The sequence below is a fragment of the Bufo bufo genome, chromosome 1, assembly GCF_905171765.1.
Source record: "Bufo bufo chromosome 1, aBufBuf1.1, whole genome shotgun sequence".
NCBI lineage: Eukaryota > Metazoa > Chordata > Amphibia > Anura > Bufonidae > Bufo > Bufo bufo.
Window position 1 is genome coordinate 55,293,070 of NC_053389.1, and position 72,089 is coordinate 55,365,158.

At 46.2% G+C, this 72,089-nt stretch overlaps 1 protein-coding gene across 3 annotated transcripts; it reads left to right on the plus strand.

Annotated features, from left to right (window-relative positions):
- Window positions 1–712: 712 nt before the first annotated feature.
- Window positions 713–46,041, plus strand: ISOC2 (isochorismatase domain containing 2). 3 transcript variants are annotated; one of them, XM_040424392.1, is made up of 6 exons: window positions 713–846; window positions 8,745–8,885; window positions 27,552–27,764; window positions 37,095–37,165; window positions 39,587–39,704; window positions 45,914–46,041. In XM_040424392.1, the coding sequence occupies exons 2-6, from the start codon at window positions 8,754–8,756 to the stop codon at window positions 45,992–45,994; spliced, it is 615 nt and encodes a 204-aa protein (XP_040280326.1). In that variant the 5' UTR covers window positions 713–846; window positions 8,745–8,753; the 3' UTR covers window positions 45,995–46,041. The 3 variants fall into 3 exon arrangements, with proteins under 3 accessions (XP_040280326.1, XP_040280313.1, XP_040280321.1); XM_040424379.1 differs by having other exon boundaries at window positions 724–858; XM_040424387.1 differs by lacking the exon at window positions 713–846 and adding an exon at window positions 885–1,031.
- The last annotated feature ends 26,048 nt before the right edge of the window (window positions 46,042–72,089 follow it).

The window sequence follows — 72,089 nt, forward strand, 5'->3', positions numbered from 1 at the left end:
ACGCAGGTTATGCAGGCACACATACAGCTCTGCTGCACGCAGGCTATGCAGGCACACATACAGCTCTGCTGCACGCAGGCTATGCAGGCACACATACAGCTCTGCTGCACGCAGGCTATGCAGGCACACATACAGCTCTGCTGCACGCAGGTTATGCAGGCACACATACAGCTCTGCTGCACGCAGGCTATGCAGGCACACATACAGCTCTGCTGCACGCAGGCTATGCAGGCACACATACAGCTCTGCTGCACGCAGGCTATGCAGGCACACATACAGCTCTGCTGCACGCAGGCTATGCAGGCACACATACAGCTCTGCTGCACGCAGGCTATGCAGGCACACACACAGCTCTGCTGCACGCAGGCTATGCAGGCACACATACAGCTCTGCTGCACGCAGGCTATGCAGGCACACATACAGCTCTGCTGCACGCAGGCTATGCAGGCACACATACAGCTCTGCTGCACGCAGGCTATGCAGGCACACACACAGCTCTGCTGCACGCAGGCTATGCAGGCGCACACACACAGCTCTGCTGCACGCAGGCTATGCAGGCACACATACAGCTCTGCTGCACGCAGGCTATGCAGGCACACATACAGCTCTGCTGCACGCAGGCTATGCAGGCACACATACAGCTCTGCTGCACGCAGGCTATGCAGGCACACACACAGCTCTGCTGCACGCAGGCTATGCAGGCGCACACACACAGCTCTGCTGCACGAAGCACACACTGCAGCAGAACAAGCCAGAGCCTCGCTCCTCCTGTGCACGTGACTGGTCACATGACCGTGACATCATCCAAGGTCCTTTAGCCGTCTGGGATCTGCCATCTCCGCTGGGGTGAGCTCTGAAGTGAGTGTCTGCACAGATCCGGTCACTACCTGAGCACAGCAGGCCCTTCATTTACCCGGAGTGTTTGTGACAGCCTGTGATTGGCCGGCTGTGATCACGTGATCCCTGCTGCACGGGCTGAAGTCCTGCACTGGACACACTCGGTCAAATGTAGGAGAAAAGTCCCCGGCGAGGTAGGGAAGAGAGACGGCGAGAGGAGGACAGTCTCCCGCTGTCCGGAGACTGCAACTCCGAGTACAGCCGAGCGAGTGTGCATGCTGGGAGTTGTAGTTTCACAACAGCGGACGTGCAGAAGGTTGCTGCCACAGCGGTTGAGGGTCCCCTGTACCAGTGATTGTGACGTCACGTGTGTGAATATAATGTATGGGCTCCTGTGAGAGTCCCCAGAGGCACCTGACCAAAAGCCCCCCACATGTGGTCCCACCCCCTAGGGGCCACACCAAAATTCTTAAAGGGGTTGTGCATACATGAGGGTTTTGGTGACCTCACATACACGCAAGGGAAGATGACTTACCTGCAGCGCTCCACTACGCGCCCTCGCTGTAAACATCCGCTTTGATATCGCCACAGCCAATCACTGGTTCCCCTTGCCCTCATGCGACAATTTGCCATGACTTAAGGGCAGTCGGTGCGCAGTTGCAGAGAGAGCAGAGCCTCTAGGTGTAATGGTAACGCCCCCGTTGCTCCTAGAGGCTCATTTGCATATAATAAAACCTCATGTTTCTCAGCAATGCGGGCACATATGACCATGGGACCAACACAGATTCCTTCAGCTGCCAAGTGCACATGTAACAGGTCAGCCGGTGTCATAGGGACAAAACTGCTGACAGATGTCCTCTAACAGCTCACCATCAATTACATCTCGGCCTCTAGAACTTTCTCAATGCACTAAAGTGGGGTTTCGTTTTTTTGCAGGACAAGCCGTCGTTTATAATTTTTATCTTTTTTTGGGTACATATGCTGTACATTATTTTGGGGAATAAGGCCTCATGCACACGACCGTTGTTTTGTTCCGCATCCAAGCCGCAGTATTTGTCGGCTCGGGTGTGGACCCATTCACTTCAATGGGGCCGCAAAAAGATGCGGACAGCACTCCGTGTCCTATTCTTGTCTGTTTTGAGGACAAGAATAGGCATTTCTACAATGCGGAAGGCACACGGGCGGCTTCTGTTTTTTGTGGAGCAAAAAAACGGAACGGTCGTGTGCATGAGGCCTAAGAGAAAACCCCCTTCTACTACCACTGCCCTAACACACGTGTATACAGGGCGTGTTGTGCCCCACACATAGGAGGGAATAATACCGTGCCTGTGTTTTATCAAATAAAATGTAATTTTACTGTAAGAATTTTTTTGTCCTTTTTTTGCACAATCTTTTTTCCCATAAGATCGATGCAGTTTTTCAGACAAAGCCAGAAGTGGATCTGGCAGGAAGTCGCCGTCCTTCCTTTATTTTTCTCATTCACTTCTAACTTTGGCTTAAAAAAACAGCATAAAAACTGTGTGACGCCATCCTAAGGCCTCAGTCACACGGCCGTATTTTCAGTCCACGTGTGATCCACATTTTTTGCGGATTGAATGTGGACCCATTCATTTCAAAAGATGCAGAGAGCGCCCCGCGTTCTGTCCGCCTCCGTTTGTTTGTTCCCTCGTCCCACAAAAAAAAAAAAGATCATGTCCTATTCTTTTCCGTTTTGCGGGCAAGGATAGGACATTTCTACAGGAGTTAAAAATAAAAGGCAACATGGCCGGGATCTGTGTTTTGCGGACCGCAAATCACTTACGGTCGTGTGCGTTAGGCCTAAGGCCGATTTTACATGAGCACGTTCAGTCCGGGAAACGCGCTCCCAAACCAAACGCTGCCCCTCTGAGTAAATCCCAGCAACATAATGGCCGAACAGTGAAGCAAAAGAGCAATTGTGAGACTTCAGGGCCAGGCGGGAGCATGTCTTCAGTTGGTGGGGGTGTGGCTGGGAAGGAAAAGGAGCCGAGCCTTAGGTGCAACTAGAGTGTTTGGTTGCACCTTGCTGCATCCAAGGCTCTGCTCCTTTCCATGGGCTAATTAGCATAAGATAAGGAGTAGTGTTGAGCGAACTTCTGTTTTAAGTTCGGCGTCTAAAGTTCAGCTTCCGGTTAGCGAAGAATCCCGATATGGATTCCGAATTCCGTTGTGGTCCATGGTAGCGGAATCAATAATGGCCGATTATTGATTCCGCTACCACGGACCACAACGGAATTCGGAATCCATATCGGGATTCTCCGCTAACCGGAAGCCGAACTTTAGACGCCGAACTTAAAACAGAAGTTCGCTCAACACTAATAAGGAGCCTGATTTCTCCACAATGGGGCGCCCGATGGAAATGGGACCAACACCTTTACAATGTATTGACAAACGCACATGTAAGGTGGTTTCATAGCGAGCCCTGTGCTGACAGATCCCCTTTAAAGGGGCTCTCTCACTTCAGCAAATGGCATGATCATGTAGACAGAGTTAAAGGGGTTGTCCGGGTTCAGAGCTGAACCCGGACATACCCTTATTTTCACCCAGGCAGCCCCCCTGATGTTGGCATTGGAGCATCTCATGCTCCGATGCGCTACCTCGCCCTGCCCTAGATCGCGCAGGGCAAGGGCTCTTGTGTTTACAATAACACACTGCCAGGCAGAAGCTTTCGCCCGGCAGTGTTTTCGGGGATGTCACTGGCTCTGATGGGCGTGCTTTAGCGCTGCCCTAGCCGTTCAGCTAGGGCAGCGCTAAAGCCCGCCCATCAGTGCCGGTGACATCACCAGGCTTCCTGGCAGCCCCATGGAGAGTCCGGTATGTTACCAGAACTCTTGAAAATGCCTTTGCCCTGCGCGATTTAGCGCAGGGCAAAGGAGAGCATCAGAGCATGAACTGCTTCGATGCTCAGATCAGCGGGGATGCCTGGGTGAAAGTGGAGGTATGTCCGGGTTCAGCTCTGAACCCGGACAACCCCTTTAATACAAGGCACTTACTAATGTATTGGGATTGTCCATATTGCCTCCTTTGCTGGCTGGATTCATTTTTTCATCACATTATACACTGTTTGTTTCCATGGTTACGACCACCCTGCAAACCATCAGCGGTGGTCGTGCTTGCACACTATAGGAAAAAGCTCAGGCCTCTCTGGCGGCTGGGACAGTGGGAGTGCGCATAGGCTACTGCTTTTTCCTTTAGTGTGCAAGCATGACCAGCACTGATGGATTGCAGGGTGGTCGTAACCATGGAAACAAGCAGTGTATAATGTGATGGAAAAATGAATCCAGCCAGCAAAGGAAGCAATATGGATAATCACAATACATTAGTGAGTGCCTTGTATTAACTTGCTCTACATGATGAATGCCATTTGCTGGCTCCTTTAAGGTGAAAATGTAATTCTGTCAAAAGCCATGTATCTTATATTCACTAGATGATTAATAAATCCGACCAGAAGAATCTAAGCCAGGCAGGGAAGCCATAGCGGAGCACATTTATCAATCTCAACAGTTTTTAGGTGTAAAATTAGACCGGCGTTTTTGTTTTGTCCGACGGTCTTTTGCCTAGTACTTATTAGAAGCACTGCAGTTCATGAATTAGACCTGGTGTATTGTTATCCGTCTGACCTCTGGTGGTTGTTTTTCAGTATGACAGGTTAATATTCGCTTAGACTGGTCTAATTAGTATGCGCATGAAAAAAAATAAGGAGCAAATGAGCTGTGAAAAATTGCACGTCGCGCGAAATTTAGTCACACCAATGTCACGTGATAATTTTTATAATGATAGTCTATGGTGTCGCACTGCGACACGACAGTAGCAAAAAACCCATCCAAGATGGATTTTTCAGTGACTGTCGCAGTTGGAGCATGTTGCATGTCGCAGTGCGACACCATAGACCAGGGGTACTTGAGTACTTTTTGTAAAGGTCCACATACCAGAGTCTGCCGTAGGATGAAGGTCTGAGCTGCAAAATAAAAAAATATATAAGGAGGGACAACACCATTGGCGTGTAGTGGTGCATTATTATTTTTTTACAATTATCCACACCTCCAAGCCCACCTAATCTCCTTTTTGCCAACCAAACAGTTAAAATGTCCTTTCAGTGCCCCCTACCAATAATGACGCCCCTTTAATGCCCCTTAGACAGTATGATATCCCTTTAGTGCTCCACAGAGTATGATACTCTTAAGTGCACCCTCACAGCAGGGTGATCCCGTGGTGCCCCCACACATTATGATGCTCCTTAGTGCTCCTGACACATTGCGATGCCTCCTTAGTTCCTCCCCACAGAGTATGAATACCCTAAGTGCCCCCTTATAGTAGTAATGCCCTCTCTTTGCCCCTTCACAGTTGTAATGCCCTCTTTGTGGCCCCTTCATAGTAATAATCCCCCATTGTGCCTCCTTCACAGTAATAATGCCCCTTAATAGTAGTAATGCCCACTGTGCGCCCTTTACAGTAATAATGCCCATTGTGCCCCTTCACAGTAATAATGCCCTCTGTGTCCCCTCCATAGTAGAAATCCCCATTGTGCCCCCTTAATAGTAGTAATGCCCTTGGTGCTAGTAATGGCCATTGTACCCCCTTCAAAGTAATAATGCCCATTGTGCCCCCTTAATAGTAATAATGCCCATTGTGCCCCCTTAATAGTAGTAATGCCCTCAGTGCACTGTGCCCAATCCAGAGTAGAAATGCCCATTGTGCCCCCTCCAGAGTAGAAATGCCCATTGTACCCCCTAGAGTAGAAATGCCCATTGTACCCCCTAGAGTAGAAATGCCCATTTTGCCCCCTCTGTGTTAAAAAAAAAAAAAAAAAAACAACAATAACTACTCACCTTGTCCCGTTCCTGAAGCTCACATACCTCTCTCCCCCCTCAGATACAGATCGCTCTAAAGCACTATGTGACCGGGCTGCAGGCTCTGCCCACACAAGCCGGCCGCGCGATCTGTGCCTGCAGGATAAATGGTGGAGCAGGGAGAAGTCCTCCTTCTTCACCATTCAGAGCGCCGCCGGCCTGAGGGAGAGAAGGAGTGCGGGGAGCTGAGCGGTGAGTGACAGGACCGCAGCTCCAAGTGCTCCAGCAATGAGCGCTTCCATCTGTAGTGATAGAAGCGCTGATTGCTTTTGGGCTCTCGCACCCCCTGAGAGCGGCACCTGGGTGCATGCAGGGGTCCGGACAGCTGACAACCACGGTCCAGATTCGGACCCCGGTCCGCCATTTGAGTACTCCTGCCATAGACTATCATTATAAAATTGTCGCGCGACACATGTTGCAGTGTAGTTGTGCCCAAGGTCTTCGTGTAGCCCTAACCTTAATGCAAGAAAAGTCGCACTTCACCACTCAAAACTGACAAAGAAAAGTACGCCAGCCCTGGAGTGGAGTAGAAATTAGCCTGTTTTTGCAACAAATTCATACGGAAAGTAGGCGCACCTACATAAACAGATTGGAAAAAAAGCTGCAAAAGTTAGAAAACTTCTGAAATGGTCTAAAACTTCAAAATAGTCGAACAAGGCGCAAAAGCTTCCAAACAGGTGCAGTTTCAGTAGTAAATGATCATATAAGTGCAGGACAATAGCCCCGCGGGCGGCCCATAGTCACCTGTGATGCCGTGTACTCCCGCGCGCACAATCAATGCCGCTCCGGGACGTATGGCCCGCTCACGGACCGGAGGGCATACGGTCGTGGGCAAGAGGCCTAAGTATGATAACTGGGTCAGAGCAGCTCTGCAATGGCCGGTCTTGTGTAATGTTCCTGGTATTCAGTGGTTAGTAGCTACTAAAAGTGGTCTGAGGAAGGACAAGTGATGGATCGGCATCAAGGCGGTGAGCGAAGAGCTACGGAAACAGTAATATTCTGTACAGCTTAGGCCTCTTTCACACTTGCGTTGTTGGGATCCGGCATGCACTTCCGTTGCCGGAGGTGCCTGCCGGATCCGGAAAAACGCAAGTGTACTGAAAGCATTTGAAGACGGAACCGTCTTCCAAATGCTTTCAGTGTTACTATGGCAGCCAGGACGCTATTAAAGTCCTGGTTGCCATAGTAGGAGCGGGGAGCGGGGGAGCAGTGTACTTACAGTCCGTGCGGCTCCCGGGGCGCTCCAGAATGACGTCAGAGCGCCCCATGCGCATGGATGACGTGATCCATGCGCTTGGGGCGCCCTGACGTCACTCTGGAGCGCCCGGGGAGCCGCACGGACGGTAAGTATGCTGCTCCCCCGCTCCCCACTACACTTACCATGGCTGTCAGGACTTTAGCGTCCCGGCAGCCATGGTAACCACTCTGAAAAAGCTAAATGTCGGCTCCGGCAATGCGCCGAAACGACGTTTAGCTTAAGGCCGGATCCGGATCAATGCCTTTCAATGGGCATTAATTCCGGATCCGGCCTTGCGGCAAGTGTTCCGGATTTTTGGCCGGAGCAAAAAGCGCAGCATGCTGCGGTATTTTCTCCGGCCAACAAACGTTCCGTTCCGGAACTGAAGACATCCTGATGCATCCTGAACGGATTTCTCTCCATTCAGAATGCATTAGGATAATCCTGATCAGGATTCTTCCGGCATAGAGCCCCGACGACGGAACTCTATGCCGGAAGACAATAACGCAGGTGTGAAAGAGCCCTTAGTCTCACCATACAAGTGCAGATACCATCCAAAGTACAACAATAACAAATAACCAGTACATCACACAAAGTCCATGCAGAGACCCTGCCAAAAATCAAGCGTAGCCAGGTGGTTTTAAAAAGGACCCCTGCCCTCGCCTGAAAAGTCAGCTGTAATTACTACATGCGTTCTCCGTGTAATGACAATTCTGGGGCACCTATTCTGATGGCTCTGTGCTGTGCCGTTTCTTTATTATTCCTGCTAGAAGTTTACAAATAACTTGCCAGCAGTCTGCAGTAAAGGTACTGGTGGGGTGTTACCAGTGGCAGGTGTGTCTGGCTTTGTCCAATCAGTGTCAATCTGTGCAGGGACACACCCCTGACTGGTAACACCCTTCTGGACCTTCATGGCAAACTGCTAGTAATTTATTCATAACTTCTAGCAGGAATAAAAACGGAATAGCACATCAAAGAGTGATAGGAACCGATGCTCCAGAATCGCTATTACATGGGGAAAGCGAGTAGTTACTACAGCGGACATGTCAGGGGAGGGGACGGGCCAATGGTTTGGCCGGCAGCTGTCTCTTCTCGACTCCCCCATACACATACATGGTCGATCTGGCCAAAAGTATATGTGTATTCTTCTCTTCCCTGACACCATCTGTGGGAGCTGGTGGGGGAAAGATTTATCAAGACTGGTGTAAAGTAGAACCGGCTTAGTTGCCCATAGCAACCAATCAGATTCCACCTTTCATTTTCCAAAGGAGCTGTCCAAAATGAAAGTTGGAATCTGATTGGTTGTTATGGGCAACTAAGCCGGTTCTACTTTACACCAGTCTTGATAATTCTCCCCAAAAGTCCAGCGTTCAGATTTGATCAGATGAGCAATAAATATATGCTACATACCTGCAGACCTACCTACACACAGCGGGTGAGAGTTATCAATACTGGAGTAAAGGAAAATGGCTTAGGTGCCCATAGCAACCAATCAGATTCATCCTTTCATTTTCCAAAGGAGCTCTAAAAAATGAAAGGAGGAATCTGATTGGTTGCTAAGCCAGTTCTGCTTTTCACCAGTTTGATAAATCTCTCCCATTAGGTGGTTGGCAGGTTCGGCCGACAATACACTAATGGTTATGGGTGCCTTTAATGTCATGGCTGATCAGTGTGTTACGTCAATGGCCAGTCTTCCTTTATAGACGGTATTTAGCGCCATTTTATTGTCTTTGTACATAGCATTCCTTTACACCTCCCCATCCGTTTATCGCTCTACTTATTGTAATAATTATTTTTTCTAGATAAAGAAAATGTCAGTAAGTCGCCTGGGAAGGCTGGGGCAGCGGTCCAGTGTCCTGTTTCTATGCGACATGCAGGAGAAGTTCCGAAATAACGTAACCTTTTTCAATCAGATTGTGTCTGTGGCGGCACGAGTACTCCAGGTAAAAAAAAACACAAAAAAACAATATAAATGAAAAAGCAGTTAGGCTGGTTTCACACGAGCCTTTATCATGGTCCGTGGTTTTAGCACGGATGCAGGCTCTATTTTGTCCACGGATCCATCACGCCCATTATAGTCTATGGGTTCATGAAAACTACGGTTGCAACACAGATGCCATCCGTGTTTGATGGATCATCACGAAGGGATGATTTGAAAATTATTTTTCAGCAGCACAGTGTCCGTGAAACATGGATGACACACGGACAGCAAAAAGCAGACACACGGAACCAACACGGATCCATCACCGACGTCTTCACGGAGGCATCACTGACCACCTTTTCATGGATTTGAGCACGGACGTGTGAATCAGGCTTTAGGCCTCTTTCACACGAACGATACGGATTAGGTACGGATGCGTTCAGGGTGCGTTCAGTGAAACTCGCACCATTTTGTAACCAAGTTCAGTCAGTTTTGTCTGCGGTTGCGTTCAGTTGTTTCAGTTTACAAACAACGTCTCCTAGCAACCATCAGTGAAAAACGCATTGCATCCGCACCTGCTTCCAGATGCAATGCGTTTTTCACTGAAGCCCCATTCACTTCTATGGCGCCAGGGCTGCGTGAAAAACGCAGAATATAGAACATGTTGTGTTTTTTACGCAACGCAGAAGTGATGCGTGAAAAAAAACGCTCATTGAAATGAATGGGTCAGGAATCAGTGCGGGTGCTATGCGTTCACGTCACGCGCGGAAAACTCACTCGTGTGAAAGGGGCCTTAGGCCTCTTTCACACGGGCGTTGCGGAAAAATGTGCGGGTGCGTTGCGGGAACACCCGCGATTTTTCCGCGCGAGTGCAAAACATTGTAATGCGTTTTGCACACGCGTGAGAAAAATCGCGCATGTTTGGTACCCAAACCCGAACTTCTTCACAGAAGTTCGGGCTTGGGATCGGTGTTCTGTAGATTGTATTATTTTCCCTTATAACATGGTTATAAGGGAAAATAATAGCATTCTGAATACAGACTGCACAGTAAAACAGCGCTGGAGGGGTTAAAAAAATAAAATAAAAATCATTTAACTCACCTAGTCCACTTGCTCGCGTAGCCCGGCATGTGCTTCTCTCCCCTTTACTGAATAGGACCTGTGGTGAGCATTAATTATAGCTCAAGGACCTGTGGTGACGTCACTCCGGTCATCACATGGTACGTCACATGATCTTTTACCATGGTGATGGATCATGTGACGGACCATGTGATGAACGTAGTGACGTCATCAAAGGTCCTATTCCTCACAAAAGAAGACAGAAGAGATGCCGGCTGCGCGAACAAGTGGATTAAGATGAGTTAAATTTTTTTTTTTTTTTTTTTTAACCCCTCCAGCCTTATTGTACTATGCAGTCTGTATTCAGAATGCTATTATTTTCCCTTATAACCATGTTATAAGGGAAAATAATAAAGATCGAGTCACCATCCCGATCGTCTCCTAGCAACCGTGCGTGAAAATCACACCGCATTCGCACTTGCTTGCGGATGCTTGCGATTTTCACGCAGCCCCATTCACTTCTATGGGGCCTGCGTTGCGTGAAAAACGCACAAAATAGAGCATGCTGAGATTTTCACGCAACGCACAAGTGATGTGTGAAAATCACCGCTCATGTGCACAGCCCCATAGAAATGAATGGGTCCGGATTTAAGGCGGGTGCAATGCGATCAACTCATGCAATGCTCCCGCGCGGAAAACTCGCCCGTGTGAAAAGGGCCTAAGGCCTCCTGCACACGACCGTTTTTTTCCCCCGTTTACTGGCCGTTTTTTGCGTTCCGTATACGGTCCGTATATGGAACCATTCATTTCAATGGTTCCGCAAAAAAAAACGGAATGTACTCCGTATGCATTCCGTTTCCGTATTTCCGTTCTGTTTAAAAATAGAACATGTCCTATTATTGCCCGCAAATCACGTTCCGTGGCTCCATTCAAGTCAATGGGTCCGCAAAAAAACGGAACACATACGGAAATGCATCCGCATGTCTTCCGTTTCCGTTTAGTTTTTGCAGAACCATCTATTGAAAATGTTATGCCCAGCCCAATTTTATCTATGTAATTACTGTATACTGTATATGCCATAGGGATAAATGTAACGGAAAAACGGAACAGAAACGGAAACACAGCGGAAACAAAAAACGGAACAACGGATCCGTGAAAAACGGACCGCAAAACACTGAAAAAGCCATACGGTTGTGTGCAGGAGGCCTAAGGCTTTCCTCATCTTCTCCATTCGGAGATCAGGCCACCTTGAAGACTTCTTTCAGCTGCGTCTCGTCTCTGCAGAATTTGACAAACAGACATCTCAGATTCCTCACTTTTCAATCATCCTTCCCCTCCTGGTGCCCGAACATTGTCAACCTGCTGCTACTCCCAATATTCTGTCCGCTGTGCTTCCCAATGCCCACAAATACTATACTGCAGAAATAACAGTGCTATTAATAGTGCTCCTAGAATGCCCTCATTAGTAATAGTGCTCCCTACAGTACTTCCAATAGCAACCCAAATAGTATTTCCCTCCATATTGTGCCCAATAATAATGCCCCCACGGTACCCCCCAGTATTGATAATGCCCCCATAGTGCCCCTAGAACAAATAAGGCACCTCCAATAGCACCCCCAAGAGGGACAAGGCCCCACTATAAAGTAACCCTTACAGCCTCCAGTAGTAATAAATCTATCTATAAAGTAACCCTTAGAGTCCACAGTAGCTGCAAGCTGCGTTCAGGTGTCCGCCTGCTGAGCGGAGCGGAGGACAAACGGAGCCAAACTGATGCATTCTGAGCGGATCCGCATCCACTCAGAATGCATTAGGGCTGGACGGATCCGTTCGGGGCCGCTTGTGAGAGCCTTCAAACGGAACTCACAAGCGGAGCCCCGAACGCTAGTGTGAAAGTAGCCTAAGGCCCACCTGTGCAATATTCATGCTGTCTAATCAGCACCTTGATATGCCGCACCTGTGAGGTGGGATGGATTATCTCGGCAAAGGAGAAGTGCTCACTAACACAGATTTAGACAGATTTGTGAACAATATTTGAGAGTAATGGGTCTTTTGTGTATGTAGAAAATGTTTCAGATCTTTGAGTTCAGCTCATGCAAAATGGGAGCAAAACCAAAAGTGTTTATATTTTTGTTCAGTGTATATACAGTAGTAGCCCCCTCTGTAGTATATATAATGCCCCCTTTGTTGTATATACAGTAGTAGCCCCCTCTGTAGTATATATAATGCCCCCTCTGTAGTATATATAATGCCCCCTTTGTTGTATATACAGTAGTAGCCCCCTCTGTAGTATATATAATGCCCCCTTTGTTGTATATACAGTAGTAGCCCCCTCTGTAGTATATATAATGCCCCCTCTGTAGTATATATAATGCCCCCTTTGTTGTATATACAGTAGTAGCCCCCTCTGTAGTGTATATAATGCCCCCTTTGTTGTATATACAGTAGTAGCCCCCTCTGTAGTATATATAATGCCCCCTTTGTTGTATATACAGTAGTAGCCCCCTCTGTAGTATATATAATGCCCCCTTTGTTGTATATACAGTAGTTAGCCCCCTCTGTAGTATATATAATGCCCCCTCTGTAGTATATATAATGCCCCCTTTGTTGTATATACAGTAGTAGCCCCCTCTGTAGTATATATAATGCCCCCTCTGTAGTATATATAATGCCCCCTTTGTTGTATATACAGTAGTAGCCCCCTCTGTAGTGTATATAATGCCCCCTTTGTTGTATATACAGTAGTAGCCCCCTCTGTAGTATATATAATGCCCCCTCTGTAGTATATATAATGCCCCCTTTGTTGTATATACAGTAGTAGCCCCCTCTGTAGTATATATAATGCCCCCTCTGTAGTATATATAATGCCCCCTTTGTTGTATATACAGTAGTAGCCCCCTCTGTAGTGTATATAATGCCCCCTTTGTTGTATATACAGTAGTAGCCCCCTCTGTAGTATATATAATGCCCCCTCTGTAGTATATATAATGCCCCCTTTGTTGTATATACAGTAGTAGCCCCCTCTGTAGTGTATATAATGCCCCCTCTGTAGTATATATAATGCCCCCTTTGTTGTATATACAGTAGTAGCCCCCTCTGTAGTGTATATAATGCCCCCTTTGTTGTATATACAATGGCCCCCTCTGTAGTATATATAATGCCCCCTTTGTTGTATATACAATGGCCCCCTCTGTAGTGTATATAATGCCCCCTTTGTTGTATATACAGTAGTAGCCCCCTCTGTAGTATATATAATGCCCCCTTGGTTGTATATACAGTAGTAGCCCCCTCTGTAGTGTATATAATGCCCCCTCTGTAGTATATATAATGCCCCCTTTGTTGTATATACAGTAGTAGCCCCCTCTGTAGTATATATAATGCCCCCTCTGTAGTATATATAATGCCCCCTTTGTTGTATATACAGTAGTAGCCCCCTCTGTAGTGTATATAATGCCCCCTCTGTAGTATATATAATGCCCCCTTTGTTGTATATACAGTAGTAGCCCCCTCTGTAGTATATATAATGCCCCCTCTGTAGTATATATAATGCCCCCTTTGTTGTATATACAGTAGTAGCCCCCTCTGTAGTGTATATAATGCCCCCTCTGTAGTATATATAATGCCCCCTTTGTTGTATATACAGTAGTAGCCCCCTCTGTAGTGTATATAATGCCCCCTTCTGTATTTATAGTATATATACGCTACAGTGTTAGGGGTTGAGCCGCTCCTCCAGTATTGCCACTATATTTCTGTGTTTTTGTCTTGTTCTATATGTAGTGTATGTGCCGTTACCTGGCATTCAAACACTCTTTTGCACCTGGTGACCTCCATCACAGGGTCTGATATGGGCGTGGCTTGCAGTCTTGGCTTTGTTCACATTGCACTAGTTGTCCTGCTAGGCGGTTGTGTGGAAGCCTGGCTGCGAGCTGGATTACATCGCCTTCAGACCTTGTTCACACCATAGTTAGCGTAGTGGTAGGACCCTTTGCCATGCTGAGTGACCGTGACGTGGTGCAATGATGGGCTCTTATATTTTCCTGACAGGAATATATTGGCGAAAGTCTCAGCTTTTAATATCTGCATTTATGACTAGCCAGTATAGTCAGTGGCATATCCGTTTGGTGCATTTTTTCTGTGATTTATATATAATAACCCCCTCTTTATTGATATATATAGTGGCCTTGTCTGTAGTGTATACTGTATAATTCCCCCACCCCATAGTGCCTCCAGTACTGCCAGCATCCATACATTAAAACACCTGTGTTGTGTTCTCCGCGATGCAGGCCACGTGCTCGTCTCACCTGTGGCCTGAGTTCCCGCACCCCAATGCTGGTGGTTGTGGTTTCACTGTGCCCTCCTGCGTCGGGTTTGACGAACACCTGTGTTGTGTGATGTCATCCCATGAGACATGGCGCGTGAGGTTGCAGTGATGTCATTGCGATCTCCTGCACCGTTCTACAGCCTAGTGGAACGACGGGGACAGGAGCCATAGGCCGTAAACTGCGGCTGCCCCTCCGAAGCAGGTCGGCGAGATACTCATCTGCTCCTGAGGATAGGCCATCAATATCAAAATCTCAGACTAACCTTTAATATGAATGCATTCAGGACCAAAAATGAGGAAAACGACTACATTTGTCTGCATCACCTAATTAACCCTATATTCCAGCTCCATGTACGGTATGTTGTGCCCTTTTCTTACAGTATTTTTGCAGCAGACATGTGGCCACTGGAGTGAACAGTTCAGTAACTTTTCTAGAAAGCCCGCCAAGCTGCCCACCATCTTCGAGCTTTTTCTTGTCACCCTCTTGCTGACACGAATGTAATTTGAATAATATTTCCATGACCCACCGGCTTAAATCCTGATAAATGTGACCAGTGTAAAATCGGGCGTGAGCTACAGCTAAGCCACATTGCATAACTTTAACTTATTTTAAGTGTTTTCCTGTTCCCTATAAATTCCTCTGACTCATTCAGCTTGGTGCGGTGATATACAAGCGCCCCCATAAGCTCGCTGGCCTCCCTGAGCCCCAGTGTCTTTCATTTCAATCAGCAATGACAGACAGTTTTTCCATTCAGTCCGTGCCTTCTCTTCTGCCAGCCGGGCGGACACCTGTTCTTCAGTAACCGTGCCACCTCTGATATAGATATCGCTCTCAGCGGCCAGATTAATTAAATTGCTTACACAAGTTAACATATAATCCGTTATTTTATTGGGTCACGAATGGTTTTATTAGGTAAAAAGAACTTGTCATTAAACAATTTCCTTTTTTTTTTTTCGAATTGAAGCCGCTGCGGAGCCGACCGTGCATCTGTCCTGGCTTCAAGGAGACGCAGTCACTATACCGTACCATGCGATGCCCGCATTTTTTGCAGAGCCATTGACTTCAATGAGCCTGCGGCCAAGAATAGGCCTTTTGCCTTCATATATCCGTTACGCAAAAGATAGAACATGTCCTATGCGGACCACTGACTCATTGAAATCAAAATTTAAATCAGACATCATATAGGACATGACAAACTCTTTCTAACAAAGCTAGAACCAGCCCTGTACCTCACATGGATCCAGAGATCTCCACGTTCATTGCTTCAATAGCTCTGCTAGATGATCTTTAGCCTGGCAGTTCAGGGGGCATGTCCTCTCTGCTGCAGCTCTCTCCCTGTAACAGCTCAGGGGGCATGTCCTCTCTGCTGCAGCTCTCTCCCTGTAACAGTTCAGGGGGCATGTCCTTTCTGCTGCAGCTCTCTCCCTGTAACAGCTCAGGGGGCATGTCCTCTCTGCTGCAGCTCTCTCCCTGTAACTGCTGCAGCTTCTAACAGAACATATGGCTGGTGGCAGTTGAAGGTTTAAACCGAACACGTGCGACCACCTCAGTGAGACGGACAAACAATAAGGAAAAAAAAAAAAAACAGCCGGTGGCGCTAAGTGAATCTCCACCTTTTGGGCAATGCTAAAGGCGTATTTACACTTAGGCCTCTTTCACGCATAAGTGATTCACGGACGTGCGCTATCCGTGGTCTCTGTGGATCTGTTGACTTTAATGTGCGTATTCACACGTACGTATAAATCCAAGCTGTGAGTGATTGCTAGGGGCAAGAAATATTTTTCCGTTAGGCTGGTTTCAGAGATTTCTGCTGGAACAGCCTGCTGGAGCTCTCTGGCTCTGTCATTGGCGGATTCTGCCTGAATGCCCACCAGACCCAGGGATGGGCGGAGATCAGGCCGCAACCCGGAATATGTGGCGAGAATCAGCCAGACCGACAACGTTGCCGAATCCGTCGGCTTCATCCGCAGTCAATGGCGTGCTCGCAGTAAACATCTTCGTGTTTGGCAAGCAGCAGAAGACAGGCTGCGCACGCCGTGTTTGTGAACGAGTGCGCTGGTGCAAGAACTCACAACTAGCGTTGTCAATCTAACATAAGGGGGCGTCCCTGAAGCGGTGCTCCAACTACAAAAGCTCGCCTCTTGGTGCTTCAATGGCTCACAAAAGTCTAGGACCTAGAAAGACAATACAGGTATTGTTTTACTCAGCTAGATCAACCCTACCAGGTTATATGCCTGGTTTAATAGGGTTGATCCTGGTGACAGATCCTCTTTAGGCCTCATGCACACGACCGTTTTTTTTTACGGTCCGCAAAAACGGGGTCCGTAGGTCCGTGATCCCTGACCGTTTTTTCGTCCGTGGGTCTTCCTTGATTTTTGGAGGATCCACGGACATGAAAAAAAAAGTCGTTTTGGTGTCCGCCTGGCCGTGCGGAGCCAAACGGATCCGTCCTGAATTACAATGCAAGTCAATGGGGACGGATCCGTTTGACGTTGACACAATATGGTGCAATTGCAAACGGATCCGTCCCCCATCGACTTTCAATGTAAAGTCAGGAGTCCCTTTTATACCATCGGATCAGAGTTTTCTCCAATCCGATGGTATATTTTAACTTGAAGCGTCCCCATCACCATGGGAACGCCTCTATGTTAGAATATACTGTCGGATATGAGTTAGATCGTGAAACTCAAATCCGACAGTATATTCTAACACAGAGGCGTTCCCATGGTGATGGGGACGCTTCAGGTTAGAATATACTAAAAGAACTGTGTGCATGACTGCCCCCTGCTGCCAGGTGCTGCCAGGCAGCAGAGGGCAGACCCCCCCCCCCCCCCTGTTTTTAACTCATTGGTGGCCAGTGCGGCCGGTCCCCCCTCCCCCCCTGTAGTTAACTCTTTGTTGTCCAGTGCGGCCGGCCCCCCCCCCTCCCCTGTAGTTAACTCGTTGGTGGCCAGTGGGCCCCCCCTCCCTCCCCTGTAGTTAACTCTTTGTTGTCCAGTGCGGCCGCCCCCCCCCCCCCTCCCCTGTAGTTAACTCGTTGGTGGCCAGTGGGCCCTCCCTCCCCCTCCTAATTAAAATCTCCCCCCCTATCATTGGTGGCAATGGAGAGTACCGATCGGAGTCCCAGTTTAATTGCTGGGGCTCCGATCGGTAACCATGGCAACCAGGACGCTACTGCAGTCCCGGTTGCCATGGTTACTTAGCAATTTGTAGAAGCATCATACTTACCTACGAGCTGCGATGTCTGTGTCCGGCCGGGAGCTCCTCCTACTGGTAAGTGACAGGTCTGTGCGGCGCATTGCTTAATGATCTGTCACTTACCAGTAGGAGGAGCTCCCGGCCGGACACAGACATCGCAGCCTCGCAGGTAAGTATAATGCTTCTACAAATTGCTAAGTAACCATGGCAACCGGGACTGCAGTAGCGTCCTGGTTGCCATGGTTACCGATCGGAGGCCCAGCGATTTAAACTGGGACTCCGATCGGTACTCTCCGCTGCCACCAATGATAGGGGGGGAGATTTTAATTAGGAGGGAGGGGGGAGGGCCCACTGGCCACCAACGAGTTAGCTACAGGGGAGGGGGGGGGGGCCGGCCGCACTGGACAACAAAGAGTTAACTACAGGGGAGGGAGGGGGGCCCACTGGCCACCAATGAGTTAACTACAGGGGGGGGGGGGCGGCCGCACTGGCCACCAATGTGTTAAATACGGGGGGGGGGGGCCTGCAGGCAGCAGGGGGCAGTCATGTACACAGTTCTTTTAGTATATTCTAACCTGAAGCGTCCCCATCACCATGGGAACGCCTCTGTGTTAAAATATACTGTCGGATCTGAGTTTTCACGAAGTGAAAACTCAGCTCTGAAAAAGCTTTTATGCAGACGGATCCGTCTGTATGAAAGTAACCTACGGCCACGGATCACGGACACGGATGCCAATCTTGTGTGCATCCGTGTTCTTTCATGGACCCATTGACTTGAATGGGTCCGTGAACCGTTGTCCGTCAAAAAAATAGGACAGGATACACGGATCACGGTCTCGGCTGCAAAACGGTGCATTTTCCGATTTTTCCACGGACCCATTGAAAGTCAATGGGTCCGCGAAAAAAAATGGCACAACGGCCACGGATGCACACAACGGTCGTGTGCATGAGGCCTTAATCAGTGGTTTTCTACGGACTGTAGGTCAGTTGTGACACCACAGAAGCATTACACCTCACGCACATTATAGTCTATGGGTCTGTGAAAACCATGGATGCAACACAAATGGCATCCGTGTTTGGTCAGTGGTTTTCACAGATCGTTATTAGGAGATCTTTAGGGCTCAGGCACAGGACAGTATGTATTTTGCGCTCTGCAAAACACAGATTCGCAAAAAAAGCGGGTGACGTGCATGTTACATTAGTGTTTTTTACAGATCACTTGTAACAATGCTTGTCCTTGTCCGCAAAATGGACAAAAATAGGACATGTTCTATTTTATTGTGGAACTGGCATGCGGACATATGGATATGGAATGCACACGGAGTCATTTGCGTTTTTTTTTTTTTTACGGCCCCATTGAAATGAATGGTTTCGCCTACAGGCCGTATAAAAACATAACGGATACAGACAAAATATATACGTTCATGTGCAACTAATTTTTCAGCCTAGCAGTGTCCGTGCTGACACACAAAAAGGCCAAAAAACAGACTAAACACAGGTCTTTCATACATCTTCACGGATGTCATCAAGGACACAGTGGACGTGTGAATGGAGCCTTACAGTGGAAAACTACAAAATAAAATGAAATTATAAAGAGTTAATATCCCCAGAGTAATTGTATGACCTTTTGGGAAACTTTTTGTAAAGAAAATGTGCAAAATTAAATTCTTAAAAAAATAAATAAAAAATTTGCCATAGCCAAGCTCATTACCCATGAATATACTGTATATTATACATAAAAAAGATGGAGACAAACGGGGAACCAGTTGCAACACCTAGGGCTCTTTCACACAAGTAAGTTTTCCGTCTGAAGACATCTGTGTTGGTCCCATGTTCGTGCCCGCATTGCTGAGAAAAATGATGTTTTAATATATGCAAATGAGCCTCCCGGAGCAACGGGGGCGTTGCCATTACACCTAGAGGCTCAGCTCTCTCTGCAACTGCCGCCCCCTCTGCACTTTGATTGACAGGGTCAGGCTTGATGATGTTTTCCCTGTCAAAGTGCAGGGGGCTCTGCAGTGGCAGAGAGAGCACAGCCTCTAGGTGTAATGGTAACGCCCCCGTTGCTCCGGGAGGCTCATTTGCATATATTAAAACATCATTTTTCACAGCAATGCAGGCACATATGACCATAGGACCAACACAGAGCCAACAGGTCAGCCAGTTTCATAGGTACAAAACTGCTGACAGATGCCCTTTAAATTCTGCAGCTGCTGTTTGCCCTCTGTTTGCAGACCCTCGGTACCTTAGACGCCGGTGCCCAGCAGCCATGTGTGTACAGTACATGTAATTATATGTATGAGACGCCCGCACTCTGGACACTTAATGGAAACCTGTGTGACAGTATAGGCGGACTCTTTAGAATTTCTGGAGGGGCCATGCAATATTCATCACCCTTTTAGCACAGTGCGAATGTCTCGGGCTGCCGCCTGCCATCCGGTTTTACATAATCGGCTTGTTTGCATGATTCTGTATGTGATATTTGTTGGATTGCAGCGCCTCCCTGTGGAGAGGAGAGAGAAGTCCCAGTGTGAATGCTGTGTTATCAGTACAGCCAGTGTCCTGCCATTTACGATCATGAGACCATATGGATGCTGTTAATCTTGCCAGGAGCAGTGTCAAGTCCTGAACAGAAAGAAGAAAATACAATGCAACAGCTCTCTGCAAAAAAGTGTTCTAATGCTAAAGCTACGCTTATTAAGTAAATTTGAGAATCTTGGCAAATACATTTTGTACAAAATTATTGGGGCCCGTCTGCCAAACGTCAAGGCGATCTCTGTAAGACGGGTTCCTAACACTAAATACTACCTGTTATGTGCCATGACGACTACCATACAATTCAGGGAGTGCAGGTTCCACATGCATGCTGGGCCCACCTTAATTTTTGTCATTTTTGGTTCCCGAAATGGCCTCCATATAATTCAGGGAAAGCAGGTACCAACATGTTCTGAACAGGATACGGGATAACTTAATGATCGGTGGGGGTCCGACCACTGGGACCCCCTCCACCCCCAATCCCGAAAACGGGTCCGATTCTGAAGGAGCAGCAGTCGCTCGATTCATTCTTTATAGCAGGCATGCTCAACCTGTGGCCCTCCAGCTGTTGTAAAACTACAACTCCCACAATGCCCTGCTGTAGGCTGTTCGGGCATGCTGGGAGTTGTAGGTTTGCAACAGCTGGAGGGCCCAGGTTGAGCATGCCTACTTTAAAGGATTGCCGGAGATAGATGAGTACAGCGCTCATCAGTCCCATAGAGAATGAATGGAGCAGTAGGATGACGGCTCGACCCGATGCTCCATAAGATTGGGGGAACAGGACCCCCATAATCTGTGGGGGTCCCAGCAGTTGGACCCCAACCAATCAGTCAGTTATGCCCTACCTATCCTATGGATAGGAGATAACTTCAGAACTTGGCACAACCCCCTTTAAAGGGGTTATCCAGGTAAATATAATAATGACCTATCCACAGCGGGGGTCTGACACCCGGGACCCCCGCCGATCAGCTGTTTCAGGGAGCACCCGGCTCCTCACAGCTTTCCAAGCACAGTGCCGTACATTCACTTCAATGGGGCTGAGCTGCAAATAGGCCATGTGACAGATGTGCGATGACGTCACCTGGCCTAGGAAGAGGCTGCAGCACTCACGGAGCACCGGCCTCTTCTAACAGCTGATTGGCGGGAGTCCTAGGTCTTGAACCCCCACCGATCTGATATTGATGACCTATCCTGAGGACAGGTCATCAATTTTATTTACCAGATAACCCCTTTAGGAACTATTTCGTAAACAGAGATGAGTGAATCAATTGTAATATTCTGGAATTCGGCCCAAATTTTTCACAACGTTAGGGTTCGCACAAACTTGAATTTTGCAGAATTCATTTCGGGAGAATAAGGGGGTCATGCACACGACGGTTGCCTGTCTTGCAAAACATGGACATTGGCCGCGTACATTCCGCATTTTGCAGAACGGAACGTCCTGCCATCTATAGAACTGTCCTATCCTTGTACCCCCGTACAGGGAGGAGGAGAGGGCCGTGCTTCTCAGGGGGCGTCTCCTTCTCCCTGGCTGTGAGCTGCCCAATCGCAGCGGAGACCGTCACAGCCACGGAGAAAGGGCCGTCTCCTCCTCCCTGTACCAATGGTATGAATTTACATACCAGGCAGGAAACCAGTACGGGGGGCACAGCGGGTGAACGGAGCGGCGCATAGGAAAAATAGAAAGAGCTGTAACATCACTTCACTATGCCCTACACAACCCACTAGTTATATGATCATAGCCGGACTATTTAATTCTGGATTTTTAAAATCTTTCTCAGGCTTTAGGTGTATGGTAATTTTAGTTCATACATATAAGGTGCACCTTATATGTATGAACTAAAATTACCATACACCTAAAGCCTGAGAGAGATTTTAAATGTTCTTAACCTATGTGATGCCAGATTTTGTAACTCTAGAAATACTTAATAAAATTGATGATTATTTAAAATATATCCAGTGGTAGAGTTATGATTTGTGATAAGTTTTGATCTATATATTTGAGTATTGGTTCCAATAATAGTGATATTGGGTCATTGATATAGTAAGAAAAAGGGAAATATTTATTGGTTATTTAATTCTGGAGGTTTATCGTGTACTTAAAGGGGTTGTTTGGCCCTTTCCATTTTTCTGATTGGTGTAAAATAGTAAAATAAATGATTACCGATCCCCCACTGGTCTCTGCTCCACGATCCCCCAATCTCGATTCACAGGAAATAACCGCTCAGCGAACCCTCCGCAGCAGCGACTGGCTGAGCGGTCATTGCCTGCCTGTCGAGAGGGACCAGGGAGTAGAGACCGGCAGGGGGCATTGAAGCATTAGAATGGGGGCAGCAGGGGATCAGTGAGGCGAGTATCACTTTCTTTAATATTTTAATTATTTTTTTATTTTTAAATAAATGGATGGAGGACCCCTTTACCTTGGCCTCTCAGCTCAGTAGGATACAACATAGTGCTGTACTCGGAGGAGCCTTAAAGAAGGCCTACCACCCTCCTGAGATGTCTGTACAAGTAACGTAAATGCTTATGTTCCCTTTGAAATAATGATACTGGAGGATCTTTTCTCATAACTCCGCCGTCCCTCTGTTATTCCTCCTAGAAATGTCACTATAAATACTTTGACAACTGGGTGTTACCATTCCCTTTGTCCGTAGAGTGTGTCCCTACATAGTCTCACACTGGCGGCACTGATTGAGCAGTAAACTATGTAGGGACACACCCCTTTAACAAGGAAAATGGTGGCCCCCTTTCTGGGATGCAGCTGATGCAGATAGCAGTGCAGCAGGATGTAATCGGACTTGTCTACAGATGCAGATAGCAGTGCAGCAGGATGTAATCGGACTTTTCTACAGATGCAGATAGCAGTGCAGCAGGATGTAATCGGACTTGTCTACAGATGCAGATAGCAGTGCAGCAGGATGTAATCAGACTTTTCTACAGATGCAGATAGCAGTGCAGCAGGATGTAATCGGACTTTTCTACAGATGCAGATAGCAGTGCAGCAGGATGTAATCGGACTTGTATGCAGATAGCAGTGCAGCAGGATGTAATCGGACTTGTCTACAGATGCAGATAGCAGTACAGCAGGATGTAATCGGACTTGTCTACAGATGCAGATAGCAGTGCAGCAGGATGTAATCAGACTTGTCTACAGATGCAGATAGCAGTGCAGCAGGATGTAAGCACACTTGTCTACAGATGCAGATAGCAGTGCAGCAGGATGTAATCGGACTTGTCTACAGATGCAGATAGCAGTGCAGCAGGATGTAATCACACTTTTCTACAGATGCAGATAGCAGTGCAGCAGGATGTAATCACACTTTTCTACAGATGCAGATAGCAGTGCAGCAGGATGTAATCGGACTTGTCTACAGATGCAGATAGCAGTGCAGCAGGATGTAATCACACTTTTCTACAGATGCAGATAGCAGTACAGCAGGATGTAATCGGACTTGTCTACAGATGCAGATAGCAGTACAGCAGGATGTAATCGGACTTGTCTACAGATGCAGATAGCAGTGCAGCAGGATGTAATCGGACTTGTCTACAGATGCAGATAGCAGTACAGCAGGATGTAATCGGACTTGTCTACAGATGCAGATAGCAGTACAGCAGGATGTAATCAGACTTGTCTACAGATGCAGATAGCAGTGCAGCAGGATGTACTCGGACTTGTCTACAGATGCAGATAGCAGTACAGCAGGATGTAATCACACTTTTCTACAGATGCAGATAGCAGTACAGCAGGATGTAATCGGACTTGTCTACAGATGCAGATAGCAGTACAGCAGGATGTAATCACACTTTTCTACAGATGCAGATAGCAGTACAGCAGGATGTAATCGGACTTGTCTACAGATGCAGATAGCAGTACAGCAGGATGTAATCGGACTTGTCTACAGATGCAGATAGCAGTGCAGCAGGATGTACTCGGACTTGTCTACAGATGCAGATAGCAGTGCAGCAGGATGTACTCGGACTTGTCTACAGATGCAGATAGCAGTACAGCAGGATGTAATCAGACTTGTCTACAGATGCAGATAGCAGTACAGCAGGATGTAATCGGACTTGTCTACAGATGCAGATAGCAGTACAGCAGGATGTAATCACACTTTTCTACAGATGCAGATAGCAGTACAGCAGGATGTAATCGGACTTGTCTACAGATGCAGATAGCAGTACAGCAGGATGTAATCAGACTTGTCTACAGATGCAGATAGCAGTACAGCAGGATGTAATCACACTTTTCTACAGATGCAGATAGCAGTACAGCAGGATGTAATCACACTTTTCTACAGATGCAGATAGCAGTACAGCAGGATGTAATCGGACTTGTCTACAGATGCAGATAGCAGTGCAGCAGGATGTACTCGGACTTGTCTACAGATGCAGATAGCAGTGCAGCAGGATGTACTCGGACTTGTCTACAGATGCAGATAGCAGTGCAGCAGGATGTAATCGGAGTTGTCTACAGATGCAGATAGCAGTGCAGCAGGATGTACTCGGACTTGTCTACAGATGCAGATAGCAGTACAGCAGGATGTACTCGGACTTGTCTACAGATGCAGATAGCAGTGCAGCAGGATGTAATCGGACTTGTCTACAGATGCAGATAGCAGTACAGCAGGATGTAATCACACTTTTCTACAGATGCAGATAGCAGTACAGCAGGATGTAATCGGACTTGTCTACAGATGCAGATAGCAGTACAGCAGGATGTAATCACACTTTTCTACAGATGCAGATAGCAGTGCAGCAGGATGTAATCGGACTTGTCTACAGATGCAGATAGCAGTACAGCAGGATGTAATCGGACTTGTCTACAGATGCAGATAGCAGTACAGCAGGATGTAATCGGACTTGTCTACAGATGCAGATAGCAGTACAGCAGGATGTAATCGGACTTGTCTACAGATGCAGATAGCAGTGCAGCAGGATGTAATCGGACTTGTCTACAGATGCAGATAGCAGTGCAGCAGGATGTAATCGGACTTGTCTACAGATGCAGATAGCAGTGCAGCAGGATGTAATCGGACTTGTCTACAGATGCAGATAGCAGTGCAGCAGGATGTACTCGGACTTGTCTACAGATGCAGATAGCAGTGCAGCAGGATGTAATCGGACTTGTCTACAGATGCAGATAGCAGTGCAGCAGGATGTACTCGGACTTGTCTACAGATGCAGATAGCAGTACAGCAGGATGTAATCAGACTTGTCTACAGATGCAGATTCAGAATGGAAAATCTGACCAAGGGCTCATGCACACGACCGTATGGATTTTGCGGTCTGCAAAAAAACAGATCCACAAAAAATACGGATGACGTCTGTGCGCATTCAGTATTTTGCAGAACGGAACAGCTGGCCCCTAATATGACAGTACTACCCTTGTACGTAATACGGACAATAATAGGACATGTTCTATTTTTTTGCGGAACGGAAATACGGACATACGGAAACGGAATGCACGCGGAATAATTTCAAGGTTTTTTTGCCGACCCATTGAAATGAATGTTTCCGCATACTATACGCAAAAAAACGTAACGGACATGGAAAGAAAATAATACGTTCGTGTGCATGAGCCCCAAGACTCATGCTGGATTTACACGTCCCAATGTTTGGATTGATTATGCAGGAATGAACATTCCTACCCGCAAATCACTCGTTCATGCGGACTCCGAAATTGTTGTTTCTGGGCAGCAGATTGTGCCGTCTAAACAGAGATCTGCTGCCCAGAAACAATAAATCTGTATGAGGAAGAACGATCACAGTGATCATCGCTTGTCCTCCTACTGTGGAGGTGATCGCTGTGTGTAACTGACGAGCAGGTAATTGTCGGGATGGAACGCCTCCTTCCAGACTCCTCGGTGCAGTGCGAATGTCTATAGCAGGGGTAGGCAACCTCCTGCACTCCAGCTGTTGTGAAACTACAACTCCCAGCATGCATAATTGCTCTGCTCTTCTAAGAACTCACATAGAAATGAATGGAGCATGCTGAGAATTGTAGTGCTGAAGGTTGCTGATCCCTGGTCTATAGGGTTGCTATCGCACAGTCTTGTGAAAGAGATGGTTGAAATCAAATGCGCTCACCGGGAGCGGGCAGTTCCGAGAACAGCCCCCGGGGGCCTTCATTGGGCTGTTCTCGGAAACTGCCTGCTCCCGGTGACCGCATTTGATTTCAGACCTGCTCGCGGCACAGGTAAGGGCTTACCTGTGCATCGCCGGACGGGTGAGTCAAGATGGCAGCTCGCATGTGTTCGTTGGCGAACACTGCAAACTGACCATCGCTGGTTGTGGAATCCCCAGAAAGAAAATCAAGAAAATCGTGCTATAAGTAACAAGAAGGGATGAGCGAATAGACTTCATCCAAAATCGATTCGCATAAAACTTTGTTAGAATACTGTACAGAGCGAGCGCTCCGTACAGTATTAGAACGTATTGGCTCCGATGAGCCAAAGTTATTACTTCGCTAAGTCTCGCAAGACTACAGATAATAACTTTGTAAATAAATTTCTACGTCCATTTCAGTGAGCAGGACAGAGAATTTAGAAAAAGAGCAAACAGCAGGTGGCGCTGTACAGATAGATTCCAGTGAATAACTCTGTGGCTGTAATACATTTTAATTACAAGCAATTACAAATGTGTTCAGATCCAGGTGCTGGTTTGAAAGCTGTAGAATATTTTTTGTGGGATAACCCCTTTGTTGTTATTTTTGTCATATTGGATGCCACAACCAAACTGAAGGATGTTAATATTTCTGTAGTCAAATACCAAATACAGGCTGACCATACACATTAGGTAAGCGTTCGCCAAACCCGCCAAATTTGGCGGGGCCATTAGACCATCTAATGTGTGTTATGGGGGATCCCTTGAATCTCCCCCAGTAGCAGATGTTAGGGGGAAGAGATAATGGCCAGGCAGCTGGATTTCAACATGCCCAATCCTTCTGCTGAGCCCAACTTGCATGTGTATGAAGTTGGCTTGGCTGAACAAGCTAGTTAAAGGGGTATTCCCACCTTCAGTTTTCATACTTACCTTCGTCCAGCGCGACGTTCACTTCCTGGATTCTGCGGTGCTTGATTGACGTCTTCTCCCGGCCAGGCCGCGCTTGCGCATTAGACTGAAGTTTTTCTCCCGGCAAGGCCTCACAATGTCCTCAACGCGCACGCCGCCGCCGCGCATGGTGACTTATTCCTGGCCTATATAGTACAGAGCCGACGTGCGGGTTCGCGGCTCTGTACTATACTGGCCAGGAAGAAATCATCATGGCGCGTGCGCGTTCAGGACATTGCGCGGCCCGGCGGGATTCGACAGGAGAGGTGGTCGTAACCAGGGGAGGCGAAAGACAACAATCAGGTAAGAGGGGACTTATTTTCTCAAAAAGGGTGGGAATTGGGTAAAAAATGTATTTAGAAAAATGATCACTGTCAAATCATTAAGAAATTTAACAGTAATCATTGTGATGGGAATACACCTTTAATTACTGTGGCTAGCCACATTTTACATTTTTGGTGAAAAAGTCGCACTTACAGTCAAAACTTATGTAAGCGATACATATTGTCTCTCTCTTTCCTTTGCAGACTGCGAAGATATTGGAAATCCCAGTCGTTGTCACCGAGCAGTACCCCAAAGGCCTTGGTCTCACTGTGCCCGAACTTGGAGCTGATGGTATCAAAAAATATTCTAAGACGTGTTTCAGTATGCTGACTCCAGACGTGGAGAAGGAGCTCCAGTCCATCCCTGAGCGGCAGTCTGTTATATTATGTGGCATCGAGACCCATGCGTGCATCATGGTATTTATACTGCGTGTGGTATAGTGTGTGTGTATAGTGTAATATAGTGTTATATAGTGTATGTATAGTGTTTTATAGTGTGTGTATAGTGTAATATAGTGTTATATAGTGTGTGTATAATGTTATATAGTGTGTGTATGATGTTATATAGTGTGTGTATAGTGTAATATAGTGTGTGTATAGTGTTATATAGTGTGTGTGTAATGTTATATAGTGTGTGTATAGTGTTATATAGTGTGTGTGTATAGTGTTATATAGTGTGTGTATGATGTTATATAGTGTATGTATAGTGTTATATAGTGTGTGTATGATGTTATATAGTGTATGTATAGTGTTATATAGTGTGTGTATAATGTTATATAGTGTGTGTATAGTGTTATATAGTGTGTGTATAGTGTTATATAGTATGTGTATGATGTTATATAGTGTATGTATAGTGTTATATAGTGTATGTATAGTGTTATATAGTGTGTGTATGATGTTATATAGTGTATGTATAGTGTTATATAGTGTGTGTATGATGTTATATAGTGTGTGTATAGTGTTATATAGTGTGTGTATAATGTTATATAGTGTGTGTGTATAGTGTTATATAGTGTGTGTATAGTGTTATATAGTGTGTGTATAGTGTTATATAGTGTGTGTATAGTGTTATATAGTGTGTGTATAGTGTTATATAGTGTGTGTATAGTGTTATATAGTGTATGTATAGTGTGTGTATAGTCATATATAGTGTTATATAGTGTGTATAGTGTTATATAGTGTGTGTATAGTGTTATATAGTGTGTGTATAGTGTTATATAGTGTATGTATAGTGTGTGTATAGTCATATATAGTGTGTATAATGTTATATAGTGTGTGTATAGTGTTATATAGTGTGTGTATAGTGTTATATAGTGTGTGTATAGTGTTATATAGTGTATGTATAGTGTGTGTATAGTGTTATATAGTGTGTGTATAGTGTTATATAGTGTGTGTATAGTGTTATATAGTGTGTGTATAGTGTTATATAGTGTATGTATAGTGTGTGTGTATAGTCATATATAGTGTTATATAGTGTGTATAATGTTATATAGTGTGTGTATAGTGTTATATAGGGTGTGTATGATGTTATATAGTGTGTGTATAGTGTTATATAGTGTGTGTATAGTGTTATATAGTGTGTGTATAGTGTTATATAGTGTGTGTATAGTGTTATATAGTGTATGTATAGTGTGTGTATAGTCATATATAGTGTTATATAGTGTGTATAATGTTATATAGTGTGTGTATAGTGTTATATAGGGTGTGTATGATGTTATATAGTGTGTGTATAATGTTATATAGTGTGTGTATAGTGTTATATAGTGTGTGTATAGTGTTATATAGTGTGTGTATAGTGTTATATAGTGTGTGTATAGTGTGTGTATAGTCATATATAGTGTGTATAATGTTATATAGTGTGTGTATAGTGTTATATAGTGTGTGTATAGTGTTATATAGTGTGTGTATAGTGTTGTATAGTGTGTATAGTGTTATATAGTGTGTGTATAGTGTTATATAGTGTGTGTATAGTGTTATATAGTGTGTGTGTATAGTGTATGTATAGTGTTATATAGTGTGTGTATAGTGTTATATAGTGTGTGTATAGTGTTATATAGTGTGTGTATAGTGTTGTATAGTGTGTATAGTGTTATATAGTGTGTGTATAGTGTTATATAGTGTGTGTATAGTGTTATATAGTGTGTGTGTATAGTGTATGTATAGTGTTATATAGTGTGTGTATAGTGTTATATAGTGTATGTATAGTGTTATATAGTGTGTGTATAGTGTTATATAGTGTGTGTATAGTGTTATATAGTGTGTGTATGATGTTATATACACTGCGTGCAGAATTATTAGGCAAATGAGTATTTTGACCACATCATCCTCTTTATGCATGTTGTCTTACTCCAAGCTGTATAGGCTCGAAAGCCTACTACCAATTAAGCATATTAGGTGATGTGCATCTCTGTAATGAGAAGGGGTGTGGTCTAATGACATCAACACCCTATATCAGGTGTGCATAATTATTAGGCAACTTCCTTTCCTTTGGCAAAATGGGTCAAAAGAAGGACTTGACAGGCTCAGAAAAGTCAAAAATAGTGAGATATCTTGCAGAGGGATGCAGCACTCTTAAAATTGCAAAGCTTCTGAAGCGTGATCATCGAACAATCAAGCGTTTCATTCAAAATAGTCAACAGGGTCGCAAGAAGCGTGTGGAAAAACCAAGGCGCAAAATAACTGCCCATGAACTGAGAAAAGTCAAGCGTGCAGCTGCCAAGATGCCACTTGCCACCAGTTTGGCCATATTTCAGAGCTGCAACATCACTGGAGTGCCCAAAAGCACAAGGTGTGCAATACTCAGAGACATGGCCAAGGTAAGAAAGGCTGAAAGACGACCACCACTGAACAAGACACACAAGCTGAAACGTCAAGACTGGGCCAAGAAATATCTCAAGACTGATTTTTCTAAGGTTTTATGGACTGATGAAATGAGAGTGAGTCTTGATGGGCCAGATGGAGGGGCCCGTGGCTGGATTGGTAAAGGGCAGAGAGCTCCAGTCCGACTCAGACGCCAGCAAGGTGGAGGTGGAGTACTGGTTTGGGCTGGTATCATCAAAGATGAGCTTGTGGGGCCTTTTCGGGTTGAGGATGGAGTCAAGCTCAACTCCCAGTCCTACTGCCAGTTTCTGGAAGACACCTTCTTCAAGCAGTGGTACAGGAAGAAGTCTGCATCCTTCAAGAAAAACATGATTTTCATGCAGGACAATGCTCCATCACACGCGTCCAAGTACTCCACAGCGTGGCTGGCAAGAAAGGGTATAAAAGAAGAAAATCTAATGACATGGCCTCCTTGTTCACCTGATCTGAACCCCATTGAGAACCTGTGGTCCATCATCAAATGTGAGATTTACAAGGAGGGAAAACAGTACACCTCTCTGAACAGTGTCTGGGAGGCTGTGGTTGCTGCTGCACGCAATGTTGATGGTGAACAGATCAAAACACTGACAGAATCCATGGATGGCAGGCTTTTGAGTGTCCTTGCAAAGAAAGGTGGCTATATTGGTCACTGATTTGCTTTTGTTTTGTTTTTGAATGTCAGAAATGTATATTTGTGAATATTGAGATGTTATATTGGTTTCACTGGTAAAAATAAATAATTGAAATGGGTATATATTTGTTTTTTGTTAAGTTGCCTAATAATTATGCACAGTAATAGTCACCTGCACACACAGATATCCCCCTAAAATAGCTAAAACTAAAAACAAACTAAAAACTACTTCCAAAAATATTCAGCTTTGATATTAATGAGTTTTTTGGGTTCATTGAGAACATGGTTGTTGTTCAATAATCAAATTAATCCTCAAAAATACAACTTGCCTAATAATTCTGCACTCCCTGTAGTGTGTGTATAGTGTTATATAGTGTGTGTATAGTGTGTGTATAGTGTTATATAGTGTGTATAGTGTGTGTATAGTGTTATATAGTGTGTGTATAGTGTGTGTATAGTGTTATATAGTGTATGTATAGTGTGTGTATAGTCATATATAGTGTTATATAGTGTGTATAATGTTATATAGTGTGTGTATAGTGTTATATAGTGTGTGTATAGTGTGTGTATAGTGTTATATAGTGTATGTATAGTGTGTGTATAGTCATATATAGTGTGTATAATGTTATATAGTGTGTGTATAGTGTTATATAGTGTGTGTATAGTGTGTGTATAGTGTTGTATAGTGTATGTATAGTGTTATATAGTGTGTGTATAATGTTATATAGTGTGTGTATAGTGTTATATAGTGTGTGTATAATGTTATATAGTGTGTGTGTATAGTGTTATATAGTGTGTGTATAGTGTATGTATAGTGTTATATAGTGTGTGTATAATGTTATATAGTGTGTGTATAGTGTTATATAGTGTGTGTATAGTGTTATATAGTGTGTGTATAGTGTTATATAGTGTGTGTATAGTGTTATATAGTGTGTGTATAATGTTATATAGTGTGTGTATAATGTTATATAGTGTGTGTGTATAGTGTTATATAGTGTGTGTATAATGTTATATAGTGTGTGTGTATAGTGTTATATAGTGTGTGTATGATGTTATATAGTGTATGTATAGTCATATATAGTGTTATATAGTGTGTGTATAGTGTTATATAGTGTGTGTATAGTGTTATATAGTGTGTGTATAGTGTTATATAGTGTGTGTATAGTGTTATATAGTGTATGTATAGTGTTATATAGTGTGTATGATGTTATATAGTGTGTGTATAGTGTTATATATTGTGTGTATGATGTTATATAGTGTATGTATAGTGTTATATAGTGTGTGTATAGTCATATATAGTGTTATATAGTGTGTGTATAATGTTATATAGTGTGTGTATGATGTTATATAGTGTATGTATAGTGTTATGTATTGTGTGTATGATGTTATATAGTGTGTGTATAGTGTTATATAGTGTATGTATAGTGTTATATAGTGTGTATGATGTTATATAGTGTGTGTATAGTGTTATATATTGTGTGTATGATGTTATATAGTGTATGTATAGTGTTATATAGTGTGTGTATAGTCATATATAGTGTTATATAGTGTGTGTATAATGTTATATAGTGTATGTATAGTGTTATGTATTGTGTGTATGATGTTATATAGTGTGTGTATAATGGGGGTGTGTATAATATTATATAGTGTATGTATTATATAGTGTGTGTATGATGTTAGTATTGTTATGTACAGTGTGTTATACCATCACATCGAGCCTTAAAGAGTCACCGCAGGCACCAGTGAAAGGCCCGTACATGACAATGGGCTCAGTACATTATGGCCACATAAATAATGTATGAGTCACAGATGAATCCTGCCAGGCGTAAGTGCAGATGGCGGTATGCTCAGACCGGCAGTTCGGTGACCGCGGTAATGAAAATATGTGCAGCAAATAAGTACAGAGCCGCGGAACTGCAGGGTGTTTTATCACCAACCGATCTGGGCCCAGGGGCGGCCATGGTCTCTCTGGATTCCTTTCCAGAAACATTTACACGTCTGTGTGATAGGGGTGGTCTCACCTCGCACATTGCTGTCATCAGTCATGGCATAACCCATTTAAAGGGGTTCTCTCACCTCGAACAATATGCCGTCAATGTCAGATAAGTGAAAATCAGACATTGTATAGTAGTACATGACACTCTCTGACAAAGCTAGTAACATGGATACAGACCTACCCCAATTCATTGCTCCAGTTTCTCCACTAGATTCTCTCCATGCTGGCTACTCAGGGACATGTCCTTTCTGCTGCAGCTTTTGCCCTATCTCAGCTTGGGGGCATGTCCTTTCTGCTACAGCACTTTCCCTATCACAACTCAGGAGGTGTTTCCTTTCTGCTGCAGTTCACTTTTTTCTTTATCGCAGCTCAGGGGGCTTATCGCAGCTCTCTCCTTATCACAGCTCAGGGTGTGTGCCCTTTCTTCTGCAGCTCTCTCCTTATCACAGCTCAGGGTGTGTGCTCTTTCTTCTGCATCTCTCTCCCTATCACAGCTCAGGGTGTGTGCCTTTTCTTCTGCAGCTCTCTCCCTATCACAGCTCAGGGGGTGTGCCCTTTCTTCTGCAACTCTCTCCCTATCACAGCAGGGGGTGTGCCCTTTCTTCTGCAGCTCTCTCCCTATCACAGCAGGGTGTGTGCCCTTTCTTCTGCAGCTCTCTCCCTATCAAATCTCAGGGTGTTTGCTCTGTCTTCTGCCGCTCTCTCCCTATCACAGCTCAGGGTGTGTGCCCTTTCTTCTGCAGCTCTCTCCCTATCACAGCTCAGGGTGTGTGCCCTTTCGCCTGCAGCTCTCTCCCTATCACAGCTCAGGGTGTGTGCCCTTTCTTCTGCAGCTCTCTCCCTATCACAGCTCAGGGTGTGTGCCCTTTCTTCTGCCGCACTCTCCCTATCACACCAGGGTGTGTGCCCTGTCTTCTGCAGCTCTCTCCCTATCACAGCTCAGGGGGTGTACCCTTTCTTCTGCAACTCTCTCCCTATCACAGCAGGGGGTGTGCCCTTTCTTCTGCAGCTCTCTCCCTATCACAGCAGGGTGTGTGCCCTTTCTTCTGCAGCTCTTTCCCTATCACAGCTCAGGGTGTGTGCCCTTTCTTCTGCAGCTCTCTCCCTATCACAGATCAGGGTGTGTGCCCTTTCTTCTGCAGCTCTCTCCCTATCACAGATCAGGGTGTGTGCCCTTTCTTCTGCAGCTCTCTCCCTCTCACAGCTCAGGGTGTGTGCCCTTTCTTCTGCCGCTCTCTCCCTATCACGGCTCAGGGTGTGTGCCCTTTCTTCTGCCGCTCTCTCCCTTTCACGGCTCATGGTGTGTGCCCTTTCTTCTGCAGCTCTCTCCCTATCACGGCTCAGGGTGTGTGCCCTTTCTTCTGCAGCTCTCTCCCTATCACGGCTCAGGGTGTGTGCCCTTTCTTCTGCCGCTCTCTCCCTATCACAGCTCAGGGTGTGTGCCCTTTCTTCTGCAGCTCTCTCCCTATCACAGCTCAGGGTGTGTGCCCTTTCTTCTGCCGCTCTCTCCCTATCACAGCTCAGGGTGTGTGCCCTTTCTTCTGCAGCTCTCTCCCTATCACAGCTCAGGGTGTGTGCCCTTTCTTCTGCAGCTCTCTCCCTATCACAGCTCAGGGTGTGTGCCCTTTCTTCTGCCGCTCTCTCCCTATCACAGCTCAGGGTGTGTGCCTTTTCTTCTGCAGCTCTCTCCCTATCACAGCTCAGGGGGTGTGCCCTTTCTTCTGCCGCTCTCTCCCCATCACGGCTCAGGGTGTGTGCCCTTTCTTCTGCCGCTCTCTCCCTTTCACGGCTCATGGTGTGTGCCCTTTCTTCTGCAGCTCTCTCCCTATCACGGCTCAGGGTGTGTGCCCTTTCTTCTGCAGCTCTCTCCCTATCACGGCTCAGGGTGTGTGCCCTTTCTTCTGCCGCTCTCTCCCTATCACAGCTCAGGGTGTGTGCCCTTTCTTCTGCAGATCTCTCCCTATCACAGCTCAGGGTGTGTGCCCTTTCTTCTGCCGCTCTCTCCCCATCACGGCTCAGGGTGTGTGCCCTTTCTTCTGCAGCTCTCTCCCTATCACAGCTCAGGGTGTGTGCCCTTTCTTCTGCAGCTCTCTCCCTATCACAGCTCAGGGTGTGTGCCCTTTCTTCTGCCGCACTCTCCCTATCACACCAGGGTGTGTGCCCTGTCTTCTGCAGCTCTCTCCCTATCACAGCTCAGGGGGTGTACCCTTTCTTCTGCAACTCTCTCCCTATCACAGCAGGGGGTGTGCCCTTTCTTCTGCAGCTCTCTCCCTATCACAGCAGGGTGTGTGCCCTTTCTTCTGCAGCTCTTTCCCTATCACAGCTCAGGGTGTGTGCCCTTTCTTCTGCAGCTCTCTCCCTATCACAGATCAGGGTGTGTGCCCTTTTTTCTGCAGCTCTCTCCCTATCACAGATCAGGGTGTGTGCCCTTTCTTCTGCAGCTCTCTCCCTCTCACAGCTCAGGGTGTGTGCCCTTTCTTCTGCCGCTCTCTCCCTATCACGGCTCAGGGTGTGTGCCCTTTCTTCTGCCGCTCTCTCCCTTTCACGGCTCATGGTGTGTGCCCTTTCTTCTGCAGCTCTCTCCCTATCACGGCTCAGGGTGTGTGCCCTTTCTTCTGCAGCTCTCTCCCTATCACGGCTCAGGGTGTGTGCCCTTTCTTCTGCCGCTCTCTCCCTATCACAGCTCAGGGTGTGTGCCCTTTCTTCTGCAGCTCTCTCCCTATCACAGCTCAGGGTGTGTGCCCTTTCTTCTGCCGCTCTCTCCCTATCACAGCTCAGGGTGTGTGCCCTTTCTTCTGCAGCTCTCTCCCTATCACAGCTCAGGGTGTGTGCCCTTTCTTCTGCAGCTCTCTCCCTATCACAGCTCAGGGTGTGTGCCCTTTCTTCTGCCGCTCTCTCCCTATCACAGCTCAGGGTGTGTGCCTTTTCTTCTGCAGCTCTCTCCCTATCACAGCTCAGGGGGTGTGCCCTTTCTTCTGCCGCTCTCTCCCCATCACGGCTCAGGGTGTGTGCCCTTTCTTCTGCCGCTCTCTCCCTTTCACGGCTCATGGTGTGTGCCCTTTCTTCTGCAGCTCTCTCCCTATCACGGCTCAGGGTGTGTGCCCTTTCTTCTGCCGCTCTCTCCCTATCACAGCTCAGGGTGTGTGCCCTTTCTTCTGCAGCTCTCTCCCTATCACAGCTCAGGGTGTGTGCCTTTTCTTCTGCAGCTCTCTCCCTATCACAGCTCAGGGGGTGTGCCCTTTCTTCTGCCGCTCTCTCCCTATCACAGCTCAGGGTGTGTGCCTTTTCTTCTGCAGCTCTCTCCCTATCACAGCTCAGGGGGTGTGCCCTTTCTTCTGCCGCTCTCTCCCCATCACGGCTCAGGGTGTGTGCCCTTTCTTCTGCAGCTCTCTCCCTATCACAGCTCAGGGTGTGTGCCTTTTCTTCTGCAGCTCTCTCCCTATCACAGCTCAGGGGGTGTGCCCTTTCTTCTGCCGCTCTCTCCCTATCACAGCTCAGGGTGTGTGCTCTTTCTTCTGCCGCTCTCTCCCTATCACAGCTCAGGGTGTGTGCCCTTTCTTTTGCAGCTCTCTCCCTATCACAGCTCAGGGGGTGTGCCCTTTCTTCTGCAGCTCTCGCCCTATCACAGCTCAGGGTGTGTTCCCTTTCTTCTGCCGCTCTCTCCCTATCACAGCAGGGGGTGTGTCCTTTCTACTGCAGCTCTCTCCCTTTAACTCTCACAGTTTCTAGCGGTAGCAATGGCTGGGGGTAGTTGAAAAACGCTGGTCTTGGTAAATGTCCCACATAGAGCATTTAGTGTAGATCGGGGATCAGCAACCCTCGACGCTCCAGCTGTTCTAAAACTACAACTCCCAGAATCATCCTTTTTCTTCTGTGGGAGTTATAAGAACAGCCAAGTAAGCGTGCCTGCTGGGAGTTATAGTTTCACAACAGATGGAGTGTCGAAAGTTGCCGATCCCTGGTAGGCAACTTCCACACTGGAAATCCACACTGCAATGCATGCTAGTGGGGTGAAAACATTCACTGCAAACCTGCATGACTCTTAGAGTTTGCAGCATGCTCTTTGCTATTGCATATTTATCGATGGATCCCATTGACTTATAGTGGAGAGATAGAATAAAGCAGTACGGTATGTCAGCGTGTGAAGAGAGCCATAAGTAAATTACTCTGGCTGAAAAGGGAGCTGTCACCCCTCCTGAACTTGGTCCTGAACTTGGTCCAAAACAATATTGTTGATTTTGAAATGTTTTTTTCTTTACAGAGCACCACACTGGACCTGCTCAATAAAGGCTTCAATGTCCATGTTGTAGCTGATGCTTGTTCTTCCCGAAGGTAATGCTCGTGTACCGCAAATTGCGGATCCGCAAAACACGGATGGCGCCCGTGTGCGTTCCGCAATTTGCGAAACGACGCGGACAGCCATTAATATAACTGCCTATTCTTGTCCGCAAAACGGACAAGACTTAGGACAGGTTATATCTTTTTTGCGGACCACGGAACGGAGCAACGGATGCGGACAGCATACAGAGTGCTGTCCGCATCTTTTGCGGCCCCATTAAAGTGAATGGGCCGGCATCCAAGCCGCAAATACTGCGGCTCGGATGCGGACCAAAACAACGGTCGTGTGCATGAGGCCTAAGGCTGAGTTAAACACTTCAGTTATTTGGTCAGTTATTTCCATCAGTTATAATGAGCCAAAACCAGGTGCGAGTCAGAAGCACGGAACAGGTGCAGATCTTTCCATTACACCTGATATAAATATGGAAATAACTGACCGAATAACTGAAGTGTGAACTTGGCCTTACCTGTTACCTGCCTTATCGTTATGTAATCGTATTAATGAAAGTCACAAGCTCCTTGTCATTAAAGGGTCACTGAGCTTTCATAGAGACATATCAAAATGTTTCATCGTTGAGGGCCTGAGTGTTGACACCCCCAACAATTTTTAGGCTCCATTCACACGTCCGCAAATGGGTCCGCATCCGTTCCGCAATTTTGCGGACTGGGTGCGGACCCATTCATTTTCTATAGGGACGGAATGGATGCGGACAGCACACAGTGTGCTGTCAGCAACCGCATTTGCGGAGCGCGGCCCCGATCTTCAGGTCCTTAGCTCTGCAAAAGATAGAACATGTCCTATTCTTGTCCGCAGCTTGCGGACAAGAATAGGCATTTCTATAGGGGTGCCGGGCGGGTGTGTTGCGGATCTGCAATTTGCGGGTCCGCAACACACCACAGACGTGTGAATGGAGCCTTAGAATGAGGACAGAGAAACACTCGCATATAGGCCTCTCTCTCCTCGCTGCAGGAGACGGGCTCGTTAGAAGTCTGTTGGTCCGTCTCAATTCTGTCTCCTGCAGTGTGAGGAGAGAGTGCGATATGTGAGCGCCTCTCACTCCTCATTCTACGGATCATGGGGCTCTGAGCGCTCAGACCCCCACCAATCAAAACTATTGATATGTCGCTATAACATATCCAAAGTTATTGGTAATTTCAGTGACCCCTTGAAAAGAATGTCTAGATAAAAATAAATAAAAAGTGGCAGAATGTCATGGCTGACAAACTGCAAAGATCTATCTATCTATCTATCTATCCTAATATCTATAATCTATCTATCTATCTATCATCTGTCTATCTCAGCTGAAGAATTTAAAGTCTATGAACACCTTTAAAATATTTTTTTCATGATTGCATTTTACTCATTTTGAGCTAAAAAAATGTTCAGCCATTTTTGAGTTACAAGGGTTAAAAATCAGTCTGTTTGCAAGCTGTCATTTTGTTTTTTCTTTGAATCCTGTCACCTGGCAGCTCAAGTGTACCTCTGTGATCTTCTGACCTCAAACGCTCATTACAGCTCAATTCTTATCAGACTGATAAGAATATGGCTTAAATAAGTGTTTATGAGGTCAGGGGATTAGAGATAAGAACTACACAGGAGCCGCCAGATGACAGACTTATTTTTAACCCTTCTCTCTAAAAAACGGCTGAACATTTTTAATAAATACCAATTGAAAAAATGTATTTGTAGCCCAGAATGAGTAAAGTGCAATCATAAACAATGCCCCTGAAGGTGTCCATAGCCCCTTCTCTGACTGTCAGTTTTCTGATAATTCTGCCGTGATCTGAGATCTTCCAGTTGTAACTTGACTGATGAAACAAAAAGCATGCAATGGTAAATTCCTTGGCGACTATATTTTGAAGCATGCAGTGATGTCTCTATATGGCCAATGTTAATCGAGCAGGAGAGCTCGGGCATCCCCTTTAGGCCTCATGCACACGACCATTCCGTTTTTCGCGGTCCGCGGATCCGCAAAAAACGGAAGCCGCCCGTGTTGCCTTCCGCAATTTACGGAACGGGAGCCGGCAATATAAATGCCTATTCTTGTCCGCAAAGCGTGGACAAGTATAGAACATGTTATATTTTTTTTAGCGTGGCCACGGATGCGGACAGCACACAGTGCTGTCCGCATCTTTTGCGGCCCCATTGAAGTGAATTGGTCCGCATCCGAGCCGCCAAAACGGCGGCTCGGATGCGGACCCAAACAACGGTCGTGTGCATGAAGCCTTAAGAACACGAATGCAGAAAACAATGAAATAAGTCTAAATGGACAGAAAAGTAAATTGCGAAACTTTCTATATGGATTGAAATGATCACTTATGATAAAGAACAGTTAGGATTTCTCTGTAATAGGCTTTAATGTCAGTTTACATTTTGGGAAGTAACGTCATTTAAAGGGATCATTCTTCCATTAGTCAGGTAGACCGCCTAGTAGCTCTTTCCAGAATGAAGCAGAGTGGAGCGTTTCTAACCACCGGTGAAGGAGTCATCTTACAGTTACTACAGGATGCGGCTCATCCGAAATTCAGAGAGGTAAGCTTCCTTCATTTCATCGTAGAATACACACACACGTCGCTTACTAAAGTATTCATCCTTGTCTCTCCTATATGCGCTGCATTTGCTGAAGATATTCCACATTTTGAACATGTGTGAAATTTTGCATTATCGCCTGTCAGAATTGCTGCCCTGGTGGCCATTTGTTAGGCCCCTGACTGTTATGGAAATCCTTTGTCACCTCACTATTGCTTTGTGTGTTGCTGCGGTTTCTATTAACCACAGCAGTAAAGGAGTTAAAATGCCTCAACTCAATCGTATGAAAGTAGCGTATCGTCCTACACCGTGGCAGCAAAGGGGATTTCCCATCTCAGACATTGATGGCATATCGCTGAGATATGCCACCAATGTCAAATAGTTGGGGGTCCCACCACTGGGACCTGCCCCCATCTCCAGAACCAGCTGGCTCCCACCTGTGGACCCACTCCTATCTCCAGAACCAGCTGGCTCCCACCTGTGGACCCACTCCTATCTCCAGAACCGGCTGGCTTCCACCTCTGGCACCCGCTCCTATCTCCAGAACCGGCTGGCTTCCACCTCTGGCACCCGCTCCTATCTCTAGAAACGGCGAACTGAGACCTTCTCCTATCTCCACTTCTGGGACCCGCTACTATCTCCCAAACCAGCTGGCTCCCACCTCTGGGACCTTCAACTATCTCCAGAACCAGCTGGCTCCCAACTCTGGGACCCGCTCCTCTCTCCAGGACGGGGGCCCCAAAATGAAGGAGAGCACATTGCAAACGCGCCCTTCTCAGTTTTTTTAAACAGACTTTTCTATGCACCTCTTGAGTGATGGATTGACTGGAGCTGAGTGATGGTCTGATGATACAGTGAGCTGAACAATATTTTTCTCTTAGGTCGTGTTCACACTGAGGGTTTTTGCCATGGATTTCCAACCACCTCCCATTGTTTTCAATGGCAGTCCACTCCGCTATTCACAGGGCCACGCATTATTTAAATGTGGTTTTCTAGGTTGTGCCAAGAATGGACATGTCCATTCCTGGCGTGTTCACCACATGAAATTGTGGTGGGAGTCTGCTTGCAGTTTAGCTTCTTTCAATGGGGCTAAACCGCGAGCAGTTTCCGCAGCACAGAAAATACTCTGGACTTTTACCATGTCAAAATCTGCCGTGTGAACACAGCCTTATGGGTGTACTGTTGGCAAATCCCTACCATGACTAGTTGTCACCTTTCTTTCAAACCCTTCTGTGGTCGCTGCCAACAAGACAGGATTGTAACATTAACTGTACACTCCAGAAATCAGTAGAAACCAGTCCAAAATATTAATATTGAGCAAATTTCCCAAAATTTGTTTCTGTCCCAAGTCAATCGAATCGTCCATCAGATTCCATTTGGTATGCCTTCTGCTCTGTATTCTGCTGGTGGACGCCATTTTGATGCAGGACAAATTTTCAAAGTTTCAGATTCACATGAATTAGATTTTTTTTTATTTGATTCATGTAGAATCGATTCGCTCACCTTTAAGGCCTTGTGAAACTAAGAGTTTACATTCATCGCTTGGACTTTTTGTAACATCTAAGAAATACTGTACAGTCGTGGCCAAAAATTTATTTATTTTTTTTTTTTTATATTTTTATTTTTCATCAACAAAACATACAAAACATTCAGAGTATACATCTCTGAACACAGACTGACAATATGAGAGCAAAAGAAAATTTAAACGCAAACATAAGGGCATACAGTGGTGGCCAAAAGTTTTGAGAATGACATAAATATTGGAAATTGGAAAAGTTGCTGCTTAAGTTTTTATAATAGCAATTTGCATATACTCCAGAATGTTATGAAGAGTGATCAGATGAATTGTATAGTCTTTCTTTGCCATAAAAATTAACTTAATCCCAAAAAAACCTTTCCACTGCATTTCATTGCTGTCATTAAAGGACCTGCTGAGATCATTTCAGTAATCGTCTTGTTAACGCAGGTGAGAATGTTGACGAGCACAAGGCTGGAGATCATTATGTCAGGCTGATTGGGTTAAAATGGCAGACTTGACATGTTAAAAGGAGGGTGATGCTTGAAATCATTGTTCTTCCATTGTTAACCATGGTGACCTGCAAAGAAATGCGTGCAGCCATCATTGCGTTGCATGAAAATGGCTTCACAGGCAAGGATATTGTGGCTACTAAGATTGCACCTCAATCAACAATTTATAGGATCATCAAGAACTTAAAGGAAAGAGGTTCAATTCTTGTTAAGAAGGCTTCAGGGCGTCCAAGAAAGTCCAGCAAGCGCCAGGATTGACTCCTAAAGAGGATTCAGCTGCGGGATCGGAGTGCCACCAGTGCAGAGCTTGCTCAGGAATGGCAGCAGGCAGGTGTGAGCGCATCTGCACGCACAGTGAGGCGAAGTCTTTTGGAAGATGGCCTGGTGTCAAGAAGGGCAGCAAAGAAGCCACTTCTCTCCAAAAAAAACATCAGGGACAGATTGATCTTCTGCAGAAAGTATGGTGAATGGACTGCTGAGGACTGGGGCAAAGTCATATTCTCCGATGAAGCCTCTTTCCGATTTTTGGGGGATCTGGAAAAAGGCTTGTCCGGAGAAGAAAAGGTGAGCGCTACCACCAGTCCTGTGTCATGCCAACAGTAAAGCATCCTGAGACCATTCATGTGTGGGGTTGCTTCTCATCCAAGGGAGTGGGCTCACTCACAATTTTGCCCAAAAACACAGCCATGAATAAAGAATGGTACCAAAACACCCTCCAACAGCAACTTCTTCCAACAATCCAACAACAGTTTGGTGAAGAACAATGCATTTTCCAGCACGATGGAGGACCGTGCCATAAGGCAAAAGTGATAACTAAGTGGCTCAGGGACCAAAACGTTGACATTTTGGGTCCATGGCCTGGAAACTCCCCAGATCTTAATCCCATTGAGAACTTGTGGTCAATCCTCAAGAGGCGGGTGGACAAACAAAAACCCACTAATTCTGACAAACTCCAAGAAGTGATTATGAAAGAATGGGTTGCTATCAGTCAGGAATTGGCCCAGAAGTTGATTGCAATTCGACTGGGCATGCTCTCAGAGGTCCTGAAAAAGAAGGGCCAACACTGCAAATACTGACTCTTTGCATAAATGTCATGTAATTGTCGATAAAAGCCTTTGAAACGTATGAAGTGCGTGTAATTATATTTCACTACATCACAGAAACAACTGAAACAAAGATCTAAAAGCAGTTTAGCAGCAAACTTTGTGAAAACTAATATTTGTGTCATTCTCAAAACTTTTGGCCACGACTGTATACAGAACTAGTGCCTATGAGGTTATTATTAAACAGAGCACTCCGCCTTCAGTAGGACACCACAACACAGCTATTTCAGATTAATTCCACCTGAATAACAATTTCACAAATTGCAGCTCAAGTATTTACACTCCTCTATCACCTGATTTTGGTGAGAAAAACATTTTTCTAATAGGTCTTCATTAAAAAATGTTGTACAGTTTTCACTCTGCAGCCTGCCTGTTTTCACATACATTGCAGGCTGCTCGGTCCCACTCAGCGCTGAATCCGTCTCATTCTGTAGACCCTCTCTCTGGTCTTCTTGGTGCTCATAAATACTTTCTTCCATACTATTTGCCCGGAGTCTATGTGTCCCCGTATATCTGGCTGCTGTAAAGCTCATTTTTAAGGCAGGATGATGGATTTGTTGCGGTTCTGTAACTGTCCTGATCACTAGCTACAAAGACTTAGAAGGAACATTCCCAGTTGATGCAGCTGAAAGTTACGAGCAGGCTGAAGTAGATGGCCGTTTGTCCCAGAGTCCTGGAGCTTTTGGCTATTCCCTCTGTCTATAACCCACACTACATATTTTTCCAGATGCCCCCTAAACCTTGTAGACCCTGGCATCTGCCCAAGGTTTCCTGGTTCTGCTGAAAGACCTGTGCGCTGGAAAAATTTAATCTGTGGCAATGCAGGGGGTTGAAGTTTCGTACCATTCAGGTTAGGCATGCAGGTACAGTTGTGTTCAAAATTATTCAACCCCCAATGCTTTAAAGGGTTTTAGGGAATGTAGTGTACATTTGTAATTGTGTTCAGAATGAAATCTTACAAGGACTTTTTAAAGAACCAAATGCAACTAAAATGACCAATTGTTTTTGTAATACAGTATTAAATGTTTATTTTGTGATTTCTTCATTGACACAATTATTCAACCCCTTAAAGACTACCACTCTTAAGAACAGAGGTTCATTCAAGTGTTTTCGATCAGGTATTGAAAACACCTCTGGATGTCAAGGAGCAGCAATCAAGCATAATAAGCACCAATTAGGCAGATTTAAAAGGACTGGGATACTCAGCTCCTTCTAGACATTTACTGGTGTGTTTACAAACATGGTGAAGTCAAGAGAATGGTCCAGGAAGACAAGAAAAGAGGTGATTTCTCTTCACAGGAAGGGCAATGGCTATAAGAAGATTGCAAAGATGTTAAACATACCAAGAGACACCATAGGAAGCATCATTCGCAAATTCAAGGCAAAGGGCACTGTTGAAACGCTACCTGGTCGTGGCAGAAAGAAGATGCTGACTTTGACTGCTGTGCGCTACCTGAAGCGCAAAGTGGAGAAAAGTCCCCGTGTGACTGCTGAGGAACTGAAAAAAGATTTGTCAGATGTGGGTACTGAAGTTTCAGCTCAGACAATAAGGCGCACACTGCGTAATGAAGGCCTCCATGCCAGAACTCCCAGGCGCACCCTTTGCTGTCTCCAAAGAATAAGAAGAGTCGACTGCAGTATGCCAAAAGTCATGTGGACAAACCACAAAAGTTTTGGGATAGTGTTCTGTGGACTGATGAAACAAAATTAGAACTGTTTGGGCCCATGGATCAACGCTATGTTTGGAGGAGGAAGAACAAGGCCTATGAAGAAAAGAACACCTTGCCTACTGTGAAGCATGGCGGGGGGTCAATCATGCTTTGGGGCTGTTTTGCCTCTACAGGTACAGGGAAGCTTCAGCGTGTGCAAGGTGCCATGAATTCTCTTCAGTACCAGGAGATATTGGATGAAAATGTGATGCAGTCCGTCACAAACCTGAGGCTTGGGAGACGTTGGACCTTTCAACAGGACAATGATCCCAAGCATACCTCCACTAGAGCATGGTTGCAGATTAAAGGCTGGAACATTTTGAAGTGGCCATCGCAGTCACCAGACTTAAATCCGATTGAGAACCTCTGGTGGGACTTAAAGAAAGCAGTTGCAGCGCGCAAGCCTAAGAATGTGACTGAACTGGAGGCTTTTGCCCATGAAGAATGGGCGAAGATACCCGTAGATCGCTGCAAGACACTTGTGTCAAGCTATGCTTCACGTTTAAAAGCTGTTATAACTGGAAAAGGATGTTGTACTAAGTACTAAGATTGAATGTCACTTGGGGGTTGAATAAAACTGATAATGATGTGAGCACAGAAAAGACATTTGTGGTTATTTCATTATAAATGTTATGTTATATTTGTCTGACTTACAAGTGCCTCTTTGATTTAATTGTAAACTAGATGACTGAAATGATCAAAATCAATGTCAAACTGGCCAAAACACTCAATTTCAGTGGGGGTTGAATAATTTTGAACACAACTGTAGATAGAACGAGGGAAACACTGAGCATTGCAGCCCCTTCAAACATCTGATTGGCATGGGTGCCGAGAGTCAGACCCCCTCCAATCTATTGTTGAGGGCCTACCCATCCATTGCTGGAAAACCTCTTTAATCGAATGATGTTGGAAGTCTTTAATGTGAAATAGTTTTTACAGTTTTTTCTTTTGACTAATTATTAAAGGGGTTGTGCCAAGTATTCAAGTTATCCCCTATCCACAGGATACAAGATAACTACCTGATCAGTGGGGGTCCAACCACTGGGACCTCCACCAAACCTGAGGTCAGACCCATATCAGCCTCAGATCAGACCCCCATCAGGGATCCCCTGTTCCCATCCTGATGGAGCACCAGGCTGAGCTTGGTGCTCCATTCATCCTCCGTCGGACTGGTAGAAATAGACGATCGCTCACCCTTTTGCTCCATCAGGACAGGACCATGAGTTTGGTGGGGGTTCCATCAATCAGCCCCCCACTGATCAGGTAGGTAGATCATTATAGGGGATAACTTTCACACTTGGCATGGTCCCTTTAATGAGGACTCTTTAATTTCTCTCCATCACCCACATGAACTTTTCTTTGTGTCGTCCAGGTCCAGAAGATTATTAAGGATCCTGCTCCTGACAGTGGACTTGTGGCCCTGTTTCACAGCCAGAATCCCCTCTTTACATGAAGATGTCCATGTTGTTGCCAGTTGTTTCAGAGAACAATGTGAATGTATAAACAACAATACTATCAAGGGAGCTCACCAGTATACAGCTCAGCCTGCTCTACCACCTAGCTATTATACTGGAAATATGTACTTAATGGCTGGCTTGAATAAACAAATAAAAAAGGAAACAATATATATATAAATGGATATGTGTGTTTTATATATATCGTTTCCTATTTTATTTGTTTAGTCAAGCCAGCCATTCATTACATATTTTCAGAACAATGTGAATGTAGCAAGAAGCCTATTTCAACAAATCCAATAAGATACTGTCTCATGAAAATGCTCTGTATGATTATATTTGTGTCTGGGCATGCAATAAATCATCTCTTTTCCCTGGAGAGCTGGTGGTCTTCCCAAGGGTCTCAGAACCATAATCTGTGGTTTCCAGCTGCTTATCCATCCCCCTGGGCTATTTGATAGTTTCAGGGAACCCATCTTTCCTTTCTTGCTATTTCATTATGCAAAGAGGTATCTCCCAAGAAAGAGAACCATCTCACCATCGCCAACTATTGGAAGTGGCTCACTAGGAGTCAAAATCTAACTTTTCAACAACCCATGGGATTTGACAAGGGAATATAGCCAGACCAGATTTCCATCTGTGGTAGGGTGTTTTAGGGTGCTTGCCCCTCATCAGTATATAGTAGGATTCTAGCTGGCTTGATGCGATGCCATGGATGTGACTTATGTTGCTATTTCATTGTAAGGCTGTGTTCACATCACGTTTCAGCCTTCTGTTTGAGGTATATACTGTGGGCATGTCCGAGCATATACCTCAGTAGGAAGGCCACTGTGTAGACGTATAATGGCATATGTTGTCCATAGGCTTTGATGTAAAAACAATGTAACTCACAATATCCGTATTTTTCAGACATTAAGATGCACTTTTTACCCTGAAAAGGCAGTGCGTCTTATAGTCCAAATGCTAATGACCGCTCCATTATAGAAGTGGTCATCTGCATGCGGGAGGCGCTGGGAGCGATGAGGGAAGCGCTGCACCAACTCTACTCACCCTCCCTGGTCTTCTTTTGTGCTCCGCTCTGAATCAGGACATAGTGCTTGTAGGCTCGCACTATGACCTGATGCGACGTCAGGTCACAGTGCAGCGCAGACCGGAAGAAGAGCAGGGAGCAGTGAGTGGCAGTGTCATCCAGAGCAAGCGAGGAAACTGTATTTAGTTATTTTTTTAAAGTCTCATGGGGGTCTGACCTGACACTGACGAGGGTCTGATCTGAGGCTGATGGAAATTGAAGGGTCTGATCTCAGGCTGATGGAGGCTTGGGGGGCTGATCTGAGGCTTGGGGGCTGATCTGAGGTTGAGGGGTCTGAGGCTGAGGAAGCTTGGGAGTCTGTGGGTCTGATCAGAGGCTGATGGGGGTCTGATCTGGGACAAATGGGGGTCTGATCTAAGGGTGAAGGGGGTCTGATTTAAGGCTGAAGGGGTCTGATCTGAGGCTGATAGGGGTCTGATCTGAGGCTCATGGAGCTTTGGGGGTCTGATTTCTGGGTCTGATGAAGAATGGGGTTCTGATTTTGGGGTCTGATGAAGATTGGGGGTCTGATCTGAATTCTAATGAAAAATATATATTTTTTTATTTTCCTCCTCCAAATCCTAAGTGCGTCTAAATCCTAAGTCCGAAAAATACGTTATGTATAAATATATATATATATATATATATAAATTTTAGGAAGATGCAGGGGTCCGTCATTGATGGAAGGTACGTGTCACCGAGGTTCCTGGCCTCGGTGAGATAAGAAGCAGTAATTTTGTGTGTCAGCGGCAGCTAGTGCTCGCTGACACTGTTGTACTTAGTATGGCTATAAAGCCAATCCGGGCCGGTTCTTATTGGGAGCAGCCAAAGAGCAAGGTGGGTGGCTGTTCCCCACGTCCAGGCCAGGTTTTGGGCTGGGATTTAAAAACCCAGCCAGCAGCTCAGCTGGGTGTGGTGTGATTCTCCAAGTGATACTGGAGCTGTGGAATCTGTTTTTGGAGCTGAGGAGACCCGCCAGGCTGAGAGCTGCATGAGAGCAGCCTGCTGTGGACTGCCAGGTGATTTGTGGAATCTTGCTGTGTGAATTAACACCAAGACCCTGTAAAGTGTTGTTTTTTCTTTTCTGCTTGTTTTGGTGTGAATAAACACTGAACTTTTGTTTTTCAACCGTGGTCTTGCCTCTGTGTTGCGTCCGCTTACCCTGCCTACCAGAGCAAATCCCTACAATTGGTGGCTTGGAGCGGGCAAGCGCAGTGAGGCTGGCGTGAACGCCGAAGTATTTTTGGTTTGCATTTTTGGGCACGGTTGTATGTCATTTATTAAACCAGCTAAATTCAAACCTGTGGCTCACGACAAAATGGAGGCTGTTGTGAAGGCCCTCATGGAGGCTAATTTGAAGCAGCGAGAGACCAACCTGCAGCAGCGAGAGGCTAACCAGCAGCAGCAAGAGACCAACCAGTTGCTGCTACAACACGTTATGGCTTTGCAAACAGCGTGAGCAACCCCAAGCGTCCATGATGCCCGGAAAGCAGTCCGTGCAGCGATCCCTAAGATGACACCCACAGATGACATCGAGACCTACCTGGCGATGTATGAGAAAGTGGCCACCAGGGAAAGGCTGCCCCAGGACCAGTGGGCTGAGGTCGTTGCTCCTTTCCTGGCGTCAGAAACTCAGCGGGTGTATTTCGATTTGCTGGACGATCAAGCGGCCAACTACCCAAAGGTAAAGGGGGAAATTTTGGCAAGACTGGGGGTGAATGTGCTGGTCTGGGCCCAGCGGGTGCATCAGTGGGAGTTCAACCCGGCTGAGCCCGTGAGACCCCAGTATTATAACCTGCTCAACCTGTTGCAAAAGTGGCTACAACCTGTCGTGCTGAGCCCCACTACTATGCTGGACCGGTTGTTAGCAGACAGGTTCTGGAGGGCTCTGCCACCCCCTCTCCAGCAATGGATTGGCCAGGTCTCTCCAGGTAATGCGCTAGAGATGGTCGACCTGGTGGAGCGCTATGAGGCTACCCAGAATCTATAGGTGGGTTCTTTTAGAAGGTGGGCACTCAAATCCCGTATCCCTCCACCCCGGACCCGGCGACTGGTGCCCACCAAACCTGCCCGGGATGTAATAACCCCTGTGGACCCCGCTCCAATAATCTGCTGGTGGTGTCGGGAGCCTGGCCATGTTCGAGCGGACTGTCCACAGCAGGGGGAACCCATGAACACGAACTATGGCTTCCGTAAATTATTGTATGCCAGGAAACTGTGTGCCGTGGGTGCTCCAGAGTCTCTGAACCACCTGTGCCAGGTGGAGGTGGGGTACACTCCAGCGGAGGCTCTGTTGGACTCAGGGAGTCTGGTGACCCTGGTAAGGGCTTCCCTGGTACGCTCTGCTGAGTACACCGGCCGTAAGGTCGGAGTCATGTGTATACATGGAGACTTAAAAGACTACCTCACTGCTATGGTGTCTCTGTCCACGGTTTCCGGCGGGTGGACCCACGAGGTGGCTGTCGCAACCAACCTTCACTATGAACTTATAATAGGGAGAGACTTCCCGGCACTGTGGCCGGCTACGAGAATGACTGATACCCATGTGACAGGGGTAACCCTAGAAGAGTGGCCCGGCTCAGGGGGGAGACCCGAACCCTGGGAACCTGAGTCCGAAGGGCCAGCGGTAGGGGTGCCTGCCACTTCGGTGGAAGAGGAGGAGACAACCCCACTGAGTGTAATGGTGGGAGACATGGAGGACTTGCCGCCGGGGCCTGAGCTGGCAGACCTCAATGTCTCTGGGGATAATTTTGGTACTGCACAACACTGGGATCCAACCTTATCCCGAGCCTGGGAAAATGTACTAATAATAGATGGTGAATCACAACAACCAGGGGCAGAGTCGGGTAAATCAGCTGCGAGGTGAATCCATTGAACAGTTGGTGGTGCCCCAGGCTTATCGCAAACTCGTGTTAGAGTTAGCCCATCAGCATGTTCTCGGGGGTCATCTGGGAATGCAGAAAACACAGGACCGGATACTACAACGGTTTTACTGGCCCAGTGTGTTTAAAGAGGTGGACAAGTTCTGTAAGTCTTGCCCGACCTGCCAGGCAACTAGCCCCCAGCACCTTTTTCGCAGTCCCTTGGTACCTCTCCCGATCATCGAGGGACCGTTTGAGAAAATCGCTATGGACCTAGTAGGCCCAGTACCGAAGTCCGCTAGGGGACACCAACACATCTTGGTTGTCCTTGATTACGCCACTTGGTACCCGGAGGCAGTGCAACTGCGGCATACATCGGCGAGACTTATAGCTAAAGAGCTAATGGAAATGTTCTCCTGAGTGGGGCTACCTAAAGAGGTCCTGACTGACCAGGGGAACCCTTTTATGTACAAGGTCATGAGGGAACACTGTAAGTTACTGCGTATTAAACAGTTACCGATGTCCGTGTACCATCCACAAATAGACGGACTGGTTGAAAGTTTTAACAAAACTCTAAAAACCATGTTAAAAAGGGTGGTGTCCAAAGATGGAAAGGATTGGGACCTTCTTCTGCCCTATATCTTGTTCGCAGTGCGAGAGGTGCCCCAGGCCTCTACTGGGTTCTCGCCCTTCGAATTTCTATAAGGCAGACATCCTCGTGGTTTGTTGGACGTAGCCAAAGAGCCGTGGGAACAACAACCCACTCCGCATAAAAGCGTTCTTGAATATGTTACCAAGATGCAACAGCGGATAGAGACCGTTTTGCCTCTTGTCAGGGAGCATATGAAGGCCGCTCAGCGAGCCCAGAGTTAGGGCTCATGCACACGACAGTATTTTGCGTTCAGTATACTGGACGTTTTTTGAGTTCAGTATACGGAACATATACTGAACCATTCATTTCAATGGTTCAGCAAAAAATACTGAAGTGTCTCCGTGTGCATTCCGTTTCAGTATTTCCGTGCCGTGAAAAGATAGAACATGTCCTATTCTTGTCCGCAAATCACGGTGCTTGGCTCCATTCAAGTCAATGGGTCCGCCAAAAAAACTGAACACATACGGAAATGCATCCGTATGTCTTCCGTATCCGTTCCGTTTTTGCTGAACCATCTATTGAAAATGTTATGCCCAGCCCAATTTTTTCTATGTAATTACTGTATACTGTATATGGCATACGGAAAAACGGAAAGGAAACGGAAACAAAAAACGGAACAACGGATCCGTAAAAAACTGACCGCAAAACACTGAAAAAGCAATACTGTCGTGTGCATGAGGCCTTAGATCTATAATCGGCAGGCCCGGGTCCGGATCTTTAACCCGGGTGATCGGGTTTTGGTTCTGGTGCCGACCGTGGACAGTAAATTCCTAGCCAGGTGGCAGGGGCCCTATGAGGTACGTGAAAAAATTGGAGACGTAAATTACAAGGTACACCAGCCGGGGAGGCGAAAGCCGGAGCAGGTTTACCATGTTAATTTACTAAAACCTTGGAAGGATAGGGAAACCTGTACAGAAGACCGCTTGCGACCGGGTTTTCTAGGGGAAGAAGTTCCGGCTCCTCTGTCTGATGCAAGGGCAGAAGTTGCCACAATAAAAATTGCTGACAGCCTCTCCTCTAAACAGGCTAAGGAGACCAGGGAGTTCGTTAGTCGGAACACGGATGTGTTCTCGGACCTCCCTGGACTCACTTCCGTAATCCAACATGACATTGTCACTGAACCTCAGGCAAAAGTCCGCTTAAAGCCATACCAGGTGCCCGAGGCTCGGCGAAAAGCCATCTCGGAGGAAGTGCAGCTCATGCTGCGGCTAGAAATCATTGAGAAATCTAAAAGTGAGTGGGCCAGTCCTATAGTCTTAATTCCTAAGCCAGATGGGACGTTACGATTTTGTAACGATTTTAGGAAGTTGAACGAAATATCTAAATTCGATGCATATCCCATGCCTCGCGTAGATGAACTAATTGAAAAGTTAGGCCAAGCCAGGTATTTTTCTGTTTAGGACCTCACCAAAGGGTACTGGCAGGTACCCTTGACTGAGGCTGCCAAAGAGAAAACTGCTTTCGTCACACCAGAAGGGCTGTGGCCTGCATGGCGCCCCTGCCACTTTTCAACGTCTAATGGATATTGTACTTCGTCCACGTCGGCGGTACACCTCGACTTACCTGGACGATATTATCATTCACAGTACCGACTAGGAAAGTCACCTGCCCAAAGTACAGGCCGTAGTGGACTCCCTTCGAAAGGCGGGACTAACAGCTAACCCAAAGAAATGTGCGATAGGGTTAGAGGAGACTAAATACCTTGGGTATGTCATTGGGCACGGAGTCATCAAACCCCAAGTAGACAAAATAGAGGCGATACTGAATTGGCCCCGACCTGCCACCTCTAGACAAGTAAAGTCGTTCCTGGGAATGGTGGGCTATTATATGAGGTTTGTCCCCTATTTTGGCACTTTAGCGGCTCCGTTGACAAGGCTCTTAAAGGGACGGAAGTCCGTGATAGTCCGCTGGAATGACCAGGCGGAAGAGGCTTTCTCCGCTTTGAAGTCGGCCCTGTGTGGGTCCCCGGTTTTGGTGACGCCCGACTTCAAGAGGGAATTTGTGGTACAGACCGATGCCTCCGAAGTAGGTCTCGGGGTGGTACTGTCTCAGGAAGTCAACGGGGAGGAGCATCCCGTTGTCTTCCTCAGCCGTAAGCTCACTCCAGCGGAGACCCAGTGCAGTATAGTGGAGAGAGAGTGCCTGGCCATCAAGTGGGCACTCGAGTCTCTCCGCTATTATCTGTTGGGGAGGAAGTTCCGTCTGGTGACCAACCACTCCCCTCTCAAGTGGATGAGCCAGGCCAAGGAGAGGAATGCTCGGGTCACCAGGTGGTTCTTGTCTCTGCAAAACTTTAAGTTCACAGTAGAACACAGGGCAGGCCGGTTACAAGGAAAAGCGGATGCCCTGTCCACTGTCTGGAGTGTGTTCACCCCCTCAGGGTTGAACAAAGGGGGGAGGTATGTAGCAAGGCGCAGGGGTCCGTCATTGACGGAAGGTACGTGTCACCGAGGTTCCTGGCCTCGGTGAGATAAGAACCGGTAATGTTGTGTGTCAGCGGCAGCTAGTGCTCGCTGACACTGTTGTACTTAGTATGGCTGTAAAGCCAATCTGGGCCGGTTCTTATTGGGAGCAGCCAAAGAGCAGGGTGGGTGGCTGTTCCCCACGTCCAGGCCAGGTTTTGGGCTGGGGTTTAGAAACCCAGCCAGCAGCTCAGCTGGGTGTGGTGTGATTCTCCAAGTGATACTGGAGCTGTGGAATCTCTGTGTTTTGGGAGATGAGGAGACCCACCACGCTGCCAGGTGGAGAGCCGCATGAGAGCAGCCTGCTGTGGACTGCTAGGTGATTTGTGGAATCTTGCTGTGTAAAGTGTTGTTTTTCATTTTCTGCTTGTTTTGGTGTGAATAAACACTGAACTTTTGTTTTTCAACCGTGGTCTTGCCTCTGTGTTGCGTCCGCTTACCCTGCCTACCAGAGCAAATCCCTACAATATATATTAGAAGAAAACTAAAAGGCAGCACTCCGGTGTACGTGAAGAACGGATCCCTTTATTTCACCAATGCAACGTTTCAACTGCTCAATGCAGTCTTTGTCAAGCAGTGACTGCAAGTGCTTATCACATTTAATAATAGTGTACGGTACACATGTGAAGGAACTGATGACAACTTAATTGATAAAGTAGTGACAAAACATGATTATAGGTGTAATACAGTGAAAAATCAATATCTCGGTACATAATTAAAATCCAAAATTGAGTATCCAATCATATTAAGATATCAAGTGAACGTGCCAAATACAGAAATATAAAATAAACTATTAGTGTACATGATTGTGTCAATTATTAAGATGACATGCACCTGTGTGATTCAAATAAAATGACTGATTACTAGTTTTCTTCTACCTATTGTGGATCTTGTGTCCGAGATTTTCAGGATTAGCAGCTGTTTTTTGTTTTTTTTGTGCTGCTATTTATTTTTTTCTTATATATATATATATATATATATATATATATACACTCACCTAAAGAATTATTAGAAACACCTGTTCTATTTCTCATTAATGCAATTATCTAGTCAACCAATCACATGGCAGTTGCTTCAATGCATTTAGGGGTGTGGTCCTGGTCAAGACAATCTCCTGAACTCCAAACTGAATGTCAGAATGGGAAAGAAAGGTTATTTAAGCAATTTTGAGCGTGGCATGGTTGTTGGTGCCAGACGGGCCGGTCTGAGTATTTCACAATCTGCTCAGTTACTGGGATTTTCACGCACAACCATTTCTAGGATTTACAAAGAATGGTGTGAAAAGGGAAAAACATCCAGTATGCGGCAGTCCTGTGGGCAAAAATGCCTTGTGGATGCTAGAGGTCAGAGGAGAATGGGCCGACTGATTCAAGCTGATAGAAGAGCAACGTTGACTGAAATAACCACTCGTTACAACCGAGGTATGCAGCAAAGCATTTATGAAACCACAACACGCACAACCTTGAGGCGGATGGGCTACAACAGCAGAAGACCCCACCGGGTACCACTCATCTCCACTACAAATAGGAAAAAGAGGCTACAATTTGCACGAGCTCACCAAAATTGGACTGTTAAAGACTGGAAAAATGTTGCCTGGTCTGATGAGTCTCGATTTCTGTTGAGACATTCAAATGGTAGAGTCCGAATTTGGCGTAAACAGAATGAGAACATGTACCCATCCTCTGATGGCTACTTCCAGCAGGATAATGCACCATGTCACAAAGCTCGAATAATTTCAAATTGGTTTCTTGAACATGACAATGAGTTCACTGTACTAAAATGGCCCCCACAGTCACCAGATCTCAACCCAATAGAGCATCTTTGGGATGTGGTGGAACGGGAGCTTCGTGCCCTGGATGTGCATCCCTCAAATCTCCATCAACTGCAAGATGCTATCCTATCAATATGGGCCAACATTTCTAAAGAATGCTATCAGCACCTTGTGGAATCAATGCCACGTAGAATTAAGGCAGTTCTGAAGGCAAAAGGGGGTCCAACACCGTATTAGTATGGTGTTCCTAATAATTCTTTAGGTGAATGTATATGAGTTATGACTAAGAACATATACTCGAAACATGCAAGTGTCTTTTGGCTTGAGACTCTGATGATTTTATTGATGTGGGGGATACAATGGGCATTATAACTATGAAGTGCGCACAATGGGCATTACTACTGTGAAGGAGGCACAGTGGGCATTATTACTATGAAGGGGCACAATGGGCATTACTACTATGAAGGTGCACAATGGACATTACTACTATGAAGGGAGCACAGATGGAATTACTACTGTGAAGGGGGCACAGAGAGCATTACTCTTGTAAAGTGGGTGGGCATAACTGTTATAGGGCACTGAGTGGACATTATTACTATGAAGGGGCACAGAGGGCATTATTACTGTTATGGTTGCACAGTGAGGGCATAACTACTCTGAAGGGGCACAGAGAGGGCACTACAACTGTGAAGGGGGCACAGATAGGGTATTACTACTTTGAAATGGGCACAGAGGGGGCATAACTACTGTGAGGGGTGCACAAAGAGGGCATTACAACTGTGAAGGGGGCACAATGAAGGGATATGTACTTTAAAGGGGCACAATGTGGGCATAACTACTGTGAAAGTTGTACAGTGAAGGCATAACTACCTTGAGGGGGCACAATATGGGCATAACTACCATGGGAGGACACATATCTGGACAAAACTACTGTGAAGGTTGTACAATGAGGGCAATGCTACTGTAAGGGGGTACCATTTTTTTAAAGTATTGGTGGGGGTGCCAGAGAAAGGACCCGCCCCGGGTGCCAAACACCCTAGGCACGCCACTGTTGATGTGACAACACATTTTTGGATTTTATCACGTGCTGGATGATCTTTTTGAAAATATAAATATATATGGCCAGACTACACTTTTCTGTATGGTGGAAAAGTTATAGGACACTCTTTTGCCAGCTTTTAGGGAAGTGGGGGTTCAGGACCTTTACAGGCTGATAAGCTGAACTTAGGAGAACATGACTGAGATATGACTTACCTTAGATGCAGAAGGTTGCTGGAACATTCCCCTTGGCTTCTCCGTGTGTCTCCAATTCCTGTTTATGTTTAGTTCGTATTCATCATTCATGACCTGATGCGGCTTGTCTGACTCAAAGCCTAAGGCCTCACGCACACGAACATATTTTCTTTCCGTGTCCGTTCCGTTTTCTTTGCGGACTGTATACAGAACCATTCATTTCAATGGGTCCGCCAAAAAAATGGAAGTTACTCCGTGTGCATACCGTTTCCGTATGTCCGTATTTCCATTCCGCAAACAATTAGAACATGTCCTATTATTGTCCGCATTACGGACAAGGATAGAACTGTTCTATTAGGGGCCAGCTGTTCCATTCCGCAAAATACGGAATGCACACGGACGTCATCCGTATTTTTTGCGGACCGAAAAATATATACAGTCGTGTGCATGAGGCCTAAGTGTTATAAATGTCATGTCGATGGGTACCTCTTGTATTCACCCGTTTTATCTGACTTCGTAGGGAAGAGAACTTGTAACTCCTCCTGACATGTCTGACAATTCTGCAGCATCTATTCTTATGACTCTGTGATGTGGCGTTCCTTTATTCCTGCTAGAAGTCATGAATGAATTGTTAGCAGTTTGCAGTGAAGGTCTAGATGGGTGTTACCCATTGGGGGGGTGTTCCTGCACAATCTCACACTGGCAGCACTGATTGGATAGTGTCAGACTGTGCAGGGACACCCCTCTAACTGGTAACACACATCTGGACCTTCATTGCAAACTTCGAGTAATTCATGTTTAACTTCTAACAGGAATAAGAAAGGAATGGCACAACATAGAGTCATAAGAATAGATGCTGCAAAATGTTACTAAATGGGGGATGCAAGTAGTTACTAAAACAGGCATGTCAGGAATGGGGACGGGTTCTCTTTAAATCTTAACTTCCTCTTCCTGGCATTGGGAAACTGGCCGGCAGTGATGGGATGATGTGGCTGACACTGTGAGGGGAGCCATAAATAAAGGGAGCAGACTGTGGCTGGTACTAATGAGGAATGGGGTGGCATAGTTGGCAGCACGATGGGAGTGTTAGTTAATAAATGAGCCATAATGTTTCTGGCGCTATTGGGACATAGAAACTAGCTGTCTCTAATGAGGAGAAATATGTGTCTAGGAGAGAACTACGGCCAGGATTTACTAATTAGTCTGCACCTAAAATCTATCTAAAAGGTGGTGCAAACTGGCGCTATTTAGTGCAACAATGTTTTTTCCATTTTCTCTGACTTGGCCTAAGATGCTCCGTTTTGCCAAAATTGCATCACAGTTCTACTGCAAAACTCTGTCTGAAAGAAAGCCAACCAATAGTTGGTATATAGTTAGATCAGGGATGCCCAACGTGCGGCCCTCCAGCTGTAGCAAAACTACAACTCCCAACATGCTCTGATAGCTGTAGGCTGTCAGAGCATGCTGGGAGTTGTAGTTTTGCAACAGCTGGAAGGCTGTGGGTTGGATGAAAGTGTCTATCCCTGCACCAGATTTATCCTCCAGCCGGAGCCCCCTGTGATAAATCTGGTGCCGGGATAAGCTTACACCGTCTATAGCAGGGATGCCCAACCTACGGCCCTACATCTGTTGCAAAACTACAATTCCCAGCATGCATGCACAGCCTACTGCTATTAGGGCATGCTGGGAGTTGTAGTTTTGCAACAGCTGGAGGGCCGCTGGTTAAGCATCGCTGATCTATAGGGTTATCTGCCCCAATGTGGCTGGAACTAATAGGGAGAATAATGTGGACCTTTTATGTTAATGCACATGATTTTGCTTAAGAGTACACATTCATTATGTTCTGATTAGTTTATTAGCAATAATTTCTTTTATTAATTTTTTGGGAGGGAGTGGAAAATGATCACTTTTGATATTGGGCCCAGTGATGTCTGTATACGCCCCAGTAGATATCTATTTGTTATGACAGCTGCAATGAGTGGGGGTTAATAGACTAGAACAGTCTGCAGGAAGAATACCAATGCGTGGCGGGTTCACATCACCGTTATGAATTCAGTTATTGTTTTCCGTAATAACATGGAACGGAATTCAAAATGCAAACCTTTAGACGCATTCCGTTTTGATCGGTCATAATAGAAGTCTATGGGCAGCATAACGGATCCGCCTGGTTTTACTAAGTAGATGGCGTGTGGGGCGGAGCTGGGATGAGCATTGTTTCATTCGCCTTCCAAGAGCTATAACTTTTTTAGTTTTCTGTCTATGTTGCTCTATGAGGGCTTGTTTTAGTTTTAGTTAATGGTGCCATTTTGGAGGGTACACGTAACTTTCTGATTTACCTTTATTAACCCTTTTTGGGAGGGAGCTGGGGGGAAAAAAGCAATACTGCCACTGAGTTTTTACGTTCTATGCGTTTATGCGTTCATTTTTCAGCATAAATAACATGATATTTTTATTCTCCAGCTGATCCGGGCTGTTACAGCAGGAGCGCAGCTCTCATGTGAGAGCCGAGCTCCTGCTCTCTGCGGCACGGGGTCTTAGATCGGACCGCCATAAAAAAAAGTGGCGGCCCAGCCTCAAGCCTCTTAGTGACTGACGTAAAAAGGCATGTGGGTGGTCACTAAGGCGTTAAAGAGCTTCTGTCAGCATGAGCAACCCTATTAAACCAGGGATATTGCATGCTGAGTAAAACGAGACCTGTCTTTTGTCTCTAGAGTGAACGGCTGCCGAGACATCTTCTTTTTTATTTTTATGCAATTTCGAGCACCGGGGGGCTGACCGTAGTCCCTGTGCTCTGATCACTCCCCCCTCTCCTTTGATTGACAGAGTTAGGCCTCTCGTCAGTGTATTAGCAAAGTCTTGCATTCAAGTTGGAATGCATGATTTTTCTAATGTGCTATGGCAAATATTTGGGTGCCAGCATTCATTAGTGTTGCAGCGGAGACTATGGAGAAGGGAGAGAGGGCTGTACTCGCCTCACGATCCTCCCTGCAGTTGCGCTCCTCCTTGGTCAGTGAAGCTGCCGGTGCCTCCATTTCCGGTTGCAAACTCTGAATCTGCTCTGCTCGGGCAGCGTGAGCCACAGCACAGGCATGAAAGCAGAGGGCTAGACAAAAGGGGAAGGGGCAGCGACCAGAGCACAGGGGAGTAGCGTCAGCAGTGCTCCAAGTCCTACGGCCAGTCCCTTGGTGCTCAAAATTGCTGATTTGCACAGAAAATAAAAAAGACGATATCTCAGCAGCAGTTCGCTTTAGAGACAAAAGACAGGTATCATTTTATTCAGCATGATCAACCCTACGAGGCAAGATGCAAGATTAATAGGGTTGATCGTGCTCACAGATGCTCTTTAAATCCATATCAAATATGCTTGTGTCGAAAAGACCTTTCCCTGCAAAATACATTTCCTAGTTGCTTTGGAAACACACTTTATTATACTATTAAACCCAAATCTTAGAAATAAATTATTTTAAAAAATCTTTTTTTTTGTACCTGCACCGACAGATGATTGATTAAAATCTACGTTTTTCTACCCACACAAAAAGATGTACGTACAGTATATGAGCTAAGGTAATCCGCAGCTTCTTTTTTTATGTAGAAGAAATTATTACATTTATTTTACTTGCAACTTTGTCTTGTACTATACAATCACAATGTTACAGCTGCCTTCCACCACAGTAATGGCTGTCGAGGCTGATGAAGAGTACAGGGGACCAGCATAACAAGGGTTAATTGGAAACTGGACACTTGGACAGGGCTTATTGTCCATATTCAACCCCTTTAGGTCCTGGATCCGGTAAACTATCAAGACCCTAAGGTTACATTCACACGAACGTATTTTGTTTCCGTGTCCGTTCCGTTTTGTTTTTTTTGTGGATAGGATGCGGACCCATTCATTTCAATGGGTCCGCAAAAACATGTGGACAGCACACCATGTGCTATCTGCATCCGTATGTCCGTTCCGTAGCCCCGCAAAAAAGATAGAACATGTCCTATTCTTGTCTGTTTTGCGGACAAGTATAGGCATTGTAACAATGGATCCGCAAAAAAAAAACGCATGCCATACGGACGTCATCTGTTGTTTTTTTTGCGGATCCGCAAAACACATATGGTCGTGTGCATCTAGCCTAACTAAAGTTGGTTTAAAGGGGCTGTGCCAAGTATAAAAGTTATCCACTATCCACAGAATTGGGGGGGTCCACTTTTGGGAGTCCCACTGATACCAATAATGGGAATACCATACCTGATGGATTGGCAGGCAGAGCTTGCGCCCTGCGTACCATTAATTCTTCATAGGACTGCTGAAGTTAGCTGAGTACAGCACTCCCATAGAGAATGACTACAGGGAGTGCAGAATTATTAGGCAAGTTGTATTTTTGAGGATTAATTTTATTATTGAACAACAACCATGTTCTCAATGAACCCAAAAAACTCATTAATATCAAAGCTGAATATTTTTGGAAGTAGTTTTTAGTTTGTTTTTAGTTTTAGCTATTTTAGGGGGATATCTGTGTGTGCAGGTGACTATTACTGTGCATAATTATTAGGCAACTTAACAAAAAACAAATATATACCCATTTCAATTATTTATTTTTACCAGTGAAACCAATATAACATCTCAACATTCACAAATATACATTTCTGACATTCAAAAACAAAACAAAAACAAATCAGTGCCCAATATAGCCACCTTTCTTTGCAAGGACACTCAAAAGCCTGCCATCCATGGATTCTGTCAGTGTTTTGATCTGTTCACCATCAACATTGCGTGCAGCAGCAACCACAGCCTCCCAGACACTGTTCAGAGAGGTGTACTGTTTTCCCTCCTTGTAAATCTCACATTTGATGATGGACCACAGGTTCTCAATGGGGTTCAGATCAGGTGAACAAGGAGGCCATGTCATTAGATTTTCTTCTTTTATACCCTTTCTTGCCAGCCACGCTGTGGAGTACTTGGACGCGTGTGATGGAGCATTGTCCTACATGAAAATCATGTTTTTCTTGAAGGATGCAGACTTCTTCCTGTACCACTGCTTGAAGAAGGTGTCTTCCAGAAACTGGCAGTAGGACTGGGAGTTGAGCTTGACTCCATCCTCAACCCGAAAAGGCCCCACAAGCTCATCTTTGATGATACCAGCCCAAACCAGTACTCCACCACCACCTTGCTGGCGTCTGAGTCGGACTGGAGCTCTCTGCCCTTTACCAATCCAGCCACGGGCCCATCCATCTGGCCCATCAAGACTCACTCTCATTTCATCAGTCCATAAAACCTTAGAAAAATCAGTCTTGAGATATTTCTTGGCCCAGTCTTGACGTTTCAGCTTGTGTGTCTTGTTCAGTGGTGGTCGTCTTTCAGCCTTTTTTACCTTGGCCATGTCTCTGAGTATTGCACACCTTGTGCTTTTGGGCACTCCAGTGATGTTGCAGCTCTGAAATATGGCCAAACTGGTGGCAAGTGGCATCTTGGCAGCTGCACGCTTGACTTTTCTCAGTTCATGGGCAGTTATTTTGCGCCTTGGGTTTTCCACACACTTCTTGCGACCCTGTTGACTATTTTGAATGAAACGCTTGATTGTTCGATGATCACGCTTCAGAAGCTTTGCAATTTTAAGAGTGCTGCATCCCTCTGCAAGATATCTCACTATTTTTGACTTTTCTGAGCCTGTCAAGTCCTTCTTTTGACCCATTTTGCCAAAGGAAAGGAAGTTGCCTAATAATTATGCACACCTAATATAGGGTGTTGATGTCATTAGACCACACCCCTTCTCATTACAGAGATGCACATCACCTAATATGCTTAATTGGTAGTAGGCTTTCGAGCCTATACAGCTTGGAGTAAGACAACATGCATAAAGAGGATGATGTGGTCAAAATACTCATTTGCCTAATAATTCTGCACGCAGTGTAGAGTGACAGGGGCATTCTTGGCCTGCTGCTCCATCAGAATAGTTACATTGGATCCCTGTTCTTGGGATCGTCGGGGGTCCCAGCGGAGAGACCACCAACAATCTGTTAGTTATCCCCTATCCTGTGATACATCGGGGAGCAAGGCAAAAAAATCACGACACGCCCTATCCAGCCAAAAATATGCCTCCTGCCAGGCCACGCCTGCACCTGGCCTCCATTCGTGTCCACCTAACTATTGAGGGCCCACCGCACAGTGGTGCCCTCCATGCTGGAAGTTGCCCTGTTGCACAACGGTGCCCTAACTGATGCAAACCCACAAAACCATCGGCATGAGCACTGAGTGCGGGTGTCGCGATTTGCGCCCCACAACTATAAACACACATAGTTGCACAAATCAGTGTATATGGGGGGGGGGGTATGGGCAAGCTGCAAAAACTAATCTGAATTCCCTCACCTGTCCCCTTTGCACACCTTCTAGTCACCTACCCCCACACTCATTCCCACCTAAAGTACCTTGTGTCCTTAAACAAAGCCCCTCTGCCTAAACCACACACCCCTTGCTAGCACCCAGCACCATATTGACTTTGACTTATGCTTTAAGCCACGTTCACACTTCAGTTATTTGGTCAGTTATTTCCATCAGTTATTGTGAGCCAAACCCGAGTGCGGGTCAAAAACACAGAACAGGTGCCGATCTTTCCGTTATACCTTATCTCTGAAGGCTTCACTACAGGTTTGGCTCACAATAACTGATGGAAGTAACTGACCAAATAACTGACGTGTGAACTCAGCCTTAGCCCCTCATCCTTTACTAAAACCCCCAATACCCACTAAACTGCTTCTAATGGGGTGCACTGACCCCCTTTTACCAACTCAGATCCCCTGCATTTGTCGCCCTTTATTTTCTAAGGCTACTTTCACATTTGCGGCAGAAGATTCCGGCAGGCAGTTCCGTCGCCGGAACTGCCTGCCGGATCCGTCAAAACGTATGCAAACTGATGGCATTTGTCAGACGGATCAGGATCCTGATCCGTATGACAATAGCATTGAAATGCCGGATCCGTCTCTCCAGAAAAACGGATCCGGCCTTTATTTTTTTTCACATTTTTTGCGGTCTGAGCATGCGCAGACCGCAATGCTGGATCCGTTTTGCCGGAACACTCGGGGCCGAATCCGGCATTAATGCATTTATAATGGGAAAAAATGTTGCATCCGGCAAGTGTTCCGGAATTTTGAATGGAGATAAAACCGTAGCATGCTGCGGTATTATCTACGTCCTGAAAAGTCAAAAAGACTGAGCTGAAGACGTCCGGATGCACCGTGAACGGATTGTTCTCCATTCAGAACTCATGGGGATAAAACTGATCAGTTCTTTTCCGGTATTGAGCCCCTAGGACGGAACTCGCTGCCGGAAAAGAATAACGCTAGTGTGAAAGTACCCTTAGTGAACCAAAGGTTTAAAGCCTCTCCCCGTTACTGAGTAAACCACATTTTTTACAAGACTTAGCTGTTTAAGGCTCCATTCACACGTCCGTATAATGGGTCCGCATCCGTTCCACAAATTGCGGAACGGGTGCGGACCCATTAATTCTCAATGGGGCAGGAATGGATGCGGAGAGCACACTATGTGCTCTCCGCATCCGCATTTCTGGAGCGCGGCCCCGATCTTCCGGTCCGCAGCTCCGGAAAAAAATAGAGCATGTCCTATTCTTGTCCGCAATTGCGGACAAGAATAGGCATTTCTATGGGGGTGCCGGCCGGGTGTATTGCAGATCCGCAATACACTACGGACGTGTGAATGGACCCTAAGATGTGGGAATGGGACTTGGGGTAGAAGAATGGGATGGAGGTCTTAGATTAATTATTAGAAGTCTCAAGTGCAGCTCTCGTCTAGAACCTGTTATGAAGACCCATCTGAGGTGGTGACACCATGATATTTATTCCAGGCCTTGTGCTGGTGCGGACGTGATAACAGAGGAAGGCATTCTGATACTTTATGGCTCTGTCCAAATTTAAAACCCCTTTGGATACAGGATCCCACCTGCAGATATTATTTTAGCACTTTAGAGGGCTTTGGTCTTTCTGGAGATGCATAAATGTAAACCAGACCAAAATCAACTGAAAACTGAACGACAATCGCTTCCTAACAGTCTAAAACCACACGAGTGCGGGTGAATGCACATAAGATCCGCACAAATTTCCGTGAAGATTTATGTGCCTTTCTGTAGCACATACGCACCAAAATCTGCAATGTCTAATTGTGTTGTTTTTTTTTATGCCGTTTTGCCTCAGATCTCACCCTTCCATTGAAAAGGGTGGAATCCGCAGCTAAAACCACAAACCTAATCGACATGCAGCAGCAGGTCAGTTTACAAGTGTACATGAGATATGTGTAATAACAGTATTATAGTTTATAAGGCTGAAAAAAGACATCTGTCCATCCAGTTCGGCCTGTTATCCTGCAAGTTGATCCAGAGGAAGGAAAAAAAAAAACTGTGAGGTAGAAGCCAATTGTCCTCATTTTAGGGGAAAAAATTCCTTCCCGACTCCATTCAGGCAATCAGAATCAGTGGCGTAGCGTGGTGGGTCGCCAGCACCTGGAGCAAGCCAAGTATTGCCCCCCCCCCCCATGTGACCACGCCCCTTTTTTTTAAATAATGCAGTAGATGTCACCTGCAGTCCTATGTAACACCACAGATAACACAGGGATAACTCTCTGAGTACAGATAATGTAGTAGATGGGAGTGAGCCCCCAGAATTCAGAACACGCACAGTGTGACCTGAAGTCTGGGGCCAGTCTGCTACAGCTTGGACCAAATTCTATATCCACCCCCCAAAACAGATATTCGGATGGATATAACATACATTGCCATGAAATATACAGGTGGATACAGCACCATACCTGTTACATCCAGTGACGTCTCCTGTGATATAGACTTTCCTCATCGTCTTCATTCGGAGATAAGACCGTCATGACACCTTCTTTCAGAGGCGTCTCGTCTCTGTAGAGTTTTTTAGATTTCTCACTTTACTATCATTTTTACATAACAGACCTCCCCTCCCCCGTAGTGCCCATAACTATAATGGCCTCTGTATAATTATAATATATACTGGCCCCTCTGTATTATTATTATTTCCCCCTCTGTATTACTATTATTAGTATTATTAATATTATAATGGCCATCCCTGTAGTATTATAGTAATAATTATGCCCCCCTTCAGCCCCTCCAGCATACAGTCCCATGTAAGATGCATCACTCTCCTTCCTTCAGCCCCTCCAGCATAGTCTCATGTAAAATACATCACTCCCTGCCTTTAGCCCCTCCAACATAAGATAAGATAAGATGCCTTTATTGTCACTGTACAATACAATGTAATACAATGTACAATACAATGAAATGTTGTTTGGAGCAATCCTAGATGCCATGGACAGAGGAACAAGAACTGACATTTAAACTAAAGCATTACACTAGAAAAACAAAACAAAACATTGCACTAGAAAGCATTACTATTCACAGTTCACAGCATATATATATATATAGCAAGAGCAAAGTAGGAAGTGCTTATGAGTATATATACACCCTGATCAGACACCACTGCAGACAAGAGATCATCATGGGTTCATGAATGCACAGTCACTTTCAGTCTGTGGTAGTTTCTATCCTTGGAAGGGGCAATAGTCTCTGAGCATTTAGGAGACTGATTGCTTTGGGGTAAAAGCTATTCTTCAGCCTAGTGGTGCGGGCATGTAGGGCTCTAAGACGCCTACCAGAGGGTAGGGGAGTGAAAAGGCTGTGGCCCGGGGTGAGTTGGATCCCCGCAGATAATTTTTGCCCTGTTGCTGCAGCGAGCAGTGAAGATGTCCTCCAGTGATGGTAGCTGAGTACCAGTGATTCTGCCAGCCATTCCGATGATCCGATTGAGGGTCTTCTTGTCCTCAGAAGAGCAGCCGGAGGACCACACTGTAATGCAGTAGGTGATAACAGATTATATGGTGCACCTGTAAAAATTGACTAACAGCTGTTTTGGGAGTTGTGCTTTCTTCAGACTCCTCAGAAAATAAAGCCTCTGAAGTCCCATGTAAATAATATCACACTCCCTCTCTTTTCCATCTGCCTTCAGCCCCTCCAGCATACAGTCCCATGTAAGATACGTCACACCCCTGCCTTCCAGCCCTTCTTGCAAACAGTCCCATGTAAAATGCATCACTCGTCCTGCCTTCAGCCCCTCCAGCATACAGTCCCATGTAAAATGCATCACTCGTCCTGCCTTCAGCCCCTCCAGCATACAGTCCCATGTAAAATACATCACTCTCCTGCCTTCAGCCCCCCCAGCATACAGTCCCATGCAAGATACAACCCCCCCGCCTTAACCCCCTCCAGCATACAGTCCCATGTAAGACACATCACTTCCCTGCCTTAGCCCCTCCAGCATACAGTCCCATGTAAAATACATTACGCCCCGCCTTCAGCCCCTCCAACATACAGTCCCATGTAAATTACAAAACTCCCCCTACCTTCAGCCCCTCCAGCATACAGTCCCATGTAAATAATATCACCCCCACTACCCTCTCTTCGGACCCCTCTAACATACAGTCTCCAGTACAAGGATTATTCCTCCTCCCTTCAGCCCTGGCAAAAAGCCCCCCAAGTAAACCTACCAGTCACTATTCTCCTCCACACACTGACCTGCAGCCTCTGCTCCTCTGTCCAACAACGTGCTCTGTAGAATCTCCTGCAAATATTGAGGCCCTGCCACCTGGATGACGAGACTCCGCCTCTTCCCCCGACATCGTACCTCCTAGGAGCAACTCCATTCTAATCACTACGGTCGCTCTACTGCCTCATAGGCTTCAGGCCACTAGCCTGAAGCCTATGAGGAAGAAGCCTATGAGCAAGCACATTGAAGTGCTTGCTTACTAAGCCCCCTGCAATTTCAGAATAACTCCCTGGATCTTATACACTTTGCTGGCATTGTAATATGCTCCGGCTTTTCTGCACAGGCATGCACGTATTCCGCAGGTAGCACGTGTGCAGGTAGCCTACGCGTCTCCAAGATTAGACTTGAAGAGTCAGGCTAATCTTAGGAGGTCATAGTCTCAGTAATACTTTTACATGCTTCCCAAGTGTCCCTCTTTTTGACCCACCTCCCACTGTCCCTCTTCAATCCTTAAATGTCCCTCTTTTTGACCTGGGGAATTAATGCATAAATGTCCATTAAAAGATTTACTAAATCGCTCCTTACTAAAGTGTCTGTATGGTTTCTACCTGTATGTTAGACCAGAACTTCATTATTATCTATAATCTGATGATTTATGTGCTAATATTTAAATGGATATTGAAGAGCAAGAAAAAAATGTCTCAGGGGCACCACCTGCTGTCAAAAAAGAAAGAAAGAAACTTATACTCACCTAACCGATCCCCAGCTGCTGCAGTTCTGATGGAGTCAGTAATTGTAACGGATCTCCTGGCACCCCGACCGGGTACCTCCGTCGAATGATGCTCCTAACGCTTCCCGAGGACTCCAAGCACTCCACTTGATACCATAACCGCCAAAGACCCCACGAACCGCCAAAGCTTGGTTGAGGTCTCGCCGTCTCCTACCCACCCTGGACCTTCGACAAGGCTCCAGGCTCCAGTGGGTGAACCTCTCCTAAATCCAGAGAGCAGGAACAGCTCTTACAAGAGCTAGTAGTTATAGCCAGGGGAGTATAGCAAATCTTCAGCGTATAGCAATCCCCAGTGTCGATCAGTTACCCAAACACCAGCCTCAACATGATGAAGGGTAAAACAGGAACTCTTTATTGAACACACAAGCATTGACTTATACACATTTTCCAACAAGGTTACCACCCACAGGGTTTTGTAAAAACAACCAATAAACACGTACAATACAGTAAAAAACTCCCACACAAAATCCTCCCCTCTGCCTGTGATACAATTACCTTACACAATGGGTTAATGTAATCATCACAGGCAGGAGAATACACAATGTGTTCTGTCCTGGTGACAACCGAGGAGTAATTCAATTATCTCTCAGGACAAAGGGAAATTGCCAATACACACGTGGAGACAATAGGACAGACATCACTACTCAAATATACAATGTCCCACCCTTTACAGTACACATAGACATTTAACATATCCCAAAAAGGCACAAATTAGACCAGGGGTTCAAAAGTTTAGCATGGGATGATGAGAGGGCCCATAATCCTGGGGCAAGAGGCTGGCAAACAGGCCCCTCCAAAACACAGTGGCGAGGTTGGTTTCGCCACACATCTCCCCCTCCCAGGGAAGACTAACCAGATACCTGACCTCACGCCGGTCGGTATCTGAGTTAGTCTGGCAGTCCACCCACAACCAAATACTGGACCTGTTGAATTTGGTAGCCTGTCTCTTTCCAGTGAGTCCACCAAGGTTATGTTGGTAACTGGTACTCCCGGTCTCTGTGTTGCTCCCTGGCTTGGAGTGGAGGTTGCTTTGTGGGCAGGGATCAGCGGTACTCTGCCCTGGTGCCAGCGCTACCACGGAAGAAGCCTGGTTGGAGCCTGGTTGTTGGAGGGGGAGACCGACTGTCTCCCCTTTAGATAAACCACCATGCTGCTGTGGGAGGAGACCTACTGTCTCCCCTTTGGCTAAACAGCCCTGTTGCTGGGGGACAGAACCGACTGTCCCTACCCCCTGTGCTGTAAGTGCAGAGACCACGGTCCCATCTGCACGGTTGTGGGGCTTACTGTCTCCCCCTGGTACGTTAAGCTGCCGCTGGGGAATGGAGACTGGGCTCCCAATTCCCTGTAAATCACACGGCCGCTGGGGAATGGAGACTATGCTCCCAATTCCCTGTAAATCACACGGCCGCTGGGGAATGGAGACTGGGCTCCCAATTCCCTGCAATTCACACTGCCAATAGGGAGAGGGGGTAACAAGCTCCTCTCCCATACATACTTCCAGCCTCTGGGGAGGGAGACCGACTGTCTCCGCTCCCAATACAGTGTCCTGTTGCTGGGGAAAGGAGACTGGGCTCTCTATTCCCTGTAGGACACTCTGCCGCTGGGGGACAGGACCGACTGTCTCTGCCCCCTGTAACTCAGCCTGCCGCTGGGGAATGGAGACTGGGCTCCCAATTCCCTGCAGGGGCAGTGGATAGACCTCGGTCCCATCTCCACCGGCCACCTGGGGTTCTTCCCAGTAAACATCCACATAATCCTCCTAGCTGAAGGGCTCTGGACCTGGGTCTGACTTCTTGCTGTCCTACTGAGCCTTCCCAATGGAGTGGAAGAGATCTCGGTAGTCCTGCTCCAGTTCCCACTCCAGGGTTGCTAGTTGAGCCAGGTCTTTCTCTACCTCATGGGAGTCATCCCAATCCTGCCTAGCCTCCCTCTCATAGAAAATGTCCTGAAGTCTGGACTGTGCAGGGTTCCCGAAGTCAGGCTCTGCAAAGGACTCCCATAACAAGCCAGGACCATCAAACTCCTCTCCCTCTGGCTTGTCATGCTCAGCTGTCCAGGGTATATACTGTGCCATATACCACCAGAGCGCCTGGTAGGCATCCTCCAGCCATAGCTCCTGCCATACCCGGTGCTCTAGTTCCTTCACCCATTCCTCCAGGGGCTGCTCTCCCAGGAAAGGCATCCGCAGGGCCATTTGCTTCTGCAATCGCTGCTCTTCACTGGGGAGACTCTAGCCTCGCTGGTATTGTACATTATCCAGGGCCAGACGCTTTTCCGGACTGCATCCCTCCAGTCCGGGTCATCCTCTTCCTCATAGTGGAACGCTGTCCAAAGACTAGCCGATTCCATCCTGCTGTAGCCAGGGGCGCTGTATGGATACTAGCCTTGCCCTCAATATACTCCACGAACGGTGTCTCCGAGCTGCTTCTCCTCACACTAGGACGCCATCCCACTGCTTGCCACCAATGTAAAGGATCTCCTGGCACCCCGACCGGGTACCTCCGTTGAATGATGCTCCTAGCGCTTCCCGAGGACTCCAAGCACTCCACTTGACACCATAACCGCCACAGACCCCACGAACCGCCGAAGCTTGGTTGAGGTCTCGCCATCTCCTACCCACCCTGGACCTACGACAAGGCTCCAGGCTCCAGTGGCTGAACCTCTCCTAAATCCAGAGAGCAGGAACAGCTCTTACAAAAGCTAGTAGTTATAGCCAGGGGAGTATAGCAAATCTTCAGCGTATAGCAATCCCCAATGTCGATCAGTGTCGATTAGTTACCCAAACACCATCACTACTCAAATATACAATGTCCCACCCTTTACAGTACACATAGACATTTAACATATCCCAAAATGGCACAAATTAGACCAGGGGTTCAAAAGTTTAGCATGGGCTGATGAGAGGACCCATAATCCTGGGGCAAGGGGCTGGCAAACAGGCCCCTCCAAAACCCAGTGGCGAGGTTGGTTTCGCCACAGTAATTATGCTTTGGGTGGAGTTAGAGGCATGGCCTGGTATGAAAAAAATTGCCGCGATGTGCGCTTTACATATTGTCCCTCTTTATGATTTTCAAAAGTTGGGAGGTATGCTTCTATATACTGTATGAAAGGACCATCACATTGGGAAATTTTACGTTTCCTGCCTTCTATATATAAATAATGGAAGGCATGGGCGCACAACTCCAAATACAATTTTTCTTAAAGTGTAACTCTTGTTCCAGTTTATTGTTAATACAGTGTAGGGACAATACCCTTCCCAGGATATTAAACATTTTTGTATTTTACTTTATTAGGGAAAGATGTTTTTTTCTACTAGAAGAGTCTCCTTATCAAAGCTCTAAAAACATTGCTAAGGCCTCATGCACACGAACATTGATTCACTTTAACGGGGCCGCAAATGATGCGGACCTCACTCCGTGTGTTGTCCGCATTCGTTGCTCCATTCCCTGGCCCTGCAACAAAAAAAAAAACATGTCCTATTCTTGTCTGTTTTGCGGAGAAGAATAGGCATTTCTATTACGGGCACCCATTCTGTTCCGCAAATTGCCGAACGCAAACGGGCGGCATCTGTGCTTTCCGGATCCGCAATTTGCAGACCGCAAAACACAGCACAGTTGTGTGCATGAGGGCTAAGGAGAATCTGTCTTCAGTGTTTTACTAAATGCTGAATACACCTGTGTGTAACATGCAGAAGTTTCCAGCTGCCTCTTGTCACCACCTCAGTCCCTGACCACGGACATGTAGCCTCTTGTACATCTGATATTGCCACAGCCTCCATTCATGCCTTAAACATCCCATCAGGGTGAATGAATATACAAACATGTCCAGATTTGCACATTCCTATAGTTTCTTCTGCTCTTCAGTGCATCTTCTACCAGCCTGTACACAATAAACTTACATCTACACCAGTTATGAGCCCAGGGGCGTAGCTAAAGGCTCATGGGCCCTGGTGCACGAGTTCAGCTTTCCCCCCTTCCCTCAGTGCTTTGTGACCAGGGGCAGGGGAGCACATAGTCTTCCTGCTGCCTGAGGCAAACATTGAAACGGCAACACCTACCCCGCATGCCAAACTTTTGACCTAACCCCTTCCCTCCAGCCAGAGGTGTAACTTAACCAGCATGCACTTTCTATAATAACAGTGTCTTCTTATGTAGCACAAGGTTCTTTGGGCCCCCTCAGGCTCCTGGGCCCGGTAGTGACTGCTACCTCTGCACCCCTGTATGAGCCAGTGTAGATATGAACTATAATTGACAACATTTTCTGGTGTAAATTAAAGTAAATCTGATGGGAGGCCACGCCCCTGCTGTTAAAGCCTGAACACTTTAATGGGTTTTCTGAAAATTTTATACAGATGACCGTCGGCACCATTTGCTACTTTTTACTTTTCTCTACACTTTTCATATTTAGTGTTAAAAGGGTTTTCTGAGATTTTGTTAACCACCTCAGCCCCCAGTGCTTAAACACCCTGAAAGACCAGGCCACTTTTTACACTTCTGACCTACACTACTTTCACCGTTTATTGCTCGGTCATGCAACTTACCACTCAAATGAATTTTACCTCCTTTTCTTCTCACTAATAGAGCTTTCATTTGGTGGTATTTCATTGCTGCTGACATTTTTACTTTTTTTGTTATTAATCGAAATTTAACGATTTTTTTACAAAAAAATGACATTTTTCACTTTCAGTTGTAAAATT

Coding starts and splice junctions, on each gene's coding strand:
- ISOC2 (XM_040424392.1), top strand. CDS start 8,754: ATGTCAGTAAGTCGCCTGGGAAGGCTGGGGCAGCGGTCCAGTGTCCTG. Junction 8,886..27,551: donor TGGCGGCACGAGTACTCCAG/GTAAAAAAAAAC, acceptor TTTCCTTTGCAG/ACTGCGAAGATATTGGAAAT. Junction 39,705..45,913: donor CTCATCCGAAATTCAGAGAG/GTAAGCTTCCTT, acceptor TGTGTCGTCCAG/GTCCAGAAGATTATTAAGGA.